The sequence below is a fragment of the Rosa chinensis genome, chromosome 7, assembly GCF_002994745.2.
Source record: "Rosa chinensis cultivar Old Blush chromosome 7, RchiOBHm-V2, whole genome shotgun sequence".
Taxonomy (NCBI): domain Eukaryota; kingdom Viridiplantae; phylum Streptophyta; class Magnoliopsida; order Rosales; family Rosaceae; genus Rosa; species Rosa chinensis.
In genome coordinates this window covers 52,434,940-52,506,429 of record NC_037094.1, presented here as the reverse complement: position 1 = coordinate 52,506,429, position 71,490 = coordinate 52,434,940, and the positions used below count along the sequence as shown (strand labels likewise).

The 71,490-nt window shown below is 37.9% G+C and overlaps 5 protein-coding genes and 1 long non-coding RNA gene across 12 annotated transcripts in view; 1 reads left to right on the top strand and 5 right to left on the bottom strand.

Moving 5' to 3' along the window:
* Positions 1-1,941: 1,941 nt before the first annotated feature.
* Positions 1,942-2,902, bottom strand: LOC121050777. The gene is made up of 3 exons (XR_005803833.1): positions 2,459-2,902; positions 2,047-2,252; positions 1,942-1,956 (listed from the first exon to the last, which is right to left on the bottom strand). It is a non-coding gene; the product is annotated as an uncharacterized LOC121050777 (long non-coding RNA).
* An 11,682-nt stretch (positions 2,903-14,584) lies between these two features.
* Positions 14,585-18,176, bottom strand: LOC112175433 (immune-associated nucleotide-binding protein 9). 2 transcript variants are annotated; one of them, XM_040511904.1, is made up of 6 exons: positions 18,050-18,176; positions 17,351-17,597; positions 16,862-17,139; positions 16,041-16,205; positions 15,809-15,943; positions 14,585-15,046 (listed from the first exon to the last, which is right to left on the bottom strand). In XM_040511904.1, exons 2-6 carry the CDS (start codon positions 17,577-17,579, stop codon positions 15,026-15,028), a joined length of 828 nt encoding a protein of 275 aa, XP_040367838.1. In that variant the 5' UTR covers positions 17,580-17,597; positions 18,050-18,176; the 3' UTR covers positions 14,585-15,025. The 2 variants fall into 2 exon arrangements, with proteins under 2 accessions (XP_040367838.1, XP_024168878.1); XM_024313110.2 differs by having other exon boundaries at positions 14,592-15,098.
* A 1,910-nt stretch (positions 18,177-20,086) lies between these two features.
* LOC112175436 (immune-associated nucleotide-binding protein 9) lies at positions 20,087-24,075 on the bottom strand. 2 transcript variants are annotated; one of them, XM_024313114.2, is made up of 6 exons: positions 23,921-24,075; positions 22,783-23,029; positions 22,356-22,633; positions 21,554-21,718; positions 21,322-21,456; positions 20,087-20,580 (listed from the first exon to the last, which is right to left on the bottom strand). In XM_024313114.2, exons 2-6 carry the CDS (start codon positions 23,009-23,011, stop codon positions 20,380-20,382), a joined length of 1,008 nt encoding a protein of 335 aa, XP_024168882.1. In that variant the 5' UTR covers positions 23,012-23,029; positions 23,921-24,075; the 3' UTR covers positions 20,087-20,379. The 2 variants fall into 2 exon arrangements, with proteins under 2 accessions (XP_024168882.1, XP_024168883.1); XM_024313115.2 differs by having other exon boundaries at positions 23,946-24,068.
* Positions 24,076-38,915: 14,840 nt separating this feature from the next.
* LOC112176561 (regulator of nonsense transcripts UPF3) lies at positions 38,916-46,137 on the top strand. 5 transcript variants are annotated; one of them, XM_024314552.2, is made up of 14 exons: positions 38,916-39,177; positions 39,898-40,004; positions 40,328-40,423; positions 40,812-40,910; positions 41,295-41,374; positions 42,303-42,401; positions 42,884-43,007; positions 44,071-44,144; positions 44,245-44,728; positions 44,860-44,928; positions 45,084-45,202; positions 45,285-45,337; positions 45,452-45,649; positions 45,758-46,137. In XM_024314552.2, the coding sequence occupies exons 1-12, from the start codon at positions 39,038-39,040 to the stop codon at positions 45,321-45,323; spliced, it is 1,530 nt and encodes a 509-aa protein (XP_024170320.1). In that variant the 5' UTR covers positions 38,916-39,037; the 3' UTR covers positions 45,324-45,337; positions 45,452-45,649; positions 45,758-46,137. The 5 variants fall into 5 exon arrangements, with proteins under 5 accessions (XP_024170320.1, XP_024170319.1, XP_040366320.1 ...); XM_024314551.2 differs by having other exon boundaries at positions 44,860-44,958; positions 45,410-45,649; XM_024314550.2 differs by having other exon boundaries at positions 38,917-39,177; positions 44,860-44,958; positions 45,769-46,137.
* A 237-nt stretch (positions 46,138-46,374) lies between these two features.
* On the bottom strand, positions 46,375-49,923 carry LOC112176560 (FT-interacting protein 7). Its single transcript, XM_024314548.2, has one exon. The coding sequence runs from the start codon at positions 49,712-49,714 to the stop codon at positions 46,583-46,585; it is 3,132 nt and encodes a 1,043-aa protein (XP_024170316.1). The 5' UTR covers positions 49,715-49,923; the 3' UTR covers positions 46,375-46,582.
* Positions 49,924-66,771: 16,848 nt separating this feature from the next.
* The window catches only part of LOC112179319 (putative methylesterase 12, chloroplastic), a 5,750-nt gene continuing 1,031 nt past the window's right edge, over positions 66,772-71,490 (bottom strand). The window contains exons 2-5 of the mRNA XM_024317707.2: positions 70,677-70,916; positions 70,442-70,585; positions 69,528-69,662; positions 66,772-67,386 (exon numbers count right to left, since the gene is read on the bottom strand). Of these exons, the coding sequence (XP_024173475.1) occupies positions 67,114-67,386; positions 69,528-69,662; positions 70,442-70,585; positions 70,677-70,916 (792 nt within the window). The 3' untranslated portion in view covers positions 66,772-67,113. The remainder of the gene's footprint in view (positions 67,387-69,527; positions 69,663-70,441; positions 70,586-70,676; positions 70,917-71,490) is intronic.

Sequence of the window (71,490 nt, the reverse complement as noted above, 5' to 3'; positions counted from 1 at the left end):
TACCTGAACTTACATAGTTATCAATGTGATACCTAGACTCATTTTTTCGTATCAATGTCGTACCTATGACCAATTTCCGTAACGGCTCCGTGACGGAAATTGGCCGTAGGTATCACATTGATACGAAAAAATGAGTCCAGGTATCACATTGATAACTTTGTAAGTTCAGGTATCATTCTGAAAGTCCCTAAGTGTCCAGACACCGTTGGTGAATTTTTCCCAATTTTGCACGTGAGTCACTTTATGAAGACAAAATGACCGATTTACCCTCAAATTCTTTCTTTCTTTCTTTCTTTCTTTCTTTCTCATGCAGGACCGGCTTGGATACCACCAGCCTAGCAAGGTCGTCGATTGGCCGCGCAGGACACGCAGAATGTGAGCCTCAATTTCTCGATGGTGGAGGCTCCGAGTCCTTTGTTTACTAATCGGCGAGACACAATGGTGGGTAGCAGCAGAGTGGCGAAGCTGGTGAATAAGAACAGCTCGAATTTTCTGCAGGTGAGGATGGTGTTGAGGCCGAAGTTGTTAATCTTTGTCTGCCGAAAATTGCCTCTGATCGAAGTTAGGCTAGAGGCCGAAGTTGTCGGCTAAACCGATGAAGTTGCAGGTGAGGATGGTGTGGAGGTGGTGTTGCATGTTGGGAAGAAGGAGAGGATGGAGGGGTGTGATTGGAGCTGTGATTTGAGAGTGCAGGGCTGGCGGGGTCTGAGTTTCTGATCAATGGTGTATAAAAGGGGGTCGGAGGAGAGAACGAGAGTGGTGGTGGTCAAGTCATTGGCGGCGGCGGCGGGGATGAACTCGGAGTGAACGGTGAAGCCTCAATTCACAATTTCAATTTGCTATAGGATTTGAAGTTGGGGGAACCAGAAACATCTGTGGTGCATGAAGGTGGATTGAGACGCAGCGGCGGTGGGAATCGGACGAGCAAGATGATTTGAACGGCGATCGGCGGTGGGAATTGGACGAGCAAGATGATTTGATCGGCGATCGGCGGTGGGAATTGGACGAGCAAGATGATTTGAATCTTGATGATTCAAATCAGGGGAAGAAGAAACCAGAAAAGAAGAAGAAGAAGAAAGAAAGAAAGAAAGAAAGAAGAATAAAGAAAAAAATAAAAGAAAAGAAAGAAAGAATTTAAGGGTAAATCGGTCATTTTGTCTTCATTAAGTGACTCACGTGCAAAATTGGGAAAAATTCACCAATGGTGTCTGGACACTTAGGGACTTTCAGAATGATACCTGAACTTACAAAGTTATCAATGTGATTTGGACTATATGAGTAACATCTAAAATTAATAAGTTCATAATGAAAAACAGAAAGCATGACAAAACATCTCAAGAACAGATGGTTAAGAGTTACATAAAAGAGGTAAAATTCACACATAACTTCTAAAGTAAGACATTGAATTCTCTCCATGTATTAACATAATTGATACTTATAGCTGTGTGCCATCTATTACCAAGATTTGGCAAATCAGATTCTCAATATTTATGCAATTGAATCAAATATAGTGACATTTCATGCTTAACTTGGTTTCCAATAAAACTACCGTGGAGAAAAGTTGCACTTAATATGGATAAATGCATAAGAAAGTGAATAAGTTACAAAATAGCAAAGCCAAAAGTAAACTTTGCCAAATGTATGACACAAGGTAGTACCAACAACTGACACACGGTAACCACGCACACTATTAAAGTTCTAATGATAATGGATAAAGAAGACCCACATTGTTGGTTTTGTATGTGTGGACGTTTGGTGAAACTAATGTCTCTGGGTAAATGACTTCTCAGCTCTAAGTCATGAGTTACCTCAACAACATGCTTCTTCACCTTTAGATTAGATAATATCAAGAGGCGTTCATACTCAGTTACTCACCCATCTTGTCAATGAAAACTACACCATTCTCTAAAATGCACACAGGCGTAAAAATTCTCTATATATAATCATCATAGTACTCTGCATAAATCTCCAAAGAAAATTGTACTGCTTCAGTCTAGGATTCCTTGACCCCATACCAAATTTAAACTCTGTATAGAAATTACATACCTGTTCTCAAAAAGGAAAATCACAAGCCTGTGGACTATACATTATTCAATACTCAATCATACCCCCAAAGCATCAAAAGTTACTCGGAACAAGAATATATACAAACCTGAGATCTAATTCTTCTCCTCCGCTAAAGGAAATTTGATCCGTTTCGAGTACATCATGACACCTGGCTTCTCCTGGTATTATTTTTTCCGCCTTGGTTTCTAAACAATGAATTCGACACAAGGAAACTACTAAATTCATGAGTATATGGCAGCAGCAATAAGCATCAAAATAGATGAGGAAAACCGAAAATCCCTAATCCCCAAATTCATTTTAACCAGAAAATCAATCAAACCAAAAATCCAATCGATTTCAAAAATACGAAAATTAGAGGCAAGAGGAGTACTAGTTATTGAAACCAGAGCACCTGTTTTTCTTTTGAACTGGATAGCCTAATTGAACTTGTGTCGCTTCTCTTATCGGCGCATTGTTGATTGCAAAAGGGACCCAAATCACCCAATTCTGTGTTTTTGTTATTTTGGGATTAATGGGTTCCCAAAAGCTCTAGGCATTGCTTAGTTCTAGCTTTTGTAAAAGATATCAAACCCATAAAGAACTTTATGCTATACCAGAGGCCGTCCAAATCGACGCAGAGAGATTGGATCAGAGAGAGGTTTACGGTGATGGGCTCCCCCTCCCCATCTGATGCGCGGAGAGATTAGAGGTGAAGATGAGAGCGGCTTCTCTCGATGAAGAGAGGAAAAATGAAAATGAGAAATTGACGAGACTGATTAATTCAACGAGGGTAGAAGTCGAAATGGAGGGACTCAAAACATTGAAATTTTGGACAAGTGTCGGAAATCAAGCACAACAGATTAAAGCAACAAAAAATAACTATTGTCTAAACACATTATTTGAAGGTGAGTGGCACAACAGAATAAAGCGACAACAAACAATTGTTGTCTGAATTAAATTAGTCAGACATCAAAATATCACTATTGTCTAAAGAATAATTGCACAATAGCAAAATAATAATTGTTGTCTAAAATTAGTTTACTCAGACAACATCAAAATATAACCATTGTCTGAATAATAATTGGACAACAGCCATGCAATAACCGTTGTCTAAATTGCTAATTTGGGCGAATAATTCTTGTTGTCATCTTCTATAATCAGACAACAGTTAAAAAAATTTCTGTTGTTGGAACTGTGTTGTCTGATTCATATTTTGGCATAGTGTAGCCTTCCCATGTATCCAGGACTTCTACTAGCAACAGGTTTCCAAGTCCAATTGGGACTCTTCATTTTCGAGATGTTCTGGAACCTTCCTGAGATCTCTTTATTTAACAGGGACTCCTAGTCATGATAAGTTTCCTTTTCCTGGTAATAATGGGTTTCCTTGTTTAACTGGGATTCTGCAATTTCTCATTTCTGCATTTATTTTCACGAGCTCACTCTTAGTTGATTCAGGATTTCTACTTCAACTGGAATTTCTTCTCCTAGTAGTATTTGAAAAACTTTATTTCTCTATTTCTTGTTCCTTTATGCACCTCATTTTTTCCTTGCCTTCATTTCTTGCTCATGATAGCTCATTTCCTGCGCTTAAAGCTCAAATGTACCAAATTACAACAAACTCAATTAGAAATGACAATGTTAAGGAAATAACCAAGTCAAATGTAGAGAGAATGACATTAAAAACGTCTCAAATATTGCTCCTATCAGTCACTAATACCAAAGGTGATTCATATCCCCGTTATTGGTGCTGGTTCGGTATTTGTTACTCCATTTATGACTTGATCTTGATACTGTTTTGCTTGTCCCTTCCCTTTCCCATAACCTGTTATCTATCAATCAAATTACCAAAACACTTTATTGTTGTGTGATTCTTTACCCTTGATATTGTGTTTTTCACGACATCCTCACAGGGGAGATAATTTGTTATACCTCGTACCCAAATTTACCGGTTTACTTGTCATGTGGACGGTAAATAAATAAATAAAAGTTTCACCTTTTACCTTAATTTTTGTGGGTTAAAAAGTTGACTTCTTATTCCTTCCACTTTTTGGGAAAACTTCCTTCACAAAAATTGTAGAGCATGTTAAAACGAATTCGTGAACAGGTAAAATGCTGAAATCAGAGCTGTAACGAAAAGGTTATAAGGATTTGGACACAGTGGCTATTTTGTAATTTTTCCAAAAAAGTCTGATACTATAAATAGCAACTTCCATTTCCGAAAGCAGCCATTTTGGAAACTTTCCAGAAGTGGAAAGTCATCAAAAGAACCAAGAGATTTCAGATTCAGCTTCAAATTTTCTCGACCTCACTGGCGATGTTTCTGGCCACCTTAGGCCGTGAGACCGGTCCCAATCTCTTCGTCTTGGAACGAGATTTCCAACCATATATGATTTGCACCCTATTACTCACCGTATGCGACAAATCGAAGAAAAGAGGTAAGACTCTTTTTCAGCATATTTTTCAATTTCAGGCCAACTCCGGCCAAATTAGACGTTGAGACTAACTGAGCTTTGTTCGTCTTGTCATCCTCTACGAACCTTCCAAGTTTCACATCTCAATTCAACCCCCAGGGAGACGAATTTTGGATTTGAACGATTTTAACCCTAAATCCTTTCGAGGTAAATTCCGGCTTCCACACTCAAAATTGGAAGAAAGTTGTTAGATATGTTGAGAGGAAGAAATTGGCATAAGTCTTTTAACCCAATTTGGAGTCCGGCTGGCGCCGCGTGGTGGGATGTCCGGCCGTTTCTGGTGTTCTAGTTTGGTGTTTTGGGTAGAGCTCATGGTTACAAACATGTGGGTACAGTTTGGTAGCCATAGATGAACTTTGGGATCGACTAGAATTTCTGAAACTTCGAAAATTCAGGTTTGGTTTAGGGAAGATCCGACCGTTGGATCGATCCCATTTTTTGATAGGCTGCTATAATTATTAAGTTAACATAACCTATGAAGTTTGAGCTCGTTCCGACATTATCTCGAGCTTTCAACAAATTATTGTTTAGAGTTTCGATTTTGTATCTGTCAATTTATTGTCAATTCTCGGAAACAGTATTTATAATATCAATTTGCTCAGGACGACGTGTAGATCGAGTTTGAGGAGTAATTGTCAGATAGATGTCATAGCATAAATCAGTGAGTGGACGTTTGTTTTTAAATTAAATTATGCTTGTAGTATTACTTTTGAGCATTTATTTATGATGAGATTTAATTTATGATTTGAATCATTGGGATTTTATGATTTATTGAGAGATTTAGTTTTATTTATTGATTTATGCTTTTGATGATTTACAGAGTTAATATTGAGTTTCATTTCTGAAAGCATTCATTTATTTTTGAGCATTCTGAGTATCAAGTAATTGAGCGAATGATGGAGATTTAAAGTGTGAGTATGATATTGAAGTATTTGAGTATAAATGAGTTATCAAACTTTCATGAGTTTATTTTATGATTTAATCATTTCAATTATTTGAGGAGGTAAATATGTTAGCGAATGCATGCATTACCTAGTCGGTAATACCCTCCAAAATATTCTGGTCGGCAGTACCCTCCCGAATATTCCAGTCGGCAGTACCCTTTGATGCAACTTCTGGTCGGCAGTACCCTCAGATGGCATGAGGTAGTTGGTCAGCAATATCATCTAATTATCGATGGTTAGTCAGCAGTAACCTCTAGCCATCACCTCCTCGTCCGGTCTGCAGTACTCCCTGATGCATCCCTGGTCGGCAGTCCCTTCTAGGTGGTATAAGATAACTAGTCGACAGTTCCCTCTAGTCATCGTATACTTTACGATATGAGTATTTAATGAGATTTCAAGAGCTTTGATATGAGATTATAATATGATTTGAGTTACTAGTATATTATCAAGATTTCTGGATGATTTTGGGGTATTCTTCATACGAGCATTTTAATGAGATTCTGAGAAGGTTTTCAAGATGATTTATAGCAGGAGTTGAGACTCAGTTTTAAAGAATGATTAAGAGTATTTTCACGAGTTTTGTAATATTTTTGAGATGCTCTTTTTAGTCAGCATTTAAAAGTATTTTCTTGAACTTATTGCATGCTTGGCTTTTAAGATAATAAAATTGGGAAAGCACTAAATCTTATTTTATTTCCTTTGAAATCAATTATTTTTCGTCCACTCACTCCAACAGTTTTTAAATTCTTTTCTCTAGACATTTCGGTTTTACGTGCCCAGTCTAGAGCTTAGTTGAAGTTGAGCGTACGTAGGCTTTGAGGCATAGTGTCCACCATCTTCATTCCTATTGTAGGTTATATGTTTAACTTACTTGTATCTTATTTCAATTCTGGTTTAGATTGCTCTGATTACCAACAGTAAATATATTTGTATTTTGAGTGGATTTAAAGTTATAGCAATTATTAGGGAGTTGGATATGAATTGTGGAGAGCAGGTAGGCGCCAAAAGATTAGGATGGATTTGATTACTAAGGAGTGTGATAATGTTTTTACAGGTTTTGGGCTGTCCACTTTTAGAAGAAGTTCCGCCAAATTTTTGGTAAAATTTCTTCTAAGGTGGGCCCTGCAGGACCACTTTGAATTTCAAGGTGAAATCCACGGTAGGTCCTGTCATAATTGGTTGTGGTGTTGAGAAGGGGGGGCTCTATTACATGGCGATGACACCAGCTGGTGACTGTCGTGCTAGTGAAGTCAATAAAGTGCAAACCTCTTCTAATGATAAGGATAAAGTTTGGTTATGGCATAAGAGTCTTGGACACCTATCATTTAGTTATCTTAAAATTAGTTTCCTTTGCTCCTTCAACATTGTAAGGAATCTGATTTTCGGTGTGAAACTTGTATCTTGGGAAAAAGTCATCTTGTAACCTATCATTCCAGTTTCAATAAAAGTAGCTAGTGCACCATTTGATTTGATTCAATGTGATGTTTGGGGCTCTTGCCCAGCTACTCCTTCTGGTATGCATTGGTTTGTACTCTTCATTGATTATTGCACGCGAATGTGTCAGGTTTTCTTGTTAAAACATAAAAGTGAGGTTTCTTATGTTTTCAAGATTTTCCATGCCAGGATTCAGACTCAATTTCATAATTCTATCAAGATTCTTCATTCTAACAATGGTGGTAAATATGTCAATCATCACCTTCATGAATACCTACATAGAAATAGCATTATCCATCAGACCAAATGTCCTCAAACACCTCAACAAAATGGTATGGCTGAATGAAAGAATTGTCAAAAAATCTTCAAGCAGCCCGCTCAATCTTGATTGGTGCTCATATGCCTGAATATCTTTGGGGTGATGCCATCCTCACAACCAATTACCTTTTGAATCGCTTACCCACACGGTGATACGCTAAAAGCAAGCGCATAATTTAACCCTATAAATATCATTAGTAGTATAAGCAAGTAGGGATCGTTCTATTCCGGGGATTGAGGGTACACTTGTAATTGTAAAAACAAATAAAGAATTAATAAAAATACAAAGTATAATATTTACAAAAATAAAACAAAAGATATATACAAAAAATAAAATAAGGGGGATTTTAACATTAGGGTTTCGAAAATTAAAACAAATAAAATTAAGAAAATGTAAAAACATATATACAAGGGTGGAACGCAAGGAATAAAGATCAAAACCACAATCATATGCAAGAAGTCCAATCACAATTCCAATAGTTGATTTTTCTATGTCATGAGAAAGAAGTTGACCATGTGAAACGTTAGAAAGCAAACGATTACCCATTTTTTACTTTCCTTGAATAATTAATCTAAGTGAAAGCACCTAGATCAATCCTATTGAACATGCAATCATAGTCTAGAAAGCTAGCTAATCAAGAACACATTCAACGCATTAAGAACAAAGAAAGGATGTCAAGCAAAGTGCACAACCTAGTTATGCCTATTTGCAATCCTCCTTAATTGATTTCGACTTTTGTCCAAAGCCTTCACTACTTAAATCTAGCTCCAATTATATGCTTATATCCTAAATTGGCCACCAAAGAACACATACATATAAAAGTTTTCTATAAAACAAAATCAATCAAGCAATCTCACATAAGCAACATTTAAATCAACATATAAAAATCACAACTTTATTTCAAAACATAAAAATAGGCTTTAAACTTTGCCCTTAACGTTTATGTCAACTAGAAATCAAGTTCATACGAAATCAAAACAAAGAAAACCAAAAAGGTTACAAGGAATAAGATAGAATTACACCATGAAGGATGAATGGTGGAAAGCTTGAGACGTTGGTCTTGGATCTTGAAAGCAAGGCTTCAAAGCTTCACGACACAAGGTGGATGATGGCTGCTAGGAGGCTTCATGGCTTCTTCTTCTCTTCTTCTCTTCTTCTCTTTGCTTGAAGACGTAGAGACTTGAAACTAGAGGATGGAGAGAATTTTTCTAATGTTTATTTTCTAATGGAGAGAGGTTTCTGAATGAAGAGGTGTGTTTTGTGGTGCAGCATAGGGGGGTTTATATAGGGGAAGCCAAGGCTTCATGAATTAATTTCTAAGGAATTTTCTATTTGCACCACACAGCTCCAACCAATGAATTAATGTCACGTCAGCTCTGCCATGTCACCCAACCAATCAAAAAGCTCCAAAATCAATCCCTAATATTTTGTTGCTGATTTTCCCATGATTTAATCTGATTTTATTCACAATTTTTGGCCAAATATCTAGGCATGAACCTAGACAATGTATCCGGACTCATTTTGGACCTTTTCTCCCTTAAATCTCTCCATGGCTTTATCCTTAATGTCCTCCCCTTGATTTTCTCTTGATTTTCACATTAAAATTGCAGATTTTATTCTCTAATTTCAGCCAACATATCTTGAGGGAATTGAGGAACGAATCTGGACTTGTTCTGAATCTTTTCTTCCTTAAAATTCTCCCTTGATATTCTCCACGTAATCTCCTTGATTTTCCATGCAAAAATCAGATTTAATCTCCCAAAATATCTCCCACGTCATCATGTGGTCTCTTAATGCATTCAGGTTTCCTAGCCTCATCAGGATTCCTGCGTTGACTGAGATTCCTAGTCGGACTAGGAAAACTTCATTTCTTCATTTCAGCTCCATTTATTCCAAGGTACCTCGAAAATAGAAAATTTTATTAAAATTACTAAAAATAGAAACTTTCTAAAGATGGAAACTTTCCTAAACAAGAAGGATTTATTTAAGGAAATAACTAAGTAAATATGAGGAAATAATAATTAAAACGTCGCATTAAAATGCTCCTATCACACGGGCTCTTAAGATACCCACTGAAGCCGACCATATCACCCCAAAAGCACCACTTGAAGCTCTTGGACAATCCTTCAGTCTTCCACTTACTCACACTCTTCCACCCAAGATCTTTGGTTGTGTGGCTTATGTCCACATTCCTCGTAATTAAAGGAGTAAGTTAGATGCTTGTGCGGAAAAATGTGTTTTTGTGGAATATGCTTCTCACCAGAGAGGATATTGTTGAGGAAAAATTGTACACAGTGAGCGTAAATGTCACCCAACATAATTTCACTCGTATTCATTTAGTGAATAAAGTTTTAATTATTTCGGGTTCGACCCATTCAAGACAGAATGTGTCTCTTAATTATATTCCCATGTTACAGGGAAACACCCTTTGATTCCATTTATGAAGAAACCAATTGTAGGGATGTGTGTGTTTGTTTATTTTTGTGCCTGCACCCGGATGTCTGAATGGGTTGCCTACGTACCTTGGGAGAGGGATCAAGCCATTCGTAGTTCAAGATTTCCAATGGGTGAATGATCCATTAGAAGGTATTGTTTTTCGGAATAGGAATAGTGTTTGGACGAATTTGGTGTGAGTGAACCAGAGATTCGATTTGTTTTGGATTTGTTTGGAAAGGTTATGATGTTTCCTGGTGTTTGACGGAATTTGACTTATGAGGTCAAGGATTCAGATGGGATAAACCAGGGAGTCATGGATTTTATTTGGAAAGGCTGTGACGTTTCCTGGTGTTTGGCAGAATTTGACTGATGAGATCAGGGATTCGGATTGGATGAACCAGAGAGTCAGAGATTTTGTTTGGACTTGCGGTGGCATCTAGTGGGTCGCTAGATTGCCTACATACCCTCGAGGAGGGATCAAACCGTTGTAGTTCTTGAGAATTTGTATTTCTTGTATTGGGAGAATTTGACTGGAGTCAGTGATTCAATTTAGGACTGGCTGAATTTGACTGGTGGAGTCAGGGATTCTGTTTGGATTTGTGGTTGCATCTACTGGGTCGCTAGCTAGATTGCCTACATACCCTGTAAAGGGATCAAACCATTGTAGTTCAGAGAATTTGTATTTCTTGTTTTGTACCGACTTTTGTGTTTGACAGATGTATAAATATTTTTTGAACCCGTCAAATGTATTTCTTTTGAACACCTAATTAACAGAGTGTCCGCTAATTTGATTTGAGCACCAGCGTGTCGAGCTTTGCAATTGGGCCCTGAGACTTGAGATGGACTTTGCACTGCGTCATTTGGCTCTGAAGTTGTCAGCAAGTAATTTGGTGAGGCCCGAAACTTGCATTGAAGGTGTCTTACTTTATGACGGATATTTGATTTAGACCCCATCGAGATGAATAATTGAATCTATGCTCAGAGTTCGAAGTGGACCGGATCTTTGATGCAGGGACTTTGATGTAGAGAAGGGATTTTGATGTAGAGACCGGGATGTGGAGACCGGCTTGATTGATCACAATAGCTTAATCTGGTCTTTGTACCCATTTGGAATCATTCCCTTGTGTCACGGTTAAAAAAAACAATCAAGCCAAATTTAATTAGTTTGGCTTGCAAGCTTGGAACACTATCACCACTACATGCACAGACCATTCATCTTAATTTGTGACCCACATCTTTAATTGTATTTTGGCTAAACAACTGCAATTCTTTGTAATCAACACAAAGACAATATTTGCTTTGCTTTACACCAATTCGTTGTGCTTCAATATTTCATTAAGTACTTTAGTTGTGGGTTGTACGTCTTCTTGTTTATCAAATACACCACCGCTTCAATTAAACAACGCATGTTCAAGTTTGAATATTTGTCCAATTAAACAATTCAACTTGGCCTCCATTTTTTGTTTTCTTATTGATCAAACCACCGTCATTAATAAGCAAGGCTTGTTTGTCTTCTTGCTGATCAGACCACCGCTTTAAGAGACAAAGCAAAGTGAGATTGCTCTTTCTTTTGCGTCTGGGCCTTTGGAACTTGTCTTGCCTTCATACTCTGACAATAGCAATATACTAATATCAGAGCTTCTGTATGCAGGCTTTGATTGTTCTCCACCGCAAAGTTCCAATTACTTTTCTTATACGTGTCGCTTGGAGCAGAAACAACTTAACTGCAGATTTCTTCTCTTTGTGGCGTTATCCTCAGCAACAACTTAAGTAAAGATCAACTGAAAGCATTGGTCGATCATGGAGAAAACTTTGGTCGTGTTCATGAATGACCTCAGTTCTCGTGAGTTTTGGTAGAACGACCATGGCAGCGTCATTTTGGAGGGAGTTTTTAGCACTTTAACGGCTGTTCGTGAACAACCAATTTTATGCAATAACTCTTGCAGGAGCAGCATCATTTTGGAGGAGTTTTGAGCATGAAACTTGGCTGTCCATGAACAACCACTCTTGTTTCAATGCTTGAGCATTTGAGGCAGCAACAACGTCAATTTGACAGGCATGGAAAGACTCTAATAGTTGTGGTCGTTCATGAACGGCCTATTAGAGTCTTGAAGGGCCGTAAGACATACGAGCATTAATTGGAGAAGCATGTATCACAGAGAAGGCATGTGTATACCTGTAGCTTTTCTCTTCCTTTCTCTGGTGGCTTCTTCTCTCGTGCGTCTCCTCTTCTTTGTATTTCTTTTGTTCTGCTGTATAGCGTTTTTTTTTTTCCTTCGTGGCTTCAATACTGTTTAAATTATATAGCCACGTCCGTGGTGATCGGATCAGGTTTATACTCTTATTTGAATTTGAACCTTAGTAAACCAAGTTGATCCTTTTATCCCCAGAGCATCTATATAGCATGACCAGTCAAATGAATTTGAATTTCAAATGGTGCATGCATGTTTCACGTCCCACATCTTATCATAATCTTCCAAATTTGATAATCAAGTTTGATGTGGATAAGAACACTAGCTGATCATCTTTCTTATTTTGTCATTTCCTCTTCATTTGATTTGTTTATGTAGGGACTTCATACCACAAGGAGTCTATCCGTAAGAATTGATCGGAAGGCTACGTAATCTGTGGCTCAAGTAAAAATGGAACAATGTAATTTTTTGTCTCAACAGATATAAATGCTATAATCCCTCTACTCGCAAAATGCATTTGACCATGGATGTAACCTTTCATGAACTTGATATTTTCTTTTCCTTGAAGCCTCATCTTCAGGGGGAGTGCATATATGTGGAAGAGCAGTCTTCCTCGACATCGGAAGACTTTCATTTCATTGTGGAAAAAGATATTCAAGCTAGGAACCCAAGTAATGGTGATATGACAAACTCATCAAAGAACCCCTTTACTCGTACGACACCAGTACCAATATCTCTAGAGGATGCTCCCGAGGTAAATTCAAACCCTTTACTCATAACAAATAATGTTGTTCATGATGAGTCTAACCCTGAGCCTCATAATGTCATACATCATAGATCAAATCTTGAGTCTAATGATGTTGTGCATAATGAGGATGCCATACTTGATGAGCCCAATATTGAGTCTAACGATCATATACATAGTGAAGGTGACCTTGAAACAAGACCCAACCTGGAAGGAAGTGAGGTCTCGAAGTATCAGTTACCATCTCGATCTACAAGAGGGAGAGCCAAAGTCAATTATGAACCAGACCCTAAAGCCAAGGCCAGAGCCAAAGTCAATTATGAACTAGACCCTAAAGCCAAGGCCAAATATCCCATTAGCAACCATGTACCGATCCATAGATTATCCAAGTCATATGAAACTCTTGTATTCCAATTATCTACTATTGTCATTCCAACTAAAGTGCAGGAAGCCTTGGCAGACGCTAAATGGACATAAGCAATGAAGACTGAGATAGGAGCCTTGGAAAAGAACGATACATGGGAACTTATGCCAAAACCTGTAGGAAACCAAAAATGTGGGGTGCAGGTGGATCTACACACTGAAGTATGCAGCTGATGGAAAACTCAATAGGTATAAAGCAAGGCTTGCATCAAAAGGCTACACACAAACATATGGAATTGATTATGAAGAAACATTTGCACTAGTGGCCAAAATCAGCACAATCCGCATATTAATGACTTTAGCTGCAAACTTGAATTAACTTCTCAAGCAATTTGATGTGAAAAATGCATTCCTACATGGAGACCTCAAGGAAGAAGTATACATGGACTTACCTCCAGGATTCATAGCACCATCATAAAAGGGCATGGTTTGGGAGGTTCAGTGAGTCAATGAAGACATTTGGCTACAAGAAGAGTAACTCTATGAGCTTAAGCAATCTCCTAGAGCATGGTTTGGGAGCTTTAGTGAGTCAATGAAGACATTTTCCTTCAAGAAGAGTAACTCTGGTCATACTCTCTTCTTGAAGTGAAGAAAGGGCAAGCTGACTGCTCTAATTATTTATGTAGATGATATGATTGTAACAGGAGATGATCAAGAAGAAGAAAAGAAGTTGGAGGACTATTTGTCATCTGAGTTTGAAATGAAAGACTTGGGTGAGCTGAAATATTTTCTAGGCATTGAGGTGGCCGGATCAAAAGAAGGCATTTCCTTATCTCAAAGAAAATATGTCTTGGACTTACTCATTGAAACAGGTATGTTAGCTTGAAAACCTACTGATACGCCAATGGAACAAAATCACAAGTTAGGGGAATATCCTGATCAAGCACCTACCAATAAGGAGAGGTATCAAAGAGTACTAGTTGGTCGGCAGACTCATATACCTATCTCACACACGCCCAAATATTGCATATGTTCTGAGTGTGGTAAGTCAGTTCATGCATTCCCCAAGTGAAGCTCACATGAATGCAGTTTACCATATTCGTAGTTACTTAAAGTCAGCTCCAAGTAAAGGAATTATGTTTTTAAAGAATGGACACTTGGAGGTTGCTGGGTACACTGATGCATATTAGGCAGGATCTATCATTGATAGAAGATCGACCTCAGGATACTTTACTTTTGTGGGAGGTAACCTTGTTACTTGGAGAAGTAAGAAATAAAAAGTAGTTGCCAGGTCTAGTGCAGAGGAAGAATATAGAGGAATGGCCCAAGGAATATGTGAAATGTTATGACTCCGTAACCTATTGAAAGACTGGGGGTTCAAGCCTAAACACACTATGAACCTATTATGTGACAACAAGGCATCCATAGACATTGCACACAATCCAGTTCAAGATGACATAACCAAACATGTTGAAGTGGACAACCACTTTATCAAGGAAAAGCTAGAGTCAAAGATCATTGATGTGGCACAAGTGAAGACTGAAGACCAGCTTGCAGATATTCTACTGAAGCTATTTCAAGTAAAGTATTTCACAGCTCACTCAACAAGTTGGGCATTCGAGACATCTATGCACCCACTTGAGGGGAGTGTTGACATGAGCTGTATCATATCAATTAATCTTTATTATGATTTATTTTGTGTATCAATTAGCATTAGTGATACTTAGATCAACATTTATTACTTTTCTTTATATGTACATGGTTACTTACAACATTATTCCGATACAGTTCAAGAGTTGAGATATTAATTAAACTTCCACCTGTGAGCCAGCATCTTTCACATTTACACATGATACCATAGCCATAAACCAGACGTCGCAACCAGTTGCAGCAAACTCCACGATCTCCTTACCACATAGCCTATCAATCATTACATTAAAGAATAGCACATCTGAATCTGTGGTCTATGCTGCCGCTTCTGTAACTTTTCCGCTTCTCTGCTTGTAGATCGTCACTAAGCTTTCGGATTTCATTCTCAGACCTTTGTTGAGCCTCTTGGGCAATCTCTTCAGCTCTTAATCGTGCAGCATGTTCACCTGCTAACTTTTGTTTAAGCATTATGGTATTCTCTCTTATCTTTAACTCACCCTGCATATTTGTGATTCAGATAAAAGTATACATGAAAGTAAAAGCACATATAAAAACAACTTATTAGTAGAGGCAAACATGCACCTTGTACTCTGAGATCTATATTACCCACTCAATCTTTCCAAATCCAAAGAAAGGAAAAATGAATTGTTTTTATATGGGAGAGCACCTGAATCATAAGACTTAAAGACTCCCAATGCAAGATTCAAAACTCAATAAATGAAGAAGGTGATATGGCACTTAACTTGTTTCATTCTACCAATAAGGATTTCATTCTACAAATTTTATTAACTACTATCAAGTACATTAAGCTCCCCTTAAGTCACATTTAATGTCATTGCTATTCTGTGCATCCAGATTTCTACCCGAAAGTTCAAACTTCTCCCAATCTCGTGTCTCCAAGATTGTGAGAGTTGTGGGGAGTGTTAGACCACCTTAAATCACATTTAGTATGAATGCTGATATCATATCTCCAAGTTTTTTAGGCTTTTTCTATTCACTGTACAAATAAGACCAACAGCCAGTGCGAGAAAGTACACACAAATTCTTTACAAATACAAAGATCTCAGTTTAAAGGGGTTGGTCAATAGACACAGGACTATGGCACAGGATGCAGCAAAGTGCAAATTAATTTAGTTTTAACCAAGTCAACTGTTAAAACATGCTGACGGCAATTATTAAATGCAAACAAAATGCAGATGAAAATTTACCATCTCAGTAATTCGTTTAAGCTGCAGATCATGTGCAAGCTGCATCTGCTCATTCAAATGAGATATGTCTCGTTTTGAATACCCCTCCAAAGAAGCAACCTCTTCTTGTTGATCACGAAGTTTCATGGCCTCTTTCTGTCCAGATGCAACAGTGTTTTGATCATTATATTCAATACCAACATAGTAATAATCTCAAGAAATTACTATAAATAAAAGAGAAAACAACAAATACCTTCACTTCAGCAAATATCTCATCCGTGTATGGCCGCCCACCATTCTGTGCTGTAACCAAGTTTACAAGCGAGAGAAGCCGCTGCACTTGTTCGACCCTCTTGCTTTCATCCTTAGTCTTGTTATCAAAAAGCACACAGCGATTTCCACACAGACCAAGGATTTCCTAAATTGTTGCAAGAACTGATTATAAGTCTAGTGCATGATCAGGCTCATATCAAAGAGAATACTGGATCAAGCAATAAAAATAAAAGCAAATTCTTACATAAAATATGTCAAAATGATCATCCATTAATTCCATGTTACTAATAGATATCTGTCAACTTCTAATGGTACTGCTCATTTGAACCAAGCCTACCTTATATCACCATCATTAATAAAGACCAACTTTATTTTCTGGGAACAACAATGACAATGACAGTATGACACCGATATTTTTTATAAAGAGGTAATGCACATTTGATGTAAGCAATGAACGGGGAGGAGTTCCCAAGAACTGTCTCAGTTTAGAGAGGACAAGCATTTTCACTAAGTTTGATATCATTTGGAAACAAATCTGGGGAGCAAACAAAAGAAAAAAATGGAGAAGCAACAAGAATGCTTCAACAGAACTTCAATACTTCTAAACTCATGTCTCAATTAACTTGACTATATTCTTTATCGATCAAATTTATAAGTCCAAATGAAATACTAATGATGTTAACAGATACAGTTAAAAAGAATATCATATCCCGCTCATTCAGAAATGGAAATGAAAGTAGTGATGTTATCATGACATTTTAAACTGGGGAAAGGAAAACAAAATTGAAGAAACAAATTTACCTTCAAAGGCTCCGGGCAATCACGGCCCAAATAATCTTCCAAAGTGCTATCATTTTCTTCCAACTCATCTCCCCCCGTAAAGACAATAATCATATAGTCAAAGATTTTACTTCCAAATAGAGTTTCCAAGCTACGGATTGCAGACTCCTCTTCTTCTGATAAGCGAGTTTTAGTTGAGAGAACCACAAGAACAGCATCGATTCCATCCTTGGCCAATTTAATGCATTGGACAATTTCTTTGCCAATAAAGTCTGATTTGGCAGAATTATCAAAAAGACCTGCGGCATACCACACAAATCAAAAGGAAAGAATAACCATTGAAAAACAGGTTATTAATCTTCTTCTTCTATTTTTTTTTTTTTTCTTAGCCCCCCTCCCCTTCTTGACAGGGTGAAAAGCAGGTACTTAAATGCTTAACTCGTAGTGCTGCTCCTAGAGACATTTTTTAGATACATAATTACAAAACAAATACACGTCGGCAAACTTTACCAGGAGTGTCTATAACATTAATTTGTTGTCCATCTTCCAAGGTAGCAGTCTTCAATTCAGTAGTGGTCGTGACAGTACTAGAGCTACGCCTGGAATTGAAGGCTTTTTTGCCAAGAATGCTGTTGCCTGTTGCACTTTTTCCATTACCAGTGCGTCCAACTAAGACCATAGTGCGAGCAGCATTAGAAGAGGGAAGTTCCAGCTCAACATCAATCGAACGTCCACCCATTATACAAAATCAGAATACCTGCAACCATATATGTTTTATATTCTGTCAATGCTTCATAAACGAGGAAAGTATTTCAATTGGAATGAGGATACATAGCAAGCATATAGTCCATATTATCTTTTCTCACTGCTTCATAATGACAAAAGCACGGCAATACTTTCATCACTGTATATATCTAGAAGACTCACGCACAAATTTGCAATGACTCAAGTTATACGAGTAAAAGAAAATTAATTTTTGATTTGAGCAAAACACACTGATTTTTAAACATGTAAGCCATATGTAGTTCTATGAGTCAGCAGCGCGAATTCCTGTACATAGACCTATCTACCAAAAAAAAAAAAACAGAGAGAGAGAGAGAGGGAGAGAATCATCTGATGAACACCAGGCACGCCGACAATTGAAACAAGGCAAAAAAAAAAAAAAAACTGTAGAATGAAAGAGACGGTACGATTGTAATAACAGCATACAAGATCGTCTCGATCGAATGGAAACTCAACTCAGGTAGAGGAAGATTGAAGCCAAGAACAAAGAGACTCTCTCTCGGAGGCCACACAGATAGAGAAGTAGAGAAGTTCTTTGTTATGTCTCTCTGTGTGTATATGAGTTGTGAATTTATACGATCCTCCTCGAGGTTTCTGCTCATGTACTCTCTTACATTGATGCTGACTTACTTTACACGGAAAGAAAGAAAGGAAATCAATACCTTCCTCTTTCCACGGGGATGGGAAAATTGCAATTCCCATCAATTTTCCTTTCCAGTGTTTGGAAAGGCCAGGAATATGGTCATATATTTTTGTAATAAATGCAGGAAACTTTATCACCAAGGGTTTCTTTGTTCTACAGCACATCCATCTGGTTTCACTCATACAATGCTAATACTTTCTGTCAAAATGATACATCCTGCGTTCAAGGCCTTAAATCTTTGAGTACCATATTTGACATGAAGACATTAGGCTTCTGCATTTCTGTGTTTCATGCAATCCTAATAGTTAAGATCAAGGGCATAAAAGGACTGCAGATCCTATGTCATGCACGTTCATTTCTTCTATTCTTATTGTTATCTTTTTCTTGTTCTGTACCTCTTGCAACAGCATGAAATGTCGCTTGCACAAATTGAGTTGCAGAAAAAAGTAGATGCTCAGTTTAATTCTTCTTTCTTTGGTGCAATGGAGGAAAAGATATGCATTCCTTTGCCGGTGCCTGCACTGTGGGAGAGATCTTGCAAAGGGCACAACAGTCGTACTGTTTAATGTAATTTTGAATGTCTCGAGTTCTGATGTTCCAGCAAAACTGTAAACTTCGACCAAAAAGAAAAAGCAGTACTATGAATCCTGCTATGGAAATATCAAATATGGAATGATGAAGTTTTGAATAATGAACATTTATTCTGTGTAGAAAAGCTAAATACCTAAACAGTGTGGAAAAGCAGCTGAAAGAATCGTCTTTTTGAAACATATATGAAGAGCTGTGTGGCTAACTTTTTAACATGACAAGGAAAATGTAGCGTACATAGTCTTCTATCTGAAGTTTCATGGTTTTAAACGGTACCAATGGAATCACCTGATAAAACTCTTTGAAACACAAATGATCGATGCCTACACATATTTAGATATCATCACTATGCATCACATATCATGTTACCGAGTTCCTTAAAATCACTCAAACTGATGCATTCTTACCAACATGATAGGATTACTTGCACATCAAAAAACTGCATTTGTCAGTCTTGCTATAATTGAAGGCCGGTAGTAGTATAGTACAACTCTTATCAGTTATTTCAGTGATAATCAGCATTTAACTAGGCATAAACGCTTCTAGAAACAATTTTGAAGGAACCTATTACGCAATTTGAGAGGCACTGCCTGCTGCTGTTACTTTCTCAGTATAGCAGAAAGCAGCAGCAAATAGTCCGCTCATTTTGAAGAAAATTCTATACAGTAATTGGCTCAACATCTTAAATCATCCTTCCCTCGGTGTTTAATCTACTCCTAGCTGTTAGCTCTTACAGATCTCTTTCTCCAAACACAACTAAACTCTGTTAGGCGGAATTAATCACCGCCTTCATTCGATTCAAGCCTTGTCAGCTGAAAGAGTTCTCGTTCAAGGTGATGACAAAATAAAATTAACTTTAAAACTTCAGTCCCAATTGCAGCTTGGCCTGTTCCAAGATCAAGCAAGTACTCAAAGCTGTACCTTTGATCAATCTTTAACAAATGAACAATCTTAATATGCTACTTTCGGTGAATCAACATGGCCCCGAGACAATATGCTTGTTATTGTTTCTGGCATATGATGAAAATAACAAGTCCTTCATCTTCTGGAGCCTCTGCACCACTGGTTCAGTGGTTTGGTATGCTAGCCGGGTAGGTACATGAATGATTTGAGTCGATAACCAAATCAACTCCATAACCTGCTTTATATTTGAAAATAGTAAGCGCTCCCTTACATGTCGTTCCAAGATGCAACAGCTGACTCGGAACTAGATTAAATAGGATTAGAGGACATATTACTTTTAGATGTAACTCATGAAACAAAAGAGATGATCATAAAACACTACTGAAATCACATGGGTTGCTGATCCCGTCTTTCAAAGTCTACAAAGAATGTGGAAATCCCACTCAAACAACCCAGCATCTCATATAAAAAGGGGAAAAGTACGTTTAGATATAAAAATTCCAACTGTGAGCCAGCTTCTTTCACATTTACACAGGATACCATAGCCATCATAAACCATATGTCGCAGCCAGTTGCCACAAACTTCACGATCTCCTTACCACATAGCCCATCAATCGTTACATTAAAGAATAGCACACTTGCTTTCAACTCTTTTCCGAAGCTCCTCCTCTGCTTTTTGTAGATCGTCTCTAAGCTTTCGGATTTCATCCTCAGACCTTTGTTGAGCCTCTTGGGCAGTCTCTTCAGCTCTTAGTCGTGCAGCATGTTCATCTGCTAACTTTTGTTCGAGCATCATAGTTGTTTCTCTCATCTTTAATTCAACCTGTATATTTGTGATTCAGTTAAAAGTACACATGAAAGTAAAAGTTCAATATTTACAAGCATATAAAAACAACTCATTAATAGAGGCAAACACCTTGTGCTCTGAGATCTATATTACCCACTCGATCTTTCCAAATCCAAAGAATGGGAAAATGAATTGTTTTTATATGGGAGAGCACCTGAATCATAAGATTCCCAATGCAAGATTCTAAACTCAATAAATGAAGAAGTTGATATGGAGATCAACTTGTTTCATTCTACCAATAAGGATTTCATTCTACAAATCTTATTAACCACTACCAAGTACATTAAGCTCCCCTTCAGTCACATTTACATGTATCCAGATTTCTACCCGACAGTTCAAACTTCTCCTAATCTCATGTCTCCAAGATTGTGAGAGTTGCAGGGAGTGTTAAACCACCTAAAATCACATTCAGTATGAATGCTGATATTGTGTTTACAGATTTCTACTTAGCTGTTCAATTCTCTTGCTCTAAATTTATGTTTATTAGGCTCATTCTCTTCACTGTACAAAAAAGACGATCAGCCAATGCAAAAAATATATACACAAATTCATCATTCTTCACAAATACAAGGATCTCAGTTTAAAGGGGCTGGTCAACAGACACTGGACTATAGCACAGGATGCAGCAAAGTGCAAATTGTAATTTTAACTAAGCCAACTGTTAAAACATGCTGATAGCAATTATTAAATGCAAACAAAATGCAGGTGAAAATTTACCATCTCAGTAATTCGTTTAAGCTGCAGATCATGTGCAAGCTGCATCTGCTCATTCAAATGAGATATTTCTCGTTTTGAATACCCCTTCAAAGAAGCAACCTCTTCTTGTTGATCACGAAGTTTCATAGCCCCTTTCTGTCCAGATGCAACAATGTTTTGATCATTATATTCAATACCAACATAGTAATAATCTCAATAAATTACTATAAATGAAAAAGAAAACAACAAATACCTTAACTTCAGCAAATATCTCATCTGTGTATGGCCGCCCACCATTCTGTGCTATAACCGAGTTTACAAGCGCGAGAAGCTGCTGCACTTGTTCGACCCTCTTGCTTTCATCCTTAGTCTTGTTATCAAAAAGCACACGACGATTTCCACACAGACCAAGGATTTCCTAAATTATTGCAAGAACTGATTATAAGTCTGGTGCATGATAGGCTCATATCAAAGAGAGTACTGGATCAAGCAATAAAAATAAAAGCAAATTCTTACATAAAATATGTCAAAATGATCTTCCATTAATTCCATGTTACTAATAGATTTCTGTCAACTTCTAATGATACTGCTCATTTGAACAAAGTCTACCTTATATCACCACACATCACTAATAAAGACCAACTTTATTTCTGGGAACAACAAATGACAATGACACCAATATTTTTTGTAAAGTAGTAATACACATTTAATGTAAGCAATGAACAGGGAGGAGTTCCCAAGAACAGTCTCAGTTTAGAAAGGACAAGCATTTTCAATCAGTTTGATATCATTTGGAAACAAATCTCGGGAGCAAAGAAAATAAAAAATGGAGAACCAACAGGAATACTTCAACAGAATTCCAATACTTCTAAACTGATGTCTCAACTTGACTATACTCTTTATCGAACTTACAAGTCCAAATGCAATATAACGATGATGTTAACACATACATTTAGAAAGAATATCACATCCCGCTCATTCGAAATGGAAACGAAAGTAGTGATGTTATCATGACATTTTAAACTAGGGAAAGGAAATTGATGAAACAAATTTACCTTTAAAGGCTCCGGGCAATCACGGCCCAAATAATCTTCCAAAGTCTCATCATTTTCTTCAAAGTCATCTCCTCCCGTAAAGACAACAATCATATAGTCAAAGATTTTACTTCCAAACAGAGTTTGCAAGCTAAGGATTGCAGACTCCTCTTCTTGTGAAAAGCGAGTTCTAGTTGAGAAAACCACAAGAACAGCATGGATTCCATCCTTGGCCAAATTAATGCATTTGACAATTTCTTTGCCAATAAAGTCTGATTTGGCAGAATAATCAAAAAGACCTGCAGCATACCACACAAATCAAAAGGAATGAATAACCATTGAAAAGCAGGTTCTTAAATGCAACTACGTCATATACTCATAGTGCTACTCCTAAAGACATTTTTTAGATACATAATTACAAAACAAATGCACGTCAGCAAGACTTTACCAGGAGTGTCTATAACATTAACTTGCTGTCCATCTCTCAAGATTGCAGTCTTTAATTCACAGGTGCTCGTGACACCATTAGAGCTACGCTTGGAATTGAAAGCTTTTTTGCCAAGAATGCTGTTGCCTGTCGCACTTTTTCCATTACCAGTGCGTCCAACTAAGACCACAGTGCGAGCAGCATTGGAAAAGGGAAGCTCCCAGTCATCATCAATCGAACTTCCACCCATCGTATAAAATCAGAAAACCTGCAACCATATATAGTTTATTTTCTGTCAATGCTTCATAAACGCAAAAAATAATGCAAGTAGAAAGAGGATACCTAGCAAGCATATAGTCTATATTATCTTCTCTCACTTCTTTATAATGACAAAGTACGGAAATACTTACATTACTGTATATACCTAGAAGACTCACGCACACATTGCAATGACTTAAGTTATATGAGTAAAGAAAAATTAATTTTTGATTTGAGAAAAACACACTGATTTTCAAACATGTAAGCCATATATATATGTAGTTCTATGAGTCAGCAGCACGAATAACAGAATGTAATTGCCACAAACACAAGTTAGGAACAAGTACAGGATATTCCACATAAGGATGATCAAGAACCAGAACTAAAGCAACAGAATTTCTTCTCTTTACCAAAATAAAAAAGAAAATAATAACCATGTTTGAGAAGTTTTTCAATGAAACACCATTGAACCAAGCGGTAAAAGCATATGAACTAAATCTGTACAATGCAAGTTAAAATAGTAAAATCATAGACTAAATTAAGCAAGGACAACAAAACCAAAAAACAAAAAAAAAATACAATTAACAACAATAAAATTTAAGCTTAATAATCATCGATCAGCTATGAAACACAGTTCAATTCATTAAAAAAAAACTAACCGAAAAATATTAATTTGATCGCAATTAAGATAATTGACCTATCTACCAAAAAAAAAAATCATAAACCGATCAAACAATCCAAAACCTAAACCAGCCGAAGACGCTAACCATAAGATCACAATCATTCCGTTCGCAAAACCAAAAAAGAGAGAGAGAGAGAGAATCGTCTGATGAACACTGGGCACGCCGACAATTGAAACGAAGCAAAAAAAAAAAAACTGTAGAGTGAAAGAGAAGCATACAAGATCGTCTCGAAAGGAAACTCAACTCAGGTAGAGGAAAAGGAGCGAAGCCAGGAGCACAGAGACTCTCTCTCGGAGGCCACACAGGGAGAGAGAGAGAGAGAGAGGCAGAGAAGATAACAAAAGAGAAGTCTCTGAGTGCGAATGAAGTCCTGTATTTATACGATCCTCCTCGAGGGGATGATATTTTGAGGGAAATGGACTCTTCTAAGTCTTCGCGGGGCCCGCCATTTTTTAATTATTTTTTTTTTATTTGCGTGTGTGATTATCCAAAAACCCACCCGAACTTTCTGCTGGTGTACTCTCCTACATTGGTACCGAGTTATGTTACCAACAACAAATGGGGTTGCCAGCTACGTACTATAGTGACTCCTAGGGATGGCAATGGGGCGGGTTGGGGATGGAGATCACAATACCATCCCCATCTCCGGGGTTATTCTCTACCCCCATCCCCGCCCCAATCCCCAATAAAAATATATTGGGGATTCCCCGTCCCCATCCCCACTGGGGACTAAGCCTCCAAACCCGCCCCAAATCCCCAATAAGAATTTAATAAATAAAATAATTTTTTCTCATATTGCCTTTTTTAAAATCAAAATCTACAACAAATAAATTTAAAACATGATTAAATTCATAAATCATAATTCAGTGAGTTCGAAAGTCAAAACACCATTAAAGTAAAAGTGTAGCCATTAAAGTAAAGTAGTGTATATATATATATATATATATTTATGATTTATATTATAAAAATAAATTAAAATATATATAAATTAAATATATGTATATATTATTGGGGCGGGTTTGGGGATGGGGATCACAATACCATCCCCGCCCCATCCCCAATCTTGAATAGCGGGGATTGGGGATCCCCATCCCCATTCACCATTTGTCCCCGAATTCTCCCCCCATTAGGGGCGGGTATCCAATGAAGCTCCGCCCCGCTGGGGATTTTTGCCATCCCTAGTGACTCCACATTTATCCGCGATAAAAGTTCTAGGCTCGAATTTTGATTAGACAAGGAATAGGATTGCCAATTCGATTTTGTTATTGTTACCCGCCTTTAACCCAAGTGTTTACACGAATAATTAAAGAGAGTAATGTGTGATAATGTGATTGTTTATTTAATTTTGTTTGTTTTTATTTTATGTTTATCTAAAAATTAAAATATGTTTTACACTTTTAACCTTTTAAAATAAAAAAATATTGATATGATAATTTATTAAATAAAGGGTATTTTAGGTGTTTTAAATTTTGGTGAAGCCTATGACACTAAGAGTGTGTTTGGATGAGGGAAAATATGATGGAATTTAATTGAAAGTAAGGATTTCATAATTCCTACAAGCTAATTCCCTCGTTTGGCATTATCAAACTGGAAATTTTAAATTTCTCTATGGAAAAAATGAAGGAATTCATCAATTAAATTCCCCACTTCAATTTCCACCAAAATAGGTGTCATTTACGAATTTCCTTGCAGTATTCAATTTTCATTTCCAAAACAAGGTTTTTTTCTATTTTATTTTTTTATTTGTTTTAAACTTTCTTAATTTATTACACATTTGAAATCCTAAATGGTTACAACCAAACAACAGAAATTGCAATTAATGGAATTTTAGATTGATGAATTTAAAGATTCCATCATTTATAAATTCCTATGGATTTCATAATTTTCTCATCCAAACGCACCATTATGGTAGTAGAGATTGAATAGTTAATTAAAAATCTTATTATATTTTTCATTTTGAAGAAAATACGAAAGAATTTTTTTTTTTTTTAAAGAATTTTCATTTATGAATTGATTAAATGTTATATGTCGGAGAGATCAACAATCACTTTTATCAGTTCAACAATCACTTTAATTGGTCGGAATTGAGCATTACAAAAGTACTATCTATTATCTCTTCCACCAAATAAATTAGTGGCTCGAAATGATGGTCTACTCTCTACCTGTAAGAGTTCTTCGCCGAAGCATTAGAGGTGAATTTCAAAGATCATCCCAACTATATTATCTTATTAGAGATATGTTAAGGCAATCATACAATATTACTTATAGTTTACTAAAATTTCATGTCGTAAGTATGATTACCATTTTTCTAGACAAGAAACCTATTACACCTCGTACCAAGATTTACTAATTTACTGGTCATTTGGATGGTTAACGACAATTATCTTCATTTTTACATTGAGCTTGTAAGGGACTTTAAAAAGTTAACTTTTTCTTCCGTTGTATAATGAGAAAACTTCCTTCATAAAAGTTGTAGAGGATGTTAAACTGAGTCTGTGAACACATGGCACACTAAAATCGAAGTTTATTTCAATGAGTTATGGTCTACGAGAGTAGAATTACTACGTCGGATTTTTTGAAGACTTCTACACGTATCGAAATTTCCCATGATTACTATAAATAGGAGGCGTTTTAGGGTAGCTCTCTCCCACTCACTCACAAATCGGACAACACATACACGACCTGGCTTCTAACTCGACTCATTTTCGAAACCTAATCCTTCCTCCGTGGTCTAGCCATTTCAGGACACCAAATCAGCGCAGCTTAGAGCGCCTCTCCACGCTGGTGACATTCTCAGCTTCCCCTTCCACCAACAGTTGATGAGCAAAGCAAATAGACATAAAGAGGGCTTCAGCAGACCACACGATTGACCCAATCAGAAATCCAGTTTTTGGCCACCATAGACAACGAGATGACCTAGATTTTGGAGCTTCCTTCGCCCTAATTCTAATAACCATATAAATCTCATTCATCGATTCAACCTGTGGAGGACAAATCAAATGATTGAAATTTTGGATTCCTGAAACTTTTGAGGTGAATTCTGGCTTCTAATCTCGAATTTGAGCTTTGCTATAGTTAGAAGAATTCTTGGGCTCGTTGTTATTATTGAATTGGCATAGGTTTCGGCCCCCAATATGGGTTTGGAGTGTCGGTGTGTGAGGAAGCGTGTCGCCTCCTTTGATCTTTTGTTTTAGCTTGTTAGGTAGAGCTCAGTACGTAGGATCATGTTGATGTAATCTTTGTTATCATTGGTAACATTTAGTGAGTGATCGAAACTCCCAAAGTTTCAGAAATTCGAGTATGAATTCGTGATAATCTAACGGTTAGATTGTCATGATTTTACATTAGGTCGTTATAATTATTGAGTCGACGAAACCTTTGGAGTTTGAGACGATTCCAATTTGAGTTCAGATTTCGAACGAATTATTAAATAAGGGTTCTGGAGTTTTGTCATGAATTTGAATCCATGATTTATGATTTAGTTGAATGTTATTTTTCTTATGATGGAAGTGTTGGATTTGAGTATTAATCATGAGTTACGATTTCCAGTGATATTCCAAAATTAAATTTTGAGTAAGATTTGAGGACTATTAAATATGTGTTGTGATTATGAGTATATGTCTCCCATTGAGATGTAAAAGATTTATTTACCAAGAGCTAAACAAAAATCAGACTAATGAGTGAATGTTATTAAGGAGGTTAATTATATTTATCAAGTGCATGCATGCTTTACCTGGTCAGTAGTACCCTCTAGGTAATATTATGGTCGGCAGTAACCTCCAGATCATATATCCGATCAATAGTACCCTCCAGAATATATATCCAGTCAATAGTACCCTCTAAATGACATGAGATTATTAGTCGGCAGTATTATTTGATACGTCATCTGGTCGGCAATACCCTCCAACTAGCATGAGATGGTTAGTCCGTAGTACCCTCCAGGTGGCATGAGATTGTTAGTCAACTGTACCCTTTAGTCATCGCTCATTTCGTGGGTGCTATTTAGATACTTCAGATATAGTGAGAAGAGTATTTCGGTCGACAGTACCCTTTAGATGGCACGAGATGTCAATCAGCAATAAACTATAGATATTCCAGCTAAAGTGAGTTCTTGTATAGTGTAATTTGTCCTTCCAGCGTCTTTCATTTAGTGGCTGTCTAGTGAGTACTACTAGCAATTTGATCTTAGTAGCCGCTGGTAAGTGCTACTGGTGACGTGATCCTTGTGACCGTCTGATGAATGCTATTGGTGACATGATGTTATACCTTATATCCATTTATCACATGATGTGACAAATCCAGTTTAGCCACCTTACCTCCTCCACCACCACTCCCACCTTAGTGACAACAACCAAGATAAGTGTTTGAACCTAACAATTTTTCACGTTCATCTTCTTAAACCCAGCAAAAAGCAAATAATATATATATATATAAGGCCCTTCTAGTGAGAGATCTTTTTTGGTCTTTTTTAGGGATGGGGCGTTAGACCAACTTTCGATCATATTTTGGCATTTCAACCGTTCGGTTTTTAGGTCATAATGTGTAGATTACCTCTGCAAATTTTCAACTAAATTGATTATCGTTAAGACATTCAAAACTGCGATTTACAATTATATGTATGAACAGTTCAGGTTGAACAGATACGGTTCGTCCATTGATTTAATCTAGTTCAATACCTTAACGATCACCAATTTGACTGAAAAATTGCATAGGTGATCTATACATTACGACCTAAAAACTGAACGGTTGATATTGCGAAATGTAATCGAAAAGTTGGTCTAATGCCCTATCCCTAGAAAAGACCAAAAAATGGATCCCTTAGTGGAAGGGCCCTCAATACACACACACACACACACACACACATTGTAATACCTTGAAAATTCGTTATTATATTCAGAGAATTTTTTGAAATTAATTTAGTGGTTGTTGGTACGAGATGTGGTTCGTGGATGGAGCGGGAAGTGTTTTGGACGATTTTTGTTTTCGAAAAGTATGGTTTTAGGGGGGGGGGGGTGCAAAGGTTAATTTTTTATACGTTGGGTTTCTCTAAAAACTTCCTTCACGAAAATCATAGAGCACGTCAATACGAATTCGTGGACATGCGGCACGCGAAAATCGGAGTTCGTGTAAGAAAGTTATGAGCAATTGAAAATTAGGAAAATTCTATAAATATAAGAAAATTCCGAATTTTTTCATGAATCCCAAATTTTCTTCTTTTTCCATTTTCTCCACCAGATTCTCTCTATTCTCTCTCCTCTGCGCAACCCAGACCTGCGCGCAGACCAGGTGACCCGACTTGACTCAATCTTTCTCCTCCGGCCACCTCCAGCGACGGGACAAGCCAATGACCACTCAAACTTGCCTCGCCGACCGCCCTGTGGTGGTGAGTTGCTCGGTGGCTCGCCGGAAGTAGCAAATCGGAGTGCCAAAGTCTATGCTTTTGGGATCCGACCGAATTTTCCTATTTCAGCCTCATCTCGGCCGATCCTCCCGATTCTGGAATCGTCTTCTCCTCTAGATCTTCCCCATACCCGCCTTGAAGGATGATTTTGCTTGTGGAGTGAAAGATCAAGGTTTGAAGAAAACAGTGCACAAAGAATCTAGAGCTTGATCAGACGGCAGAAATTAATTGATCTTGCAAGCTTGATCTAGGATGATCTAGACCGATCCAGACTTAGCTCCAGGTATGGAAGTTGCTCAAATCTTCATGATGATAATGTTTGATGGCATTGATTTTCCAGTTGTAGAGTTTGACCTGGCCGGGGCGCTTGGTGGAGCTCTGGCCATGTAAGGAACAGTTTCTGATTTTATATATCATCTACTCGTTGATATGAGCATTTCAATACATAATACGTAATTTTTGGAGATCGTATGAGCATGTTAGAGTTTTTGTGATTTAGAACCGTTCAGTTTTCGATCCGTGTGGATTCGATTGTCCAATCGACTTGTGGTTTTGATATAGCTATCGTAGAAGTGTTCCGGAGACTTTGGGGTGGTCTTGGATTCAGTTTCGCCTCGATTGGCGTTGCTTTTGGGGATTTTAGTTCAAAACGGAGGTTTCAGACTTTAATCGTTTGTGATATGTGTACTAAGTTGAAACCGTATGTGATTAGGTACTTGATGAAGTATTCTTGGATGGATATTTTGTGGTTGTACTACTCTATTCTGTATAGAAGATGCAGCAGGATTCAGAGGTGAGTAATCTCACAATGTTCATTTACGAACGGATTTACTTTATCTTGTTGAGAGTTATTTAGTTAACTGCAAACTATAGTTAGTATTAGTAGCATTCCTGAGTGAATGTCTACGTGTGTGTGTATATATATATATTTATGTGAAATATATATGTGTTGGTGGATTTGTTGTAATAAAACATTATTTGTGGGTGCGTTCAAGTTATTGTTTTTGGGTGTGGCTTTTCGTGAAACAATATTGTGAAAATGGTTGATTTATATTGTTTTGAAAAGTGTTATGTTTTGTGGAACATTTTTAGGTCATAAATACTGATCGGGATTGGGTAACATTTTGGGTCCATTGTGAGTTGCTTAATGTTTTGGTCTTTGTACCGAGATGTCATAGATGGTGATTGGGATTGTGTATCATTTTGGGTTCAGTGCGACTAGCTTAATGTTTTGGTATTTATACCATGGATCCAAAGACTTGAGAGTTGGGGATCGTGGATCGTGGATCACAAAATGTGATCGAGGGTCGCGAATGTGACCGAGGGTGGGAAATCGAGAATCACGCCTTTGGCCGAGCGAGTGGTTACGATTAGTTAAAGCTCTAGTCTGTCTGTCGGGGTATCTCATGGGGGTAACAGCGAGATTTCTTGTGACTCATGAGTACGAGTTTTTAAAAGAGAGTCTTGAGTATATTATTTCTTTTACTGTCTATGATGGACGGGAGTTGTTTCCTTAATTGGAAAGTGTGGGTTTTTCTCGTGATTTGTGTGAGTTGTTTCCTTAATTGGAACGTGTGGGTTTTTCCCGTGATTTGTGTGAGTTATTTGAGTTGTTGTACTTGAGTTTACTCATACGAGCTTTCATAAACTTACCGGGTTTGTTATGTGGCAACCCGGTGCACTAGTCAATGGTGTAGAGGTTAATCATGCAGGTCAGGGTAATCGTGGCTGAAACTGAGGTAGCGTGCTAGTAGTTTTATAGTATGAAGCTAATTTTGTGACTTTACCGTGATTAAGACTTCCACTTGTAGTAAGCTCTGAGAAGCATTTACTTATTATATTGTTGTGACAATTTAATTCGTAACTTGTGTAATATTTGACTCCGCGGAGCAAGTCTGTATTGACCTAGTGGGTTCAGGACATCAGTATGTACTTGGTTTAAAAGAAAAAAGTTTTCTACATATTTTGTATTGATGGCTGAATCATCACGCATGTATAATTATGAGATTATATATATTGGTTTTTAAGTGTGTTTAAAAATCAGGGTTAAAAATCAGGGCATGACACACACACACATATATATCCCAGCAATTGTTCATGTTCATCTTCCGAAACCCAGCAAATAGTTATGATGTCATCTTTCTCTCTCTAAAGTTTCCATCAATTGATAGGAACTTAAACAACAACAATAACAAAAAAATTTGATCAACAACACAAACTTAAACAATGAAAGCAAGAAAATTTGATCAACAGATTTGCTATAATTCCATTAGAGATTGCCACATCAACAGATTCTAATCCAATAATGAAAAAATTCCTACAAACACATTTTCATACTCCAAAGCACATATTGGTTTACAACTTCGAAAACATCATAAAGTTAATGACAGTGATGTCACCATTGTGGAACTTTCGCAGAATCTTGACAAACCCATTTTGGAAGAGAAATAGAAGATTTGGGAACTATCAAGAATCAAAAAGAATGAGAATTAATTGACGAAGTGATATTGCAGCCTATTGCCTAAGTGATTGTCGAGGAGATGGTTAGGTAGGCTTTTTGAAAGAAGAGAGATTGGTGATGGGATTGAGCTTCAATTTGATAGAAACTCATCTAAAAGAAACTCATTCCAACCATTAATTACAAATTGAGGGTGATTTTGGTACTCTTTCAGCCTTTCTCCCATGTGTGCAAAGCTTGGGGCAGGGAGAATAGAGGGGAGAGAGACATATGGTGCTTCAAGTGGGCGACGGAGATGGAAGAATTGCTAGACGCTGGTATTACAAGGTTGGATTTGATGGGAGATGAAATTAAAAATATCCCGGCGAAGAACAATTAATGGGTAATTGACGATGAATGAGGGAGAAATAAGTTTTTTTAATTCTTCCTTTATTACTCTCTCTTAATTATAAAATTTATTTTTTTTAAGAATTAATTATAAAATTCATATTAAATCATGGTTCAGATAAAAAAGCAATTTGATGGCACATCAGTTATTTAGCTCTCTTTTTCAGCCTCACGTGCGTCACACATGGTCAATTGGACGATGCTGTGACAAAAAATTGACATAGCTACTACATTGGCAAGAAAATATAATTTCAGGTATCATATTGATAAGTTTAAAAGTCCATGTATCATGTTGTTGCAAAAAAACTCTTATTCTAAATCAAACATCTGCAATCAACATCGTTTAACAAACTCTCATCCAATCTCCATCCTACTCTAGCTTATTCCAATAATTGTTTATCCTTCTTCTCTTCATATCCCCATTTCAAATCTCGTCCAACATCATCTGACACATCTATCCTATAACATCTTCAGCCATTCCCATCCAAATTCTCATTCTAAATCTTGTCCAAGATCACCCGCCACCTTTCATCTTACTAGTATTTCAAATTTTATCCAACATCTCTCATCACTTCTCATCCTAACCCATATTCCAAATCAATTTCAACAACAGATGAAGCAAATTACAAAGTTTGAGTGAGAGACAGTGTTAGCTACAGGGGACGCCCTCATCCAAATGAACATTGAAAGGCAAGGTCTAAACCGCTGCCGAAGAGAGTAGAACTAAGGTATATTAATAACTAAATATTAAATTAAATTAATTGCATCTTCCTCTTCATTATTATCTCTCTGTTTGTTTTGTTTGCGACTTATGTTTTAATTTTTTCTTAGGGAGTAGTAGGATAGGTTGGTCTTTGATAAAAGATTTTGAAAGTAGTGGATCCACCATATGATTTTACCAAATATTCCAATCACCTTTGAATTTGGAATTTGCTATCAGTTCGGGGAAAAAAATTATTGTATGATTTAGTGTGCTGGTGTTGCATGGTTTTGAATCACTTAAGCATCATAAGACTCAATTAATGTTTTCAACTCATCTAGCATCGTTTTTCAATTACTTGAATTTTCATGTTGAAAACTATACTTGGGTGATTGATCGAATAGAATTTGAGAATCTCGCTTGGACAAATCAGCATGGTTAAGAATATGAGCTTATACATGATTTCTCAATTCTATTGTTACATTATTTAGATTTTACGTACAAGTGATTTCAATTTTCAGTGTTTTCTTAAGCTACATATGAAATCAAAATATTTCACATTTTAGTGTTTCTCATCCTAACCTATATTTCAAATCAAGCTCAACAACAGAGGAAGCAAATTACAAACCTTGAGTGAGAGACAGTGTTGCCGCAGTGGACGCACTCTTTCAAATGAACATTGGAAGACAATGCCTAAATCACCACTGAAGAAAGTAGAGGGTACATTAATAACTAAATATTAAGTTAACCGCAACGTCCTTATTATTCTCTCTTCGTTTGTTTTGTTTGCAATTTTTGTTTTTCATTTTTTTTGGAGTAGTAAATTAGGCTAATCTTTGATAAAAGAGTCTGAAAGTGTGGATCCATCATTTGATGTTATGCTAATGTTTTAATTACTTTTGAATTTGAAATTTGCTATCAGTTGCTCAGAGAAAAAGTTGTTATATGATTTAGTGTGCTGGTGTTGCATGATTTTGAATCGCTTAAACATCGTAAATCTCAATGGTTTCAACTCATCCAGCATCGTTTTCAATTACTTGAATTTTCATGTTGAAAACTGTAATTGGGTGATTGATTGAACAGAATCCAAGAAACTCACTTGGATATATTGTCATGCTAAAGCACATATAAGCTTATACATGGTTTCTCAATTCTATTGTTATGCTATTTATATTTTACGTACTAGAATTAGTGTTTTCTTAAGCTACATATGAAATCGAAATATCACATCCCCACCCCCACTACATAAAGAATGGTCTTTTCTGACGACAACTACTTTTGGTTGGAAGTAGCAAGTAGCATTATTTCCGACTAAAAAATGGTCCATCGGAAATATACTTTTGGGATGTCTATTTGTGGCAACCTATATTTTCATGATACTAGGGAAGTAAAATATAGTGAATATTTTGATTTTTGCTTGAGTATGGACATATATTCTTAATGGTTGATACGATGTATTCCATCAATTGATTGAAGGCTTCAACAAATTATTCAGGTTTATGAGTTTCTCCTTTAAGCACTTGACTGCCTCTTTAAAGCTGCAAGTGTTAAGTAATTTGTAAAATAAAATAAAAAATATGCAAATGTATACATTATGGACAGACAACCCCCCCCCCCTGGTCGTGAAGACGGGGTTCACACACATATTTATAGAGACCAACCCATTTTATTTGTCTCTTTAAACCTAAACCAAAAGAAAAGCCCAAGTTTAGTTCTCATACTTCTATTACTCTGTTAGAGTTAAGGTTGATGTCATACGTTTAGCGACAATCCAACTCTCAAACTCAAAACCTTGTTTGTTTTCTTTATCATCTTCCTCCCCTTTATGATTCTTTTTGCAATCACCACTTTAACTAAGTTGAAGATCAAAGCCATTGCCATAAACAATAAGGACAATCTTAGAAGCTGGAAGTGTCGATGTTGTTGAAGTGCCTTGGAGAGTTAGGATACCAAATTGTGATTCATCAAAGCTAGTAACAGGAGGTGGATCCTTAGAAGTATGTGGTGGAAACTTATAACCAAGAGTTGACGGTTTATACAAAAAAGTAGAGGAATCTAATAGTGTCGGCATCCAATTTTACTCTCTCTTATACCTGCTTATTCAATATCAATTTTTGACCTATTTGCCTTGGACTATAAAATTTTCAGGTTTGTTCTACTTTGTTTACTGAGTTCTCGAAATTTTTTTTTTAACATAAAAGGATTAGTGAATAAGAATACTTGAGACTAAGGAGAAACCTAAGAAGTATAAGCCAGCTTTTGAAACGAGGTAGGGGGATCTTAGGGAACCTCTATTTAATTTATTGTGTGCTTGGCTACTATTTTGCAGTATGTGATTTCCTTTACTAAACTTAATTGATGAATAACTTATTGGGTGTTATATGTTATTCATTATATTGGTTGATTAGCATATTCATAAATTCTCATATAATAAGGACTGATGATTTTGATAGAACAGAATGGAATGAAATCTATGAAATTATTCTTTGGTGTAGTTGAGCTTAATCCATGGGGATCAAATTTCAAGTGGGGTAATAAAGTTGTGCGATTTTGGTGATCGATGTTAAGTAAGATGACTAGCAAAAATGGAATCATAGCTTGGGTGATGGGGTTAGTTCATATGTTATTTCATCTAGAGTCACCTCAAAGAGGTAAATTGCATGGTATGAGACATGTAGGCTCATTTTGTTTTAGCATGTGAGTTAACAGGCATGCTTGTAGTTGAAAGTAGCATTGCACACATGCATTACTATTATTGGTTTGTGTTGTTTAAAGAGGCTTAGCCTTCTATTGAGCTATTGTTGCTCATCTCTACAAAAATTTTACAGGTACTGAACATGAGGTTTAATTTTCCCTTTTGAAGAGCTTTGTGAATAATGTGAAGAAAGAGTGTGGCTTGCCTTGTTAAGTTTTCAAAAATAAGATCAAAGGCTGCTAGTATGTAACTTTGCTTTTGAAATAATAGTTTGAACCTTTTGTTTTAGACTTTAGTTATGTGAAAATAATGAAGTATTAAGAGGGTTTTGTTAAATTATGTTTAGTCCCTATACTTCGGCCATTTTTTCGTTTTAGTCCATGACCTATACTATGGCCATTTTTTCGTTTTAGTTCATGATATTCTCAATTAATCTAAAAAGTCCCTAACGTCACAATTTTCATCCAATTAGTACACCCTGTTAACATTCCGTCAATTCGTGCCGTTAACTTGATGATGTGGCACTCGAAGCCACACCACCTCAGCATTTTGCATGCCATGTAATCTATAAATTGTCCAATATACCCCCATGCATTTTCCCCCATTCTTCACCAAAAAATAACTTCAAAGTGAGTGAATTTTTCACTCCAAAAACCCCATCCATTTCCCCTATTCAAACTCCCAGTATTGTGTTCTTCCAAGGCGCTGCCGTAACCTTGATCCTACACCACATCATGAAACCCAAAATCTTGATGAGAACCACTCCCACTCTGCAACACTTGTTCAACCCAATTCAAACCTAAAACTCCTCGCTATCTTCCCATTCATGAATTTACAATTACACACAGCGAATAACTGATTTCCATGAGCTCCAGCCTCCTTTAGCCACCGAAAACATAACCTCCGGATCAAAAACAACGTTGCATCCACAACAGAAGCTGCATAGCATAAAATCTCTCTGGATTGGAAATAAGCTTCTTCACCATAGCTCAACATATAACATATTTTTCAGAACATAAACGATTTGTTGCAGATCTATTGTTGCATACAATGAAATTAAATAAAAGAAAAGCATATCTATACCTGAGAATCTATATCGAAGCATGAAGAACAACAGCTGAAATTCACCCAAAAAGAAAAAAAAAATTAAAATTCAAACTACCCGCACAAACAAATAAAGTTAACGCGATCCAGATCTAATCGCTCCATTTCCAGCCAAATTCACACAAAACATACGAAAATAAAGCAGAAACTCACTTTATTTCCAACCGTTTCGGCGCTGCGGCTCTGGATTTCTCACCTTTCATGGCTGAACCTGTCAAAAAACGCAAAGAATAGGTGTGAATCGTTAGGAATCTGGCTGGACTCAGTCCGAATCAACTGAGTCTGCCAGGTTTGGGTTTCCCATCTCAATTTAACACAATCCTTCCTCTACCAAATCGAATCTCAAACCTGTCTCCATCCTAAAGCCAGCTTCAAGCTGCAAATCGGGAAGCAAAATGCCACCGTATTTCCAGACCCGATCTGACCTTTCCTTGCATCCATTTTCTTCTTCTCAGCAATACGAAGCTATCGGCTTCAAGAAGCCAGAGGTTGAGATCGATGGAGACTCCACGGGTGGGACCCGAACCCGACAAGGCGGCGGTGCGCAGCAACAAAAAGGATGAGTAGGCCTGTGATCTTCAGTTGATTCCCAGCGGCAGTCTGGAGGCCATGACCAGATCTGGCTTTGGATTTTTGAATTTCGATGGGATCGTATTTGGGCTTTTGGATTACGGGGTTGGAGAGCAAGGAACTGGAATTTGAATTTTAGGGTTGGTTTTAGGATTAGGTTCTGGGTTCGGCTTAAACACCCGTAATAGAGGGCATGGACATTATGGACATTTCGCTATTGGAAAGGCTTACTTGGAGTTGAGTTGGCCAACATTTTGCTGCTATATAAGCTTACAAACGGAGCAATTGGACGTACTGTACTGATTAGACGAAAATTGTGATGTTAGGGACTTTTTAGATTAATTAAGAATGTTAGGAACTGAAATGATGACAGCGTCATAGTACAGGGACTAAACAAACTTTAATCCTATTGTAATCTACATGTAAATTATGTTTGCTGCAATATAAGTTTTTTTCTTTTTTCTTTTTTCAAAATCCTTGCCATGTTTATTTAATTGATTGTGTCTTTCAATTGATTTTAAATTTTTTCATTTGTTTATATTATTTTACAGCTCTTCTATTTAGGTATAATTCAATTGCATTTTACTGAAAAATGTATAATTCAGTTGGGTATTTGAAGTCGGTGTCTTCATAAAACCTAAAGATTATTTTAGAATTGAAATCTCCCAAAATGATTTTTATAGAATTAGTTATGATTTTTCAAAATTTCAAGTCTGCTGCAAGACTTTTTGAAAATAGCAAAACTGTCTTGTCCTTTCTATTTCTTTTAGTAGCATTCTATGTTCAATTTTGCTTGAAGATACAAGTATGTTCAAAACTAGATATTCCCACGTTCTTAATGAAATCATCCTTGTTCTTTTTGGAGTTCGTAGGAAGAATTTATGCCTCCATGATATTAGCTCTATGCATTAGCATTTCTGCTGCATAGGCAACTTTGTTATTTCTTTTGTACTTCAAATCTGATCCAAATGGATTGCAAGTTTCTTTTATTATTCTTCTTTTCTATATAAATTATACCTTTAGCTATAAAAAAATAAAAATAAAAAATAAAATAACTGAGTTGCGGCGTGACATGCACTATTATTTTCGAGGGCTAAAAATCTCTTAAAAAAAAGTCTAAAGCCTAGAGCCTAAAACCTAAAACCCCCATCTCAGTTTGAAAAAGCTAAACACATCAAATGGAAAAAGTAATGGATAAACTACAAGCACTGTATAAACCATCAAAATCACATATTAAACAATACCCTACCTCTACACAAAAAATAACCAAAATAAGAAAAGTACACTGATAATCTAAAACGATAATATCAGTGTGCTTTTCTAATATTACAGATCAATCAATACTTCAATAGCTGAGTGCTGCATAGTTTATTATTATTGAAAAATACTTACATCCAAACTAGTTTGGACCCGTGTGTCCAAACTCTCTCTTATTTGCATAAAAAGAATAATCTAAACTCATGGTTTAACCATTCAAAAGTTACATCAACCATTAAAGATGATCTCTGCAAAAAATAATTTTAAACAAAAATGGTTATTCATTCAATTGCATCAAACTAATAGACGGTTGTCATAAGACTGTTAACTTTCATCACAGCTGTTCATTTGTTTGATACAATCCGATATGTAAACAATATTTGTTGACAATAATTTTTTGTAAAGATGATCTTTAAATGTTGATTTAACTTTTAGACAGTTAAATTATGAATTTAGATTGTTGAATGTATACAAATAAGAAAGAGTTTGAACACACATGTCAAACCGGTTTGGATATAAGTATTTTTCATTATTATTATTTTTATTTTGTTGTTAATTGTTATTTAAAATTATAAAAGTAATAAAAAGTATAATATTTTTTATTTAAAAAAAAAAATATATATATATATATATTATATTTCTCCTCCAAACTCACTACTCAAAGATTATAAACTGAAATTGAGAAAGGAAACAGAGGACCCGGAAAGCGTAAAAGGAAAATCTCACAAGACTGTTGTGTGTTGAATGCAAAATTGTGGCGACGATGAAGGACCCCTCGGTGAGAACGAAGGTGTTAGTTCGGCACCTGCCTCCGTCTCTGTCTCAGTCCGATTTCTTTCAGCAAATCGACCACCTCTTCGGTGACCGCCACAACTGGTTTTGCTTCCGTCCCGGAAAAAATAGGTCAAGCCCTCTTCGCTTTCTTTTTCAGCATCTTTCAATTTGTTTGATCACTATGCCCTCGTGGGAAAATTAGGTTGAGGAGGAGCGTAAATCTTGTTTTGTATGTTGGGGATGGGTCTTTCGTGTTTGTTAGATATATGGGATTTTAGTTGCGGCTGTTGTTTTGGGGTTTTTTAGGGAGGGTTCGAAGTGATTTGTAGGCCTTAATAGTGCTTGTGGAAGCAAAAATTGGATGGGCAATTTGATTTGGGAGAGATATGCATGCTTTGGGAATGGTTCTGTTGAGACTGGTTTTTGGGTTGGGGAAAGTAAAGAGGTTAAATTTCCGGGACGAAGATGTTTCGGTAGTTTAGACATGCTCAGATGACTGTTTAATTAGAGTTTGGGAGTGATTTGATGAGTTTTGATTGTTCTTTTGCATTAATTCTTGGATTTTGTAACTGACAAAGTGTTGAGTTCAAAAGAATTGAACTCTGGATATGTGGGTTTTCAGTGTCAGTTTGTTAGCTTGCACTTGGGGATTTTGTTACTTTCTATTTTTTGATTTGCTAAAAGATGTTGAAAGCAGTTGTTGAATGATTTACCCATTTGGGTGGATTCTTAGATGGTGGAAGTCGTGATGCATGGAAATTAGGTTTTGAAACTGAAAGTTTTGTTCTCTCTGTTTTTGTTTTTATGCAAATAATCTAAGCAGTTTTACAGAGCTTTCTATTGTTGCAGCCATAAGCATCAGAGGTATTCTCGAGCCTACATTGAGTTTAAGCGACCTGAAGATGTTTTTGAGTTTGCGGAATTCTTTGACGGTCATGTATTTGTTAATGAGAAAGGTAATGTAATGGAGTATAATAGTTTTTACTATGTTTTAAACGTCTAGAGCTTTCATAGGTTTAGTTTGTGGCTTCAGTGAATCTTACTTGATGCATTTTTTTTTTATCTTTTGTAATAAGCAATGGTAGTATTGATCTATATGAATGTTTCTCTGCACTGGTACCAAAAAGCAGTTGCTATGGAAATACTGAATGGAGACTTTTTTATCCTTTCAATAGTAAATGAATATGTGAATTGCAGTGTTAGAATCTCATTCTTATTCTGTTTCTATATTCTCAGAGTAGATTTTATAGCTTGAGACTGTTATTTTATTTTCTTTTAGGGACTCAGTTCAAGTCTATAGTTGAATATGCACCTTCACAGCGTGTTCCCAAGCCAAGTAACAAGAAGGATGGTCGTGAAGGGACTATATATAAAGGTATTGAGTTTGGCTTCCTTATATAAAGATTTTGTTTTTTCATTTGAGAGAAAACAAAGAACAGAAAGAGAGAAATCTAAAATGGAGATGAGAGAGGTCAAGCAGAAAGGAAGAGCAAATATTTTTAAAACTAGAGACAACTTTTTTGTGTTAGTTTTTATTTGACAATAATTTTTTCTTTTTCTTTCTCCCTTACATCTTTATGTGTGTTCTCTTTATCATTTCTCTCTCTCTCTCTCTCTCTCATGCTTTTTCTAGTTATACGAAACAGGAGAGAAATATCAAATGGGTATTTAGTTCATGAGTAATTAATTGTTACACGGATGGCTCTTTTGTTTTTATTAATGATGCAGTTCTTATGCTAACATGATCTGACTGACAAATGTAGATCCTGATTATTTGGAGTTCCTGAAACATATTGCAAAGCCTGCTGAGCATCTTCCTAGTGCAGAAATACAGCTGGAGAGAAAGGAAGCTGAACAAGCTGGTTAGTTATATGTTTGCTGATTCTATGTACTTGTGTCTGTGTCGTGAGAATAAATGGTATTTCATTGAAAATATCCTCAATGCTTTTCCTGCTACCTTTTGTTGCCAGACTCCACCTCAGATTCATCATATAGATTTAGGATGTGAGACCTTTTGCTGCTTTTGTCACAATATGAAAAGAAAATTGAGGCAGAACTTTCAGTTTCATTTTCTTATGAGCATCTTGATAGGTTGTTAGACTAGCAGGATCGGCTGTAGTGTTTTCTAGTCTATCCAGAAAGTTTCCATACCCCTCCCTTCAATTTTGAGAAATTATATCTTACTGAAATAACATTCAGTTAAGATTAGTTTCCCAATATGACACCATTCCACTGTCCCTTTTTAGGTGCTGCAAAAGAAGCTCCTATTGTTACACCCCTGATGGAGTATGTTCGTCAGAAACGAGCTATTGGAAGTGGAACCCAGGTAATGTCACTAGAAGTTATTTGTATGTTTGTTTCTGTGTGTGTGTATTGAAGAGTACAATCCTGGGAATCAATTGATCATGCTTTTTAAATCCAAAAATTTGTGTAAGCACTGTGGAGGCTAGAACATATTGACTTTGCTAAATGACTGAAAAATTAGGTGATTTATCAATGAATTTCTGATACTTAAATGAAGTTATAAACTACCTAATCAATAAAAGTTATTGGCTTCCAAATTTTACGCAATAATCCTTGCACACATGCGCGTCTTTGGATATGCTAGTATGCCTAATTAGTATCTATGTTTGGCTTTCAATTTTTAGTGCTGACCACATGCAGTCATCTTTGAAAATATAGATGATTAAAATTAAGATAGAACTGTAGAATACACATGGTAGTCTAGAGCTATATTTGGGAGACTGCTATCTTTGTATAATCAAGTTATGGATATTCCCTTTGGTGCATTTCATCTTATTGGGGGAGTTTTGAGTTGAATCAACTTAATTTTGGTACACTATGGTAGGACTTTACCTTAGATGGACTTATGCATCTTTTTACCTTATTTTCTCTTTAATAGCAGTGCTCTTTTTCCTTTAAAATTAGTCAAAAAGAACAGACATAACTTTGGAGTAGATACCAGAGTATGGGAAGTTAAATTCCCATTGTATTTCTAAATACTCTGAAATGTTAGGGTTTAGTTTTTTGGGGGTGCATCATGGGTTTGAAATAACTGGGGGTACGGTAAATCAATCAGTCAATAAATTATATCATATCAGGCGTGCATTATATTTTCTCAATCTTTACTCGTACGAATTTTTGGATTGTTTCATAACGATATAGTATGTTTGTTTTCGTTTTCTTCAGTTAAGGTTATTTGTAGTTTATATCTTGGGATTCTTTGAGTTATTGAATATTTTGTTTGATAATAGATTTCATCAGTTGTTCGGAAGGTGAGAAGAAGAACTGGGGCCACATCTTTTAGCAAACGTGGCTCAACTTCTACAAAACGGGTCTCTGAGAAGAAAAAGGCATGTGTTTCTGTTATATGTGGATTTTATAATAATAGTTGAAATTTTTACGCAGCAATGTGAGGTTGAATTCCATAAAAGGTTATAATGCTAGAAATATTTTATATCAATGAAGAGAAAATCGATTGTTTTCTTAGTATCATCATTAGCATGCAGCCTAGAATTTTACTCTTGAGCAATTTATTACTTCAATATTAAGAAGAGGAAAATCTGTATGTTTTTTGGAATGTTTGTAACTTGTAACTAATTCTCACTCATGCTGGTGTTTATGGGGAGGTAGTTAATTTGGGTAGAGCATCTTGAGATTTACTTGTCAAGGGTTCTTTTGTATGGATTCAGCTTTATAGGCAAAATATGCTTTTGACTTTGCTTTCTGTTACCGGTTCATATGTTTTACAATGCTGCATGTACCATCATGTTGTCGCATGGAATATTGAAGAAATACTAAATTCTAATTACCTTTGTGGGCTTGTGATTGACAGTACATATTAAAGGATGCAGCTAAATATACAAGTCGAAAGGACAGGTCAACTTTCAATTTGGTGCCCAGGCGAGAGGATCAGTTGGCTAGTTCAAGTGGAAAAGATACGATGGGAAATGAAATTGGTATTTACTGTACTTTTCTTTCACTTTTTTTCCTTGGGCAATCACTGTTTATCATCTGTGTTCTCATAGAGGAATTTTCGGCATTAATTTTTTGTTCAGAGTTCGAAACAACTATTGCCCAGTATCATTTGGTTGCAAGTGATATTTTCTTATAGTACAGGTTTTAGTGTATAGGTTTAGAGGTGCAAGTGATATTTTCTTATAGTACAGGTTTTAGTGTATAGGTTCAGAGGTGCAAGTGATATTTTCTTATAGTCTAGATTCAGTGGTTGCAGGTGATATTTTCATCCTCAGTATTTACTGATGTGTGATGATGGTGCTGTAATGTGTTAGATAGGGTTGTCAGCTATCAGGTCAAAGATCTGAAGCTATCATTCAGAATAAGTCTGATGGTTCAAATTTGATTTTGATTCTAACAATCCAGGTATAAGTGGATCAAATTTGGGAAGTTGTATGATTTATTAGATTCAGATCAAAACTTGATTTTAATAATCATTGGTTCAAACATCAAAATTTATCTATGGTTTCCAAGCATATGATGAGTGTATTGTATGGAACTTTTAATGGTGATTTTCTTGGACTTTGAATTGAATGTGAGTTCAGTTGCAAGTTTTATTATAACTGTTGGATTTGGATCCAAATTTGGATGCTACACTAGTATATTGCTCTGAACAGTCAGACTGATCCTTCCAATTGAGCCTATTCAAAGCCCCAGTTTTGGATGATGGCTACATGTGCTTCCCCTTTCACCCAAACTCCCAGATATCATGTGTCTCATATTTTTCTCTTCAGGAAGTTTTCAGGATGATGTCATTTGGTTATTGCTGATTGTATGTTTACCAGGCCTAGATATAAAACCTGTTTTGATATCTCTGCAAATTGGAATTGGTGCAGAATGAACTAATATGTGACGTACCATGTAGATCATTGTATATCATTTAGTATAACCATTTTGCTATGTATATGATATTGCTTGCATAAGACCAAAAAATGTGTATTTTCGTTATTTTTTCTTTCTGCTGGATTCTGTATGTTTTCTAATTAATAATGTCCATCAATGAAGGTTCTGTTTCGGGAATCCCTGTGATTGCAGACTCTGGAAGGACAAAAATCCTACTTAAGCGGGAAATACCTCCTGTAAGCGTATTTTATAGTTGATTTTACTATTTAATAATTTAGTACTGCAGTGTGATTCACTATTTTGGACGTGCTTATTTACTTTTTAAATTTCATCTAGGCTCCTGAAGGTATGCCACAACATCAGGCATCCATAGGAAGTTCTCCTGTTTCAGCTGCTCCAAAGCAGAACCAAAGGCGTGATGCTAGTGGAAGATTTCTCAGAAGCATACTTTCACATAATGAGGGACGCCAAAGAGAAACTTCAGCTGAAGTTCAGTCTCAGCAGAAAATCCTGGGTCCGAACTCGGACATTAAGCGTGTGTCGCGACCCTCCAATACACGGTTAGGGTTGAATAATGAACCTAATTCAATGAGCTCTGAAGGGGACAGAAGGAGGGCTACAGTCGATAAATTTACGAAGAAGGACGTGCATGGTACAACTAACGTTAATGAGAAGCAAGACAAGCATACAAGAAACAAGGATAGACCAGATCGTGGTGTTTGGACTCCTCTTCGTCGTGCTGAGAGTTCCCATGCTAGTGATGAGCACTTATCATCCTCAGCTTCACAACGACCTCAACTGCTATCTGATTCAGTTGAAGGTAAAGGCTGCTGCTATACATAATATATGGATGTTCAAGTGTTTGCGAGTGTATAAAGATCTAATTAGGACTTGATTTTTGTGTCAAAGCACCTTCCCCAGTCAAATCTCACTGTCTGTTTGATTTTCTAGTTCCCCATGGAGAAGTGAAAGCTGACACATCTTATGGAAGCAGGACTGGGGAAGTTATAACTTCCACAGGTGGGCGTAGTCTTACTCATGTAGACAATGGTCAGTAATATCGTCTAAGAATGACACGAGTCTCCTGAACCTATGCCATGTCATTTATTTATTTTTCTTTACTGTGTACTTTTGTTATTATCAAGTCTGTTAAACAGATTTTATAATTTGGCTAGGTCCCCATCAACATTTTGGTCGCCGTGGAACTGCCCCTAGTACGAAAGATGCTGGCTCTCTAAATATAAGTGAGGGGAAGTCATCTAAAAGAGGTGCTGCTGTTCATGGTGCCCCTGAGGTATACATCACTTGCATGCATGTTTTCACACTTTTCATTCACCTTAGTTTGATGTTAAGAATCTTTCACTGTATGCTTGCAGAAACAAGTGTGGGTTCAGAAATCATCTTCCGGGTCATAGAATATCCAACTTTGGTAAGTGCTTATCTTTTCTTTCTTTGTTATGCATCAACTTTTATGCAGTTACTTAATTTCTGGACGTGACAGAGATGCAGACCAATTCATGACTGATTGCTACCATTTTTGTAGTAACCAAACACAGGCCATCCTTGCCTGCTCATGGTGTAGTTTAAAATCATCATGGTTCAGGTGAAATCAGATCCTATGATTCAATCGTTTGTATATCCAAGGCAATCATCTCTAGAATTGTGGCTTGAGGCCTCCACTGAAGATGTGGTGGAAAAGGAGGTATACCTAAAAGGAGAGCTTTGGTTGGGCCAAATTAGGGTATGTGCCTATATCATTTTGAAAATTCAAATCCAGTGGTTACAATCTCATACCTTTTTGTGTTATTTTTTATTTTCTTTTATTAACTTGGAACATAAATGCACGTAGATTTTTCTTAGGTGTGATCCAACTCGTGCCGAAGCCACAAGTGCGAAGTTGTGAGGTCCTAGGGACAAGCTGACAGTATGAGAGATGGTTGACTTTCGATTTTCATTTTAGAACTCTATTGTGATGCCATATGTATAGGTCAAGTAGTGAAGTATTTGGTGGGAAAAAGACACTCGACGTACTCGCTTCATGTTGCATAGTGGGTGGACTTCCTAGTGTACAAGAACCTTTGACTGAACTTGTGGTGAACACTGTTGTTTTAAGGTGTTGATAATTATACATCTTACAGATCTTTGGGCTGTATGAGGCTAAGACAGTACAGTAATTGATTTGCTAATGTTATGATTTGCTTATGTTAATTGGTCAGCCTTTGGTATAAAGCACCATTTAATTGCTTATATCTGTTATAGCTCAAGGAAACATGAATTGTACTAAATATTTGCTAATGGTATAAATCAAATAATTGCTTATATTTGCTAGTGTTATTCTCTCTCAACATGATTTCACTCGTTTTAAATCTACCCTACCAAATATTCCACCCTATTCCATATAAGTTAGCCATCGAACTCCTAGGACGTGCAGGAGAATATAGGCACCATTCAGAATTTGTAGCTGTGTGCTGCTAATCAAAAACGCATTCCATATTTTACAAGAACTACATATTTGTTTTATCTTGAGTTCTCTTCCCTAAATACAAACTGCTTACCCAAAATTACTAAATAAACTAGAAGCTTAATTTAAAACCTGATCGGTTATGTGCTTCCTGAAACAATCATTATTGTAAAGCAGATCTCAGCTTCTGAATTTTAATCAACCATGTATCTTCTACAAGAGTTGATCCGACAGTGAAGGAAGCCTCCGCAGAAAGTTCAAAGCCGGCGACGGCGTTCGGTCGCGAAAGATCGGATGGCGCAGATAATAGAACCCGAAGGCCATTGCCACCATCTTCGACGGAACCAAGTACAATATCATCGCTACCACAAAGCACAGTCCAACAAAAATCCCCGTCGCACGTGGATCACGCCACGTCACCAACGCCTGCACGCGCTCTCCTTGCGTGGCAAAATCCCCCAGTACCGTCTGCACACGTGCCCCAAGCGTCCGTAGCTTGTCGTACCTTGCCCGTACTACCTCATATGATCTGGTGCTTGGCACCATATCGATCTCCTCGTCAAGTTCATCACGGTCAACTGTATCAGCCAATGAGAGCTTTGGATCAAAGTGTTGAAGTGGGACTCGAGAACGGAACCTATAGTTCCAAGCTCCGATTGCGAACACGTAGAACAACAAAGTTGGGATTATCAAATCAGGAAACCACACAAGCAGCACCAACAATGCGTGCACCAGAATAGTAGCCATCGGATTCTTCCACGAACGCGTGTCATTTATCCACCCAACAATGTCCATCACCCCCGCTACGACATTGATGATCCGGAAATAATTGGCCCGAACTTTCCTCATGCTAAACCCGTGTGAATCCGCATCCAACATGTAGAGAACAGTCTCACGGCCGAGCGGCGGTTCCGATCGTGATAAGTGTGCGGCCACGATCTTAACCGCCGCTCGTCTCAGCATGTCTTGTTGCCCCACTCCTAGTGGCTTTATGTGGTGCATCAACGGCAATAGAGGCTGCGAGTACGCGTGGACCAAATCCAAGGTTGGACTCACACGAGCAAAGCGTATGGCAATCTCCACCTCACCCATTTTCTTCAATCCGGCCGGAGACAAGACCAACAACGGATACGTATGCTTGTACACTTTACCCGTAGTCAAAGTCGATATACGTACACGTACCTTCCCAATTCGAAAGTCCAGACGCGTGGCTTCCCTCGGGCCGTCGGTTTCGAAGACTCCATTGCTATCAAAAACACCAATACTCAACACTGTACAAGGATCAAACACCCTGAAAGTGTACTGCTCGTTCCACTTGGGCTCCAAGCTATCGCATACGGTCCGCGTACGTACCCACTTTGACCCATACTTAGCAACACAATACGCGTCTGTACATCCTTTACCGTTTACCGTCTTGACCGGTATCAAGTTCTTGCACCCAATAATACCAAGCTCGATGGTGCCAACCGGAGTCTTCCACAGCTGCCTCGCCGTGGGGCGGTAGTCACTGCACACGTGCGCCGCTTCATCCATCACGTGATATCCCCCGTCGAAGCAAATCCGGACGTGCATTCTTCCGCTGTACACCCTCTTCTCGTCTTTTGGATCCTCCAAGCTGATCCATTTCGACGCAACTTTCCGGTCGTCGACACGCCGTTCAATGGCGGTGAGTGGTATCTTCGCAAAGCCCAATGTGACCGTCCCTTTCGGTTGCCGGTTCTCCAGCACGAAAACCAAGTGATCGGTGAACGGCTCGGCGGCCACGAATATCAAGTCCTGGTTCCAAGACGGCGTGCCGTTTCGAGTGAGGGATGGTTCGGTCTTGAAAGACTGGAACCCGAGCTGGGCTTTGACTTGGAATGTGGCTTCCTTTAACGACGCCGTTATGGGGACAACGTCTTGCGCTTCGAGCACGGTTGCTCGGAGATACCAGAGCTTCGGCGACTGGTACACCTTCGCGCGTGCATTAGGGTTTCCCGAGGTATCGGTCTTCCACGCGTCGGGAAACGACTCGTCCGCTTGGGTTCCCATCCACGTGGCGAGCATCAGATCACCGTTGATGCGGGACCCGCCCCCCTCGAGTCTGTACCATTGCGGGGCCAAGGGACTGTCCGGCGGGTCCCGCAGCGGGATCTCGGCCACATCGAAACAAACTCCGCCGAGAAAGTTGTGCCCGGAGGCCATGCCGGTGGGGTCGGGGACGGGCGGATCCCACACTGAGACTTCGAGGATGGAAGAGGAGTCCGGCGACTGGCGGCCGAAAGCGAAGGTCTGGTCCCACTCGAAGCAGTTGGTTTTTCTGGCGGGAGTTGACGTCACGTGGTAGTTGGAAGCGGAGATCTTCACGACGGGTCTGCCGTTGGCGGGGAGGTAGCGGGCCTTGACCACTCGGACGAAGAGGTAGTGCATCTTCTCCACCAGATCAAACGACGTCGGACCATCGATTGACATACTTTCGGTTGGCTCCAGCTGTGTGTAGCTGGGGACTCCAGAAGGCCGCCGAGCCATTGGCTGTGGACCGTTGATTCCTCCGACGAACTTGATTTCCGGCACTAATTTCGATACTGAAGAAGCTGCCATCATTTCAATATGTTCATGCTGATCCGGCACTGGTACATCGCCTGAAATTTCTGGTGGTGGCGGTGGCGGTGGCTGATCGGATTCTCCAACTTCAGCAGCTGCGGTTTCCGGTGGTTTCCCTGCCGCCTCAGCCGGTGGTTCTTCAGCAGGCTTCTCACTTTCCGACGGCGGCGGCTGCTCGGTTACCGGTGGCGCTTCTTCTTCTTTCTTCTCAGATTCCGGGGGTGGTGGTGCGGCCTCCTCCGGCGGTGGAGGCGGCGTAGCTTCAGCAGGTTTAGTTTCCTCCGGCGGTGGAGGCGGAACTGTCTTAGCAGGCTTGGGTTCCTCCGGCGGCGGCGGAGGAGGTTGAGGAGGCTCATCTAGGTAATAAATCTTTAGGCCAATGTCGCCTTGAATAAAACTGAAGAGGCTCTTCTTCTGCAAAGGAAAATATATAAGAGCCTCCTCGCCTTTCTTCACAAACTGAGAGGAAGTCAGCCGGAGCCGGCCGAGGAAGTTGTTCCGGGTGGTGGGGCCGTGGTTTTTATCATGATAGACGTCGAGCTCCAGCACATCCCCGAACACGGTGGCTTCGGAGGCCTTGCCGACGTTGAACTCGAGCAGCTCGTTCCATTTAGGGTTCAGGTCCTTGATCACAGTTTGTGTCCGTCTTCGCTGGCCATAGTAGTCTACCACAACGTATGGACTCACCGTGCCGTGGCCGTCTTTCGGCGGAAGATCGCGTGCGTCAACCACCTCAACTATAAGCTTCCGAACAGTAGCCATTAATCACTGGCAATATTTACAGTGTTTACTATATCTCATAGTATCAAGTGAGATCAAGTGAGGAAGAGGAAGAGTAATGTATATGTAGTGGGATTTTGTTATAGGATCGAGAAATGGGAAAGTAGTGGGATTGTAGCTGTAGGGTAAAGAAAACTAGAAAAGAGGGAAAGGGAGTGGTGAGGGTTTGGGATCCTATAAAGAAAGAAAACTAAAGACTAAAGGTGGTGCTGTACTTAACTTGATCTCCAAGCAGCTTTTAAGACTATTTAGGCCGTCCCATGCATATCTTTGATTTATTCCCTTGTTATAATATTTTTCTTCTTTAGCTAGAGCCTGAAGATTCCCTCGAAATTAAGTAATTGAGGCATTTGAGGGCAAGCTTTTTTCAAAGACAACCAGCTTTTGTGTCACCACCGACCTAACAAGCTAGATTGGTTTTTTGCTTTTATGATAACTGGAGATTTGACAAAGATGACACTCTAGCCAGTCACCCAAACCTCTTTCCCACGCTTCTATATATGAAATCCAGGGATCTGATAACTTAATGGGGGCACACTGGCACCTTTTGACTTGATTCAAAAGCTATTGATGAATTACAGGAATAGAAGCCTTTTCTGAAGATGATCTTGCGGTGAATTTAATGAATGTGAATTGAAATGCAGTAAAATTATATGGCAGCATCCTTCCAAATGTAATGAATGAGAAATTCTTGCATAGGGTCAGCTGTACCACGTGGCGGTGCGGCTGACCAATTAAAAATCCAGAATTTTTTTTTTTTCGAAACTATCCCTACTTTTTAAAAGTGAAATACTCAAAATACCCCCTGTTAGGTCTCTAATTGGTCAGCCGCAACCACCACGTGGTACGGTTGACGTACGCAAGAATCTCTCTTAATGAATTGTTATACGTTGTTGGCTTGTTGCAGTACTAGTACGTCATCTTAATTTGTTACTGGTGGTATTGTTACTGGTGGTATCCCTTAGTAATTGTTGACTGAGAAAAGTAATTGTACAACATCTTAATTTGTTTGTGTTTTGAAAGTTTAAACTATTTTTGTCTGAGATTGAGCTTCAGATCGAAATTGTTCGATTCAGACACTAATCTTGTGGATGATCAAGGATCGACAATAGTTAATATATAACAGTTCTAGCTGAATAGTAGATGTTAATGTGGGCTAGGATCGTTGTGCAAGATCATGGCATCAGGCATCCTTCATCTGTCAGTAATGAGGACTTTAGATGAGAAATTGTGTTACGGATCGGATAATAATAATTTATGCATCAATGATATGCACACACATGATTGAGCATTAGTGAGAAATATTGTTTCTGTAACATGCATATGTAAATGGTGAGCCTCATAGTGGATAAACATATTAGGAAAATTATTTTGAAGGGCGATAATATTTGACTTATGCCTTATGCGAGACAAGGCCATTTATATAAAATAGCAGTTTTCAGTCTCAAACAAGTGGAATATATAGCTAGGCCAACACATTGTAGGAACGAGCTTTAATGTATTGTTCTATTCATCATCAGTGGCGGATCCAGATCCGAAAATGGTCTAGGCTAATTATAAGTGCACAAAAATTTGATTCCACCAACCCCAAATTAAACAAACAAAAGCTCAATAGAACATGTTGATATGCATAGTAAAACACAAGAGTATTCCCAAAAACTCAATTTTACATAGAACAGGCAAGAATCGAAGTATCAAACAATCAACAATATCAAATCCTCAATCTTTTTCTTAATTTGGTTTAATTTTCAGAATCAAACACGAGCTCAAGTTATACTAACAACAAGTCAAGAACAACTAATATCAAGTTATCAACATCAAAGATGATATAGAAAACTGCCAGCTACTACTGCAAAGAGTATTAGTCTGATAAACTATTAAATTAGAAAACATCAAAGATGTTGTATCCTAATAGCTGATTAGATTGGGTTAAACATTATCACAAGGAAAACAGAAAATATTGGGTTCATTGACTTCATTCAAAGAGACAATCCCAAAATCAACACAAAGCAATGCGACCAATGCCATCTATAAGCGAGGAGGTAAATACTACCGACTTGAAGCGAGTGAACTAACCAAAACCAATGCTAAATCATACATTTCATTCCAGCTCAGAGCCACTATCCAAAGGTAAGAATGCATAATCAACAAACCCATTAAACCAAAAAACCAATCAAGAGAGAAATCAGAGAATTGATCAGAAAAGAAAATAAATTAATGCCCTGCTGAGTCGCCGTTTGGAGCAAATCAGAAAACAAAGTCTGTAAGATTGGATGAGGAAAGCCGGAGAAGATGACTGCAATGAAAGGAACTGCAGGAAGAAGAACTAGACTCGTGGGCTCAAGAAGAACTGGCTGCTGTGCCGTTGTGCTGCCTGTGCGTTCTAGGAGGCGAGGAACTGGTTGCAGTCTTGCAGATAAGATTTTTTTTTCTTTTTTTCTTTGGGCTACTATGAACTGATGGTAAATATACCTATACTTGAGACTTTTTAGGCTCAAATCTCGTCTAGGCTATAGCCCAGATAGCCTTCCACATAGATACGCAACTGTTCATCATAATGCCACTTCATAATGCATTGTTTTACTTATTGCAATCAGCACCAGTGTTATGTCATAGTAACTGATCCAACTGTACATTATAATTCAAGAAAATGCATGGCACATAGGTATGTCTGAAACCAATTATGAACAGTATTTTTGCGTGAGTGTTGGATCTCTACACTTATGTTGTTTACCTTCCAGAACTATTTGGTTTCAGAGTAAAACATAATGCCACTAACACTGCTGGAGATGTCTTCATTAGTACTCTCAAGTCTCGACTGGTGGTTCTTCGGCAGGCTTCTTGCTTTCTGACCCAGGTGCTTCTTCTTCTTTGATTTCAGATTCTGGTGGTGGCAGTGCTGTCTCAGACGGTGAAGGCAGTGTCGTTCAGCAGCCTCAGTTTCCTCCAGCTGCAGTAGTGGTTGCAAACCTCATCCAGGTAATATATCTTTAACCCAATGTAGCCTTGAATCAAACCGAAGATGCCCCTCTTTTGTAGGGGGAATAGATGAGAATCTCCTCGCCTTTCTTGACAAACTGAGAGGAATTCAATCAGATCCTGCCAAGAAAGCTATCTCTGCCTGTGGAGCCGCAGTTTTTGTCGTGGTAGACATTGAGCTCCAGCATATCCCCGCCAAACACTTCACAAGGCTGACCCATGTTGAACTCGAGCAATTCGCTTCATTTTGGGTTCAAGTCCCTTATGACCGTTTCGGTCCCTTTTTGCTGGCCGCAGTAGTCTTCCACCACGTAAGGACTCGACGTGCCATGCCCGTCTTTCTGCCAGAGGTTTTGAGCCTCAACAACCTCAGCTATAAGCTAACGTACAGTAACCATAACAAACTCTGCATGCAGCTCAGCTCGCTGTTATTACCATAGTCCATATATATATATAGGTTAAGGAAAGAAGTGGGATTATACCTAGCTGTCAAAAGGTGGTGAGGAGGGTAGGCGTAAGGAAACTAAACTACTAAAGCCTAAATGAAGGTGCTTTACTTGATCTCCAAGCTGCTGTAGACAAAGTATGTTTGTCCTTTTATTTTATTTTCTAAATCCCAGCCTTTTCTTTATTTTGAAGCAATTATACGTCTACTTGTAGGTTCATGATGAGTTAAATGGTGCCAAGTGATGCGCAGGCTTTTTCCAAAGATGACGAACTTTTGACTTTTGAGTCACCAACTTTTAACCGGAGAGTTGACAAAGATGACACTCTAGCCGGTCATCCTAACGCCTTTCCCACGCTTGTATGAATCCAGGTATTGATCACTTAAAAGAACTATTGGCGGCACCCTTCAACCTTATTCACTGATCAATTTTTTCAAGTTTGCCTTTTCCTTTTTCTGATCTGTTTATATAGAGGTCATGTGGAGGATACGTGAAGCTTCTGTTGTGTGTATGAATAGAAGAAATTAAAGCTCCCTATATATATATATCCGTACCATGCATGTAGACACCAATTTTCTTCTGCTAAAGATGGTGTCTGACAGGTTCTTGATAATAAGTTTATGATCTGTTGAGCAATGAGGAGAGCCATAAATTTACTAATGGATGCGTGCTGAAAAGGCTGAAGAAGCCAGGCCGTTCGCGAAGAGCTGAGAATTAGGTTGGTAGATCCTTATGTGAAAGAAGTATGGAGGTATGAACCGGTCCGGGACATGGTACGTTGATCGTTTTAGTGGCCAGAAGGAACATGACCCTAGCTTGGTGATCACGTGGTGACGGCCCTTACGTACCATTGATGTTGTCATATCATTTTTGCTATTTGTTGTATCATCATACATGTGATCTTCTTCAATAGGCCATATTACTACTTGCTAGGTTTAGAGTTGAAATCGGTATAATTCAAGAAATTTGCAGAGGGGTACATATTAGAACACTTCTAAACAGCTCAGTGCCCCACTATTATGTTAATAAAATTTGTGAAACTTATAAATAAATTATCTGATTAGTTGAGAAAAAACATATATTGCTTTACTTGGTTTTTGCTTCTCAAGAGGTTTGCATAATATCAATTTGCTGTCATGTTAACAATTTTTGAATACCAATGGTTTCCATGAAAGTCCTGTGAAATTGGTATGAACAAGATTAATATAATATTGCAATTATACATTTAGTCCGGTTCTAAAAAGTATGAACCGGCTAATTACATACTTGTGATGTGAATAAATCATGCATAGATAACAGACGGATGTGGCGTGACATCAAATAAGATTAGCGATAGTGTGAAATATATTATAGTTGATGAAACCAAAAAGAATTTGTTAATTAACATGTGATAATGTTAACAACACTTTAAAATATAAATCGATGAGGTATTAGAAGAAACTTAACAGAGCTATAGGTATCATTTGGTTGCATACATTTGAGGTTATGAGATTAAATTCTTATTTGATGGAAATAGATTATGAGAGCATTTGAGCTTATGCATTGAGAATTGATTATAAGAGCATCAGAAGTTATGCATTGAAAATTGCTTGGAGGTATTAGTTTGAACGTAGAAGTAACAAGATTATATTTTCTGTAGATACAAATGTAGTGCTGTGTAAATATCACGACATTAGATAGTTTCTGCAAACAAGTATATTTTGCACATCACAAGTAGCCGGTAGGCTGTAGCTACTCTCAATCAATTTCCCATGAGCCTGCTTTTCAGATCAATGCTTTTATGAAGCATGGAAACCAAGCCCATTTTTAATTATCAACATACTATACTAGAGTCTGATCGTTTTTAGAAGGTAAACGAGGTAAGTTTTTAGGACAAGGTGATGCAGAACGGATGACAGCTCGATTCGAGGAGCAGTTTGATCGTGCAATAGGAGGAAAACGAAAAGGTACTAGTAGCCACGAATGAGCTCGGTATCCGATTGGGGTGCGCCATAGCTTTCTGAAAAGGGAATCGCGCTAAAAACAAGACTCGTAGCTTTGCTACGAGCTGTGCGATTTTTCAGGGCTTTCGGGGTCGTTTAGGGCCTCAAAACTGCGTTTTTCTATTATTTCCGAGTTTTGGTTTTCTAGTTTATTTTGGATTGTTTTCGTTTTTATCCATGGGCTTTAGGATTTCATTGTTAGTCGCCCTAGGGTTTATTTTCTCTTATTTAAGCAGCCTTAAACGGCTACAGAACTATCTTTTATCATATTTTCAATCAAAGTGAGATTTATCTCTTTTATCTCTGATGGACTCCAGATTATTTGTTTGAGGTTTATTGCTTGTAAACCTAGGTGATCTTGCCGACTGTGTCACAAGGTGTGTAAGGTTGTCAGGAACAATTTAGGTAAAGGAAGATTTTGAAACAGAAGGCTTTCTTAGTGTTTTAGAAACAGAGGATGTAATGATTGTTTCTTAATTACATTGACATGTCTTCTCATTTATATATATATATATATATATATATATATATATATATAGATCTTATCCATAGCGAGGCATCGCTTTGAAATTTCAGAGCGAGGTTAGGGTTTAGGGTCACTTTTCGGTCGCATATCCACATCTCAACCGTTCAGTTTTTAGGTACTAATGTATAGATCATCTCTGCAAAATTTCAACGAAATTGATGGTCTTTAAGGTATCTAACTCGCTTAAACCAATGGACGAACTGAATCTGTCCAACCTGAACCGTACTAGCTTTAAGGTAGTTATCAATGCCTTAATGACCATCAATTTGGCTGAAATTTTGCAGAGATGATCTATACATTAGTACCTAGAAACTGAACGGTTGAGATGTGGATATGCGACCGAAAAGTGACCCTAAACCCTAACCTCGCTCTGAAATTTCAAAGCGATGCCTCGCTCTGGATAGGATCTGTATATATATATATATATAGCAAATTAAGGCGTAGTGAGCACAAGGACTTTCTCCTTGGTTATATAGAGGCCTAAAACCTATCTTGTTCTCATCCCATCAAGGAGTCTAAGATTAGCTTAGTGTTTATTAGTTACGAGACTTAATACTTAATGTAAATCAGGTTATTTACTAATGAGTTTCATACTTCTATTAAGAGATATACATCTCAATAAATAACTGGCAATAGAGTTATTATCATGTATTAATTTCTTGTTATTTTCATAGAATTAAATCAATTGGTTTTATCTTAATGTAGTTCAGATAATGTTAAGTCCATATATTCTAACACTTTCTACACTAGCTAACATGATTAGTCTATATTAATCTAGCAAGATTTGTACAAGTTCTAGATTAATCTAGATAACTAGAGAATAGTTTAGAAAGTTCCAATGTGCATCACTATTTTAACACCCCTCCTTAATGCGCATTGGTGATACTCCGAGCATTTCAATCTTGGCTTTCTGAGTGCCTTAGTGAAGATACCTGCTAGTTGTAACTCTAACTTGCAGTACTGGAGCTCAATTTCGTTGTTGGTTGATGCTTCTCTTAAGAAGCAATGCTTGATATTGATGTGCTTCATTTTTGTTAGTGTGAGTCATAGTTCCCTATTAGGAATTGACTAACAAGGGAATATATTGTTGTAACTACTTACCTTGTATATGTTGTGTAGTACAGTTGTACACAATAGTTGTAGTACATTGTAGTACGATTGTAATCTGTTTATATACACCACAGAATGGGTGTAATATGATATCAGAAAATTCATTCTCAATCTTGTTCTATTTGATTTGGTATCAGAGCAAAGATCTGAGAGGACTTTGTCTCTTATTTTCTAATTCTTTAATTTGAGGAATTAATTCAAAAACCTCATTGTTAGGGTTATTGAATCTCTTAACGGCGTTATTGGGATTCTGTCGTCGTTATCTTCCTAGCATTACGGTCCGTCCAAGAACGATCAGTGCATCTTCTTCTTGGACGTTGTTCAGACCGGCCTCGTCTCCCCAGACTGCCTTCGTCTTCCTCTGGCGCTAAAGATCAGCCTGTCCAGCCAGCTGCAGTGCCCGACTGTGCCCCTAGACCAGTTCATATCACACCAGATCGTGTATCGATCGATTCTCGGTGTTGCCGCCATCTGAGTCACTTTGCTGCCCTGCCCAGACCGCCGTCGCTCCTCGTTGTCGATCGGGCTCTTCAGTTCGCAGCGCGTTACAGCTCTGCCCAAAACGCCGTCGTTCTCCTCGTCGTCGATCGGGTTCTTCAGTTCGCAGCCCGTCGCAGCTCTGCCCAGACCGCCGTCGCTCCTCATCGCTCTCCAAAGACCGACCAGATTCTGCCCGCTGTCGCTCCTCATCGCTCTCCAAAGATCGACCAGATTCTACAGTTCGTCGCCTCCCACAGATCGACCAGACCTCAACTCGGTTAACTCGCCTCAACTCGATCTGCCAGTCAACTCACCTCAACTCGGTTAACTCGCCTCAACTCGGTCCACTTCAGTTAGTCTCACTCAGTCAACCCGTTCAGACCAGTCAACTCCACAGGTAAAAAAAAAAAAAAAGGAAAGAAAGAAAGAAAGGAAAAAAAGAAGAAGAAGGAATTTGGAGGTGCTTGTTCTTCTTATTTCCGCTGCGTACCTTGAGATTTGCGTGTTTTTTCCTCTATTGTATTATTGCAATGGGTGGTGATGACAGTAAAGGTCAGAGTTCCAAGGTCAATGATGTCCAGAAGGTTGAGGTGTCTGTGCAGAGTTCAGATGGAGGTTCTTTTGGGGATTGTGGTAAGATTGGTATGGCTTTAAATGTTTCTAACTTTGTTGGTTCTGATACATGGATTATTGATTCTGGTGCCTCCGATCATATGACTTATGATCAATCGTATTTTACTGACTTGTCTTCCCCACCAGTGTCCTATGTCACCAATGCCAATGGTGAGGCTTTTCCTGTGTTAGGGTCCAGGTCAGTGCGTGTTACTCCCACTTTAGAGCTTCATAATGTGTTATATGTACCTGACTTGTCTCATCACTTGATATCTGTTCCACAGTTGAATACTGAGTCTAAATGCTCTGTGACCTTTTATCCTATGTATGTGATTTTTCAGGATCTTCTCACCAGGGAGATAGTCGGTCGGGGGTATCTGAGGGGCAGGTTGTTCCATCTGGATCAGACATACGCGGGAGAGAAACCAGGAGCACAGTCCCGAGTCGCTTTGACTTTGAATTCTGATAAGATAAGTGAAATTTGGTTGTGGCATCGCCGTTTAGGGCATCCTTCTTTTAGTCTTATGAAAAAAACCATGCCTACTCTGTTTATTGGTGTGAATGAGTCTGCTTTACGTTGTGAAACATGTGTTTTGGCCAAGAGTCATCGTGCTACTTATTCTCCTAGAGTGTCTAATAAAAGTGTTATTCCTTTTGAGTTGATTCATTCTGATGTTTGGGGACCTTCTAGAGAGCCCACTGTATCGGGTATGAGGTATTTTGTGTTGTTTATTGATGATTGTACGAGATTGTCATGGGTTGCCCTTCTTAAAACCAAAGATGAAGTCTTTCCAGCTTTCCAAACTTTCGGTACTCTTGTTCAAACACAGTACCATAGCACCATTAAAGTCCTTCGTTCTGACAATGGAGGGGAATATGTTAATCATGTTTTCCAAGAGTTTTTTAACACCCATGGGATTGTTCACCAAACCACATGTCCACAAACACCTGAACAAAATGGAGTGTCTGAAAGAAAAAACCGTCATTTACTTGATATGGCTCGTGCCCTTCTCTTTAGTGCCCATATGCCTAAGTATCTTTGGGGCGATGCTGTATATGCTTCCTCCCATCTTATCAATCGTCTTCCCTCTAGTGTCCTTCAGGGAAAAATTCCATTTGAGGTTCTTGCATCTCATGTCTCCTTACCTTCATTTCATAATCTTCCAGCTCGTGTCTTTGGTTGTGTTGCTTTTGTCCATGTTCCTAAGAACCAGAGGTCTAAATTGGATGCCCGGGCACTTAAGTGTGTGTTCGTTGGCTACAGAGGGTATCAGAAAGGGTACAAGTGCTTTCATCCACCTACCAGGAAGTACTATGTCACTATGGATGTCACTTTCTTTGAGGACATGAGTTATTTTACCTCTTCAGATACAGCTCTTCAGGGGGAGAATTCATTTTTTGAAGAGTTGTATCATGGAGAGGGGGAGGAATCAGAAGGAGGAGAAGAAGAAAGTGGTATTTTGACGGACCCAGTTGAGACCATTAGCTCGCCACCAGAAGCAGAAGCTCCAAACATCCAAGCACCAGTTTCTATGGCCGAAAATGATGTTGAAGATACAACTCCAAACATTCAAGCACCAGTCTCTATGGCCGAAAATGATGTTGAAGACACAACTGTCCCTCCTACCATTGCTTCTACCCCTGACCCACAGCTTCCTGGTACTGAAGATCACTCATTTGAGGTATGTCCACCCACTAGTACTAGTAGTAATGAGTCTAATGTTGGGCAATATGTGTTACCAAATAGGACCACTCGGGGTCAATCAGTCAAAAGATATGAACCTACCCTTACTGCCAAATCAAAATACCTAGTAGCCAATTATATGTCCACTAGGAGGTTGTCTAAGTCATATGAATCAAATATCTGCTGTATCAGTACCTAACAAAGTGCATGATGCATTAGGGGATCCAAAGTGGAGGAAGGCAATGGAGGAAGAGATGGAGGCGTTGCAGAAGAGCAATACTTGGGAACTTGTGCCTCCACCACAAGGCAAGAAGGCTGTAGGTTGTCGTTGGGTGTTTACCGTGAAGCATAATGCAGATGGATCAGTGAATCGGTACAAAGCACGCCTTGTAGCGAAAGGGTTTACTCAGACGTATGGTATTGACTACGATGAAACATTTGCTCCTGTTGCCAAGATGAACACTATTCGGGTTCTGCTCTCATTCGCTGCTAGTTTAAACTGGCCACTCCGACAGTTTGATGTCAAGAATGCATTTCTTCATGGAGAGTTAGCCGAGGAAGTGTACATGAGCCTTCCACCTGGGTATGTAGTTGCTTCTCCTGGTGATTTTGTATGCAGATTGAGAAAATCTCTGTATGGTCTTAAATAGTCACCTCTGCTTGGTTTGGAAGATTTTCACAGTTCATGCGGAAGGTTGGTTACAGACAGAGCAACTCAGACCATACCTTGTTCCTTAAGCATCAACAAGGGAAGGTAACAGCTCTAATTATTTATGTGGATGATATGATAATCACTGGCAATGATACTGTTGAGATAGATAGACTGCAGAGATAGCTAGCCTTTGAGTTTGAGATGAAGGACTTGGGTGAACTTAAGTACTTCTTAAGAATTGAGGTAGCCAGGGGGAGAGAAGGAATCTATCTGTGCCAGAGGAAGTACGTTCTTGACTTGCTGACAGAGACATGTTTGTTGGATTGCAGACCTGTTGATACTCCTATTGAGCAGAACCATTGTTTAGCTGAGTATCCAGATCAGGTACCTACTGATCGAGCTCGCTATCAGAGGTTGGTTGGGCGCTTGATTTATTTGGCACATACTAGACCAGATGTTGCATATGCAGTGAGTGTGGTGAGTCAGTTCACGCATAACCCGAGTGAGAGTCATATGGATGCTGTTATGCGAATTTTGAAGTACTTAAAGTCAGATCTAGAAAGGGGAGTACTGTTTTCTAAACACAACAACATTCTTGATGTTTATGGCTTCACAGATGCAGATTGGGCTGCGAACTGAAGAACCTGATCGACGACGAGGAGAACGACGGCGTTTTGGGCAGAGCTGTGACGGGCTGCGAACTGAAGAGCCCGATCGACGACTAGGAGCGACGGCGGTCTGGGCAGGGCAGCAAAGTGACTCAGATGGCGGGGACACCGAGAATCGATCGATACACGATCTGGTGTGATATGAACTGGTCTAGGGGCACGGTCGGGCACTGCAGCTGGCTGGACAGGCTGATCTTTAGCGCCGGAGGAAGACGAAGGCAGTCTGGGGAGACGAGGCCGGTCTGAACAACGTCCAAGAGGAAGATGCACTGATCGTTCTTGGACGGATGGTGATGCTAGGAAGATAACGACGACAGAATCCCAATAACGCCGTTAAGAGATTCAATAACCCTAACAATGAGGTTTTTGAATTAATTCCTCAAATTAAAGAATTAGAAAATAAGAGACAAAGTCCTCTCGGATCTTTGCTCTGATACCAGAGGTATTTATGTGCTTCATTTTGTTATGGAACAACGGTTTCTTCGTCATTGCAATAGCTGACTTATTGTCGCTGAATATTCTTGTAGCATTTGCTTGGTGCTCTCCCATGTATTCAAAAATTCTTCTTAACCATATTGCTTGACATGCTGAGCTTGCTGCCGATACGTACTCTGCTTCAACTGATGACAAAGCTACTGCATCTTGTTTTTTTGAAGACCATGAGAATATACCAACCAGCTTTGTCTTTGATGTAGGCCAATACCAGATACCATAGTCAATGGTACCTTGAAGATATCTTAAGATCCTTTTTACTGCACCATAATGAATTTGACTTGGACTATGCATGAATCTTGATATATAGAAGGCTAGTTGCATACATTATGTCGGGTAGAGTAGTAGACAAATAAAGTAAGCCCTCAATGAGACTTCTATAGCATGATGCATTTGCTTTCGGATATCCATCCTCCTTTCTAAGTTTCTCATTAGTGATGAGTGGAGTAGCCACGGCCTTGCACCCATTCATCTTAAATTTTTTTTAAAAAGATTATGTATATTTCTTTTGACATGTAAAAATCCCATTTGCTTCTTGGTTTATCTCAATACTAGAAAATAGTGCATTAGCTAGGCCGAGGTCATTCATATCAAATGTCCTCATCGTGTCTCGTTTGAATTCTTGAATAATTTCTTCACTAGTATAAATTAGATCATCCACATATAAAGAGATGATGAGGATAAACTTACCTTGAGTTTTGGTGTAGAGTTTTGTCTCACTTTTGCTCCTCTTGTATCTGGGATTGATGAAGTATTTGACGATGCGACTGTTCCATGCTCGTGGCGCTTGCTTAAGTCCATATAGAGCTTTCTTCAATTTGAACACTTTGTCTTCTCCTTCTTGCTTTATGAAACCTTTTGGTTGCTCCACATAGATTTTTTTCTTTAAGTTCTCCATTTAGAAATGCTAACTTATTATCAAGTTGGTTTTTCATTTCTTTTGAGCTACAAGTGCTACAAGGGCCTTTATTATGTCGAGCTTGCAACTGGTGCAAAGGTCTTATTGTAGTTTATCCCTGGCTAATTTAATTACTAGTCTTGCTATATATTTTTGTATTGAGAAATTGGGATTAAATTTGGTCTCTGTTAGAATTTGTGGCTTTTTGATACCATTGTTGTAATTTGGTGTGGAAGCTTTTGATAGTGGTGGGCTATAACAATGTGTTTAGAACTTGAATTTTAGGAGCAAGATCGTTTGGGAGAAGGAGTTTAGTAGGATAATAACTTTGAAAAAGAGGAGAAGATTGGAACAGAGGAGGGAAAACTTTGCACTTCTAGCTTATTTGTTTCTCCTTGATACTTCTTCTTCTTACAATTACAAGAGTTCATACACACGCGTGTGCGTGCGTGCGCGAACACACACACACACACATGACATGTTAACCGACTTACATCACCACTAGCACCACCGACCTTCTTTTGTGGTTAATTATCAACCAGTTAATTGTGAACCATTCTAGATACATCTCCACTTGGTTAATTACATGATCATTCTAGCAATGTGCTACACAAACATGATAATTGTAGATCAAATTCTAGATTACTCTAGAAGCTCCTTGATTGATATAGATTGATTATTTTAGATGATCAATGTGCATTAATTTTCAACACTCCTCCTTAATGCACATTGATGATACTCCCAACAATCTCGTAGTAATTCCAGTCTTGATCTTGAAAGTGTCTTGACGAAGGTGTACATGCTCTTATTGCCTTCTTTTTCCATTGCTTTCCTTTGGCGCTTTTTTTCATTGCAACTTCACAACTTTTACGTTGTTGATGATATGAACTTGCTTCTTCATTGGCTTGATGTGGTGGAGTCTTCGGCTGCTTTCTTTTGAGGACAATATCTTTCTTCTTAATTTCTCCTTTTATGGCCATATGCTGCCATTGGATAGGAAAACTTCTATTTTTCATTCTCATTTTGAAGATTAACTTTCTTTTCTTATCAAATATTGTGCAGAAGTCCCCGTGAAATAATAAAACATATCCATTTTCAATCATTTGTCCAACATCTGGGAGATTATGCTCCAAACTATGGAAACTAATAGAACATTATTAATATATTTAGTTCCTAAGTTAGGATGGAAATCGTACATTTTTCTTTTGTTTCTACCATTTCTTCATTTCCCAATTTCACTTGAGACTTTTGTGAAGTATATCTTTTTTTTGAGAGGAATAAATATCTATAGATATAATTATGACTACACTGAGTCATTGCTAGGATATTACATACACCAAAGCAAAAGCTCCTGAAGCATAACCTTACTTTGCTATTCAGCTGAACTAGAAGCAGATCCCTATCTAATAACATCCATTCTTCCAATACATGCTCATTTATTTAACTCCTAACTATAATGAAAAAAGCTAACTGGGTACGTAAGACCCTAGACAACTATCTGAAGAATCACCAAGCTTTCGCCTAAGAACGCAATTGTTGTATGATTGCTTACCAATTCCACCAAATAGCCTCCCACGACGTCTAGGATCAGACTTGTCAACCTGAACATGCTAAATTTTACCTTTACCCTTCTCTATAGAAGGATTAGCAGTGGTGGTTGGTGTCAAATCAGAGTACTTAGCCTCCTTCTTCTTTGTCTTATTTCGGTTACCCCGCGGCCTTCCTAGAGTCTTCTTCTTGCCCAATACACATAGGTCTTTCAGAAGCCCCTCAAGGGCCCAAGTTAAACCCAGGTTCTCCTCTTCGAGCCTTGCAGGGGCTAGCGAAAGTGCATGACGCCTGCGCATGGGCTGCGACTCTTCCTCCTCCTCTCTAGCTCGGCACGTCCCAGTAATTCAGGTTACGGGTTACCCCTATTGTCTCCTGGGTTGCCATAGCAATTGTCGACGTACCACTTTTTGTTTTTCTCTCCAATCGCTGAGTGACATATATAGAAGATCTGCTCATCTTGCTCATTTTCTTCTGAAAAGTCTGCTGGGTGATTTTTCTTGAGAAAATAGTTTTCCTTGATATGACTAAACTTGTTGCAGTTTCGGCATTTTGGTTTTCCCCAAAACCAACAGTCTATTTCTCGATGAAATAGATTCAGCCATATAGAGAAAAATTTGTCAACTCAAAGAATAAATACCAAGCAAATTTTTCAGAAGAGAATGAGAATGAGGAGGACGAGCACCTCTTCTATTCTTGTCAAGCTGCATTTGAGGAGAAAAACAAGAAGTGGTATATTGACAGCAGTTGTAGGAATCACATCAATATCTTATAGTTTTTAGAAGGCAAAGGAGGTTAGTGTTTAGGACAAAGTGTGTAAGGTTGTTAGGACAAAGTGTTTAGGTAAAGGAAGATTTTGAAACAGAGGAGGACTTGAAAAATTATATTGACATGTCTTCATACATATTTATAGAACAAGTCCACCGACTTAGCTTCACCGACCTTCCTCATGTGGTTAATTGTTAACCACACATTAAGTGATTGTTCTAGATACATTTTAGACTTTCTTAATTACGTGATAAGTCTAGAAACTTTCTAGTTAACATGATTATTCTAGATTAATCTAGCTAGATTTATACAAGTTCTAGATTAATCTAAGTAACTAGAGATTCTAGTTAACATGATTATTCTAGATTAATCTAGCTAGATTTATACAAGTTCTAGATTAATCTAAGTAACTAGAGAATAGTTTAGAATTTCAATGTGCATTAATTACTATTTTAACAGAGTACTTTTAGTCTACCACCTTATGGTTCAATTCATGATCAATTTAAGGCGCCATGCATCTGGGTAATGATTGATTCCAGATGACCTACTCTTGTTCATTACTCAGTTACACACACCAATTCAGCAAAAACAACCCCCAACAACCGTTCACTGTGCTGTATCGAGCTTCCTTGAGACCAAAGATTTACACTCGAACATTTCAGTACCACCACCATTATATGCTTCCACCACCACCCAAGTCCCAAAAGTGTTCACACATCACCAGTCAAATGGCCGCTAATCCTATGCTGAGCATTACAAAATGCCCCCAAAACAACCTTGGTCACGTACACTTACACTGACCCAAATCTAGTAATCTACATACTAGGAAGCAAATGATCGAGGTTTGAGTTCAGTGTTTTGGAGAAGCGGAACCCATAGTCTCTACTCTCTATATAAGGCTACTCATATCTTTCTTCATAGCTATGATGGCCATAAATACATCTCCACGGCTCAGTTTCACTCTAGCAGTGTGGTTAATTGGAATCAGTAATTCACACTGTACGTGTAACTTGTAAGAAGCCCTGCACCTATCACTAATGCAAGGAGTCGGCCTTCCTGCTCTCAGATAAAAGCAACGCCAAGTGTAAACAACACTAGTACTACTAGTGGAAGAAAAAGGTAGGACTCAAGCCAAGTATCAAGAAAAGAGAAAGCCAAACATTTGTTCTGTCAGGAGACATTCAAGCCTGTTGGGGCATAATTGAAGGAGAGAATGGAAGTGGTGCAGGTAGAGAGTTACCCACAGAACAAACAAAAGGGAGTGTTTAAGAAGAAGAATATGTACTTGTGGATTCTGAAGCAACACGTAACTCTTTTCACCCCACTCTTTTGAAGACTTGAAGATAAAGATAACTAAAGCCTAATGGGGCTTAACTTGATCTCCAAGTAGCTTTCGAGCGAGCATTTAGGCCATGCCTTGCTACTTAATTGTGAAGATAATATTTTCTGTCAGTATGTTACTTTTTCTTTTTTCAAATCCCAGCCTTTTCTTTATTTGAAGCAATTACATGTCTATTTATAGGTTGATGATGAGTTAAATGTTGCCGAGTGATGGGGAGGCTCTCTTTTCATTGATGACCAACTTTTGAGTCACGAACCAAACTTTTGACAAAGATGACACTCTAGCTACCTTTCAACCTAATTCAACAGCTATTGATGGTTAACTAACTAGAATTAGAGCCCTTTTATTGTAACCTTCTGGTGATTTAAAGTGTTTCATGTATTCATAGTGCAGTAAAGTCAGTTTACTACCCTGTTTCAAATTTAAATAGCTGTCATCTGTTGTTACAAGTATTTGTTGACTAGGCTATCATAAATTAGTAATTGTACAGAAACTTTATGTGTTTTGAAAGTTGTTAACTAGTTCTTTTTTCTGAGTTGAGCTTCAGAAATTGTGCAGAATGGCTTCTGTGGTAATCAAAGGATGGGCAATAGATAGATAACAACAGTTCTAATTGAAAAAATTGATGCACAATGTGGGTTGGGATCCTTCTTGCGTCAAATTTCAAAGCAGCCGATCATGATCAAAGTGAAAATTTTATATCCATGTTTTGTAAACCAAGAAATTATTGTTTTCGGTAGTTCAAGAAATGGGATTCCATCAATTCCATGCATTGCAGAACCAAGCGCTTCAAAGTATGTGTTATTTGTTCGGACCCTGTAAGCTGTATCTTTCACTTTTCAAAGTTGAAGCTGCGCTCAAACTTGCACATAACTTGATTCAAAAGGTCAAAGAAAAATGTTGTGTCATCCCAACAGCGGTTACAGCTAACATTAGCATAACAAAAAACACTGTCGTAAATTGAAGCTTCTTGAGCCATACTGAGGAATGAGTACAAGAGACTGCTTTTCTAAAAAGTGAGTCGCATTTCTTTTGATCTGTACTAAGAAGAAATTGCACAAAGAAACTGGGCCAGAATGTTCTACATACAACCATGGCCTTCCATATGATCACATTGTGGAACTAAGCAATCAGCTACACTTCTGTTCTGTAAGGGGAAGGTAAAATACAGGAATCTCATTCCTGATATTTATGCTATGGGATTTGAGCAATTTCCACCAAAAATTTGTGCAATGACGTTGGCTTTGAGAAGAATGGGCAGTGGTCACTGCCTTTTATCTTGAACACTCTCTCTGGTGGATTTTCCCTGACCAGCTTTTCTTGGACATCTGGTGAAAGTGCCCGATCATCTAATGTTTGAATGAAGAAGCGCCGGCTAGTTCCATACTTCTCAGGCGACAGTGATAGTTTTTCCATGATTGGACCTAGTGGGATAGGTCTCATGGACACCATGGCCAGAGCGACATCCTGGAATGAACAAATAGCTGTTATAAACTTATAACTAACAATAAAATAAAAAATGGATGAATTTACATATAGTTTGACAAAACTAGTTTTATCATGTCGGTGTAGAAACCCAGGTGGATTTACAACTCATCTTTCTATAAAAATTGGATTCAAACAACTCATCTTTCTAGCATTCAAGTGCACTTTTCTACGCATTGATAATACATCATTCACAGAAAGGCCAAAAACTGTGAGAAATAGGATCCAGAATTGCTTAATAGCTTCAACTTATAACACAACTTTTATCTGTAATTAAATATAATAATATAAACAGTTTAACACAAAAAATCCTGAAAAGGAAAGTAATGCGGTTTAACATAATGATGGTTTGAAGGATCGAAATGGTCCAACAAACTACATATAAAGATCTCAATCCTCTTCTGCTTCACTCTAGGAAAAGCAAACCAATCACAGCTAGTGCCATGCCACTAATAATGGTCAAATGGCATAAAGGTCACTGACTCAGTCATCCCTTCATTATCTGATAAAATATGAAGAAAGTTTCGCTTGAACCTCTAATACTTGAGAAATATAACCTCAAACCAATCCACATAAAATCTGCATGGGTCTCAAGAAAAAGGGAGTCTTCAACACACTTTTGCTTCTAGATAACGAAAAGTAAACCAAAGATCATAAGACTGCAATTGCAAGATCAGCAAAACTAGTTTTATCATGTCGGTGTAGAAACCTCCAATAAAATATGACAAAACTAATAAAATATGACAAAACTAGTTTTATCATGTCGGTGTAGAAACCCAGGTGGATTTACAAGGTCACAGAAACCACAACTGAGGTCGTGTTTTGGTGGAGAAACCCATACTTGTTACATACCAGAATGTTAAAATCAACAGCAGAATCTACCATGATTCGTGATTGTACTCAAGGTATCTATTATGTACTAGATGGTTAAGAAAACATCATCTACATTAAATGATTCCAATTTATTTTACATAATACAGATGAGCATGAAAAACTTTCGAGTGAAATCGATCCATGAATATGGACATTATATTGCCTGAACTTTGTTTTGATAGTTATAAGCTAGGATCTCTATCGTCATCCCACCCCCTCACTATAGTGATAAATCTGGCCACCTATACAGTTACAGTTCTGCATTTACACATGAATGTATGTCTATGCGTAAATACAGTGTTTGGGACATTAGACCAACCAAAGCCGCGTGACTTCTCTAAGAGGGGTCTGGGAAAGTAGATTATAAAATTTCAATCATTAGGACTCAGCTTTCAGAAGTGACTAGATAAATCTATGAGGCAAAATAAATGTAAATCTGGAAACAGATACCAGTCATATACATATAACACACTAAAGAAATGCTAATATGTTGTAGATTATTCATATGATTAGACTTAAACCTGTACCATGCAAAAACTAGAGCTCATTCTAATACTGAAAGTGATTCCAATACTTTCTGGTGGAAATATTCAATATATATGATCAAGTACCTAAGAACTATTTTATCAATTACGGACAGGACTTGCTTATATCCATCATATAAGGGATTGTTTTCATTACCGAGAACACAGTGCCAAACAGAATCTAAAACGTTCAGTATCACGATGTCGTTAGCATTATTTGCCCCTTTGTAAGAGAAAAGACATTCTCATCCTTTCCCTGTTTATTAATCTGTCTTCCATGGGGATGGTTCTAGCTCTCAAATTTTTGAATCAATGCACCGGGGCCTTCTCTTTTTCCACTCTAGACTGCCATATAATTGGCAATAGCTTCAAACATTCTCATCTTTTAAACTCAATAGTTTTATTTTTCTTAAAAATATGGAAAAGATAAACAAACAACAGTTCACAAAGATCTACAATTTGAGTGTCATGTTCATAAAGATGAGTACTAAAAACATTAAGGACACAATAAGACTTCCATATAAATATATCTATATATATATATATATATATATTAAAAAGGAAGTTAAATATATTTGGGCAAATTGAAGGTGCAGTGGAATACTATATAATTTAAAAATAAGAAAGCCGACGTAATTTATGCAAAAGTGCTGCTTCATGAAAAACTATTAGGAACCGAAACTTGGAATAACTTGGACAAAGTTTTCTGCTTTAGTTGGGACATACCTTTGCAGGAGATTGATTGAAATATAACCCTTTCATCTGTTCTTTCTCAAACATAAATCCTGTAGGAGGCTGGTCTTTTCCATTTCCATGAATCATAAACTTTGATTGTTGCATAAAATCTTCCGCAGAACCAAGCTGCAATATAGATTTCCTTATCAGAACAAGAACACTGTACTTTCAAGAGTTGACATATTTTCTGATAACAGTCAAATGTCTCATTTATCATCCTCATTAACCAATTAGTTTTCATGTAAAGTGAACTCTCCAATGTCCTTATAATCACAATTCTTGACATACACTGAATAAACTTCTGCTAATAGAAATAGAAAAGCTCTAGATTTTTCTTTTACTAAGAACAAGAAAAAAGACAAGACAGAAAAGGAGGACCTGCAAAGAGTCGTGCTGCTTTGAGGATGAAACCATAATAATACAAGAAGGAAAACAAAATTGGTTGCCTGACGAACAATTTCTAATAAATTACTTCACTAGCCCTCGTCATTAATAAGGACACAAGCATAACTTTTCTAATATTGTTAGGAGGATACCGAGTTACCGACCTACTCTTCAGTATGTGGAGTTCTATACTTCTCAAATATATATAAAATATCTATATATCACACATTGTCAGAAAGTAAGATAGTATGATTCAATCACGACCGTTCATATAGACAAGAATCAGACGTGAATCTTCATGATGTGGTTTTTATTGACAATCTATCAACATAAAACTAGTGTCCTTATTTCTTATTAGAACCTGTTGAAGATTGAACCCCTGACTATATAACTGTTCCTCTCAAATCTCAAAGAAAAATGAAGAAGCATATGGTGTTGTTCAGAAGTGGTTCTATAAATCCCCAAGTTTGACATTCTTAATTGATGGTAGGCCCTATCTGGGATATAATAAAATATTTTACCTCTTCAGCAAATACATCAAAGGGTCTCTGATCCTTAGACACCATAGTGGCACAGATGAATATTGCTTTTGAAATTTTTTGCGGAAAATGCTCCAGTGCATAAGAAACACAGGCACCACCACTACTGTGACCAACCAAAATAACCTGCACAAGAATTACACAGATTTTAAGTTTAACCATTCATTAGTACATTACTTGCAAATTGCAACGGGTTGAATAATACACAGCTTGTAACCTTTTCATCCTCTGGAAGGTTTTTTAGATAGTCAATCAATGGTTTTGAATACTCTGCTAAAGTAGCAACAGAGTTAGAATCTGTGAGATCAATACCAGAACCCTTGAGATCAAAGGTAATGGGAAGTAATCCTACTTCCTCCAGCAGAGTAATTGTTTTGTACCAACACCATGCTCCAAACCCTTCTCCATGTATTAAAATAAACTTTTTTGTCGTAAGGTTATCCAAATTTTCAGGTACCTGAAAAGTACAACGAAATTAATAATCATGCAGATCAATTCAAGGGAGGATGAATATGAAAGAGTAAATCACCACATCATTGTACTAACTGATTAGAATGGTTGAAGGCTTGTCTGCATCAATATATTTGCAAGAAAAGGAAGCAGAGTAGCAATCAAAAGATAGGAGAAGTAGGAAAAGGTGATAGCTTAAGGAAATTTAGAGTTCTACCAAGAAATTTTTTGTATTATAACGCTAGAAGAGAAAGACTATACCATAATGGGTTGCAAGATCCAGTGTTACTTTAGACCTATAAAAGTTCTGACATATTTTGCAGCCCAGGTAACGTATACATTGAACAAAAATTGGATTCAAACAACTCATCTTTCTAGCATTCAAGTGCACTTTTCTACGCATTGATAATACATCATTCACAGAAAGGCCAAAAGCTGTGAGAAATAGGATCCAGAATTGCTTAATAGCTTCAACTTATAACACAACTTTTATCTGTAATTAAATATAATAATATAAACAGTTTAACACTAAAAATCCTGAAAAGGAAAGTAATGCGGTTTAACATAATGATGGTTTGAAG

Coding starts and splice junctions, on each gene's coding strand:
- LOC112175433 (XM_024313110.2), bottom strand. CDS start 17,579: ATGGGTGGACGTTCGATTGATGTTGAGCTGGAACTTCCCTCTTCTAAT. Junction 16,206..16,861: donor ATTGCCCGGAGCCTTTGAAG/GTAAATTTGTTT, acceptor GCAACAATTTAG/GAAATCCTTGGTCTGTGTGG. Junction 15,944..16,040: donor AGATATTTGCTGAAGTGAAG/GTATTTGTTGTT, acceptor GCATCTGGACAG/AAAGAGGCCATGAAACTTCG.
- LOC112175436 (XM_024313114.2), bottom strand. CDS start 23,011: ATGGGTGGAAGTTCGATTGATGATGACTGGGAGCTTCCCTTTTCCAAT. Junction 22,634..22,782: donor TAATGTTATAGACACTCCTG/GTAAAGTCTTGC, acceptor GGTATGCTGCAG/GTCTTTTTGATTATTCTGCC. Junction 21,719..22,355: donor ATTGCCCGGAGCCTTTAAAG/GTAAATTTGTTT, acceptor GCAATAATTTAG/GAAATCCTTGGTCTGTGTGG.
- LOC112176561 (XM_024314551.2), top strand. CDS start 39,038: ATGAAGGACCCCTCGGTGAGAACGAAGGTGTTAGTTCGGCACCTGCCT. Junction 39,178..39,897: donor TTCCGTCCCGGAAAAAATAG/GTCAAGCCCTCT, acceptor CTATTGTTGCAG/CCATAAGCATCAGAGGTATT. Junction 40,005..40,327: donor TGTATTTGTTAATGAGAAAG/GTAATGTAATGG, acceptor ATTTTCTTTTAG/GGACTCAGTTCAAGTCTATA.
- LOC112176560 (XM_024314548.2), bottom strand. CDS start 49,714: ATGGCTACTGTTCGGAAGCTTATAGTTGAGGTGGTTGACGCACGCGAT.